At 42.1% G+C, this 72,089-nt stretch overlaps 1 protein-coding gene across 1 annotated transcript; it reads left to right on the top strand.

Annotated features, from left to right (window-relative positions):
- Positions 1-18,115: 18,115 nt before the first annotated feature.
- On the top strand, positions 18,116-58,483 carry LOC307102537 (sulfotransferase 1C4-like; the record flags this gene model as incomplete). The annotated part of the gene is made up of 7 exons (XM_079776135.1): positions 18,116-18,293; positions 21,447-21,569; positions 38,328-38,425; positions 42,830-42,956; positions 46,887-46,981; positions 48,629-48,803; positions 58,371-58,483. The coding sequence occupies 7 exons, from the start codon at positions 18,116-18,118 to the stop codon at positions 58,481-58,483; spliced, it is 909 nt and encodes a 302-aa protein (XP_079632261.1).
- Positions 58,484-72,089: the final 13,606 nt, after the last annotated feature.

Raw genomic sequence — 72,089 nt, forward strand, 5'->3', positions numbered from 1 at the left:
ATGGAAGGTTTCAACAGTAGACTAGAAGAAGCAGAGGGCCGAGTTAATGAGTTAGAAGATAGGGCAGAGAAACACACCCAATCTGAAGAGCTATTGGAGAAAAAAATTAGAACGCAGGAGGAGAGCCTAAGGGAGCTTTGGAACAACATGAAATGAAGTAACATACATATAATAGGGGTGCCAGAAGGACAATAAGTGAAGCAAGGATTAGAAAACCTATTTGAAGAAATGACAGAAAACTTCCCTGATTTGGGGAAGAAAAAAGTCACACAAGCACAGAGTCCCAAAAAATATGAACCCAAAAAGATCCACACCAAGACACATCGTAATTACAATGGCAAACATTAACAACAAAGAGAGAATTTTAAAGACTGTAAGAGAGAGACAGAGAGTTACCTACAAAGGCTCTCCCATTAAATTCTCAAATGATTTCTCAACAGAAACACATCAGGCCAGAAGGGAATGGAATGAAGTATACAAAGTGATGCAAAGCAAGGGACTGAATCCAAGAATATTCTATCAAGCAAGACTATCATTCAAAATTGAAGGGAAAATCAGGAGCCTCACAAACAAAAAAAAAAAAAAAAAAAAAAAAAAAAGGCTAAGGGAGTTTATCACTACTAAGCCAGCAATGCAAGAAATGCTAAAGGGACTATTGTAAAAAGAAAAATAGAAAGGGAACAAGGAACACAGGCACAAAAATTTAAAATGGCTACAAACAAGGACCTATCAATAATAACCTTAAAAAGATAATAATAACCTTGAACATAAATGGACTAAATGCTCCAATCAAAAGACATTGAGTGGCTGAATGGGTAAGAAATCATGACTCATATATATGCTGTTTACGAGAGACCCATCTCAGAACAAGGAACTCACACAGACTGAAAGTGAAGGGGTAGAAAAATATCTTTCAGGCAAATGGAAATAAAAAAAAGAAAAAAGCTGGGTAGCACCACTCATATATGACAAAATAGACCTCAAAGTGAAGGCCATAACAAGAAATAATAAAGGCCACTTCATAATACTAAAGGGATTAATAGAACAAGAGAATATAACCCTGATAAACATTTATGCACCCAATGCAGGAGCACCCAAATACATAAAAAAACTTCTGGAAGATATCAAGGGAGAGATCGACAGCAATATAGTCATAGTAGGGGACTTTAATACCCCATTGACATCACTGGATAAATCCTCTAAACAAAAAATCAGCAAAGAAACAGAAATTCTAAATGACTCACGAGATCAGATGAACTTAATCGACATCTTCAGAACATTTCACCCCAAAGCTACAGAATATACATTCTTCTCAAGTGCACATGGGACATACTAGGTGTACTGGTTAATAATGCAGACTTTGTAATCAAAGAAAACACAATAATTTCAAGAGAAACATTAAAAGTACTTTATTCAAAGTAATGTCCATCGCTAGCTACACCTTTTCCACATCTTTCAGGTAATTTGTGGATACCGTCCCAATAGAACTTTTCTTGTTTTGAGGCAAACCCTTCAGAGACCCAATTTTCCACTTCTTCATACATTTTGAAGTGCTGCTCAGAAAGTGTGTGTGCCGTCTATCGGAATAAGTGGTAAACTGAAGGAGCAAGGTCTGGTGAATACAGCAAGTGGGTTAATACTTCCCAGGCAAGATCTTTTAACATGTCTTTAATTGGTTTTGAAGTGTGTGATGGTCCATCATCATGAAGCAAAATTACGTTGCCATGTTTTCTGGTCCATTCTGCTTATTTTACAATCAAAGCATGGTTCAAACTGATTACTTGTTGTTGGTAGCAATTAGTATTAACAGTTTCACCTGGTTTTAGAAGCTCATAATACACCACACCAAACGCAGAGCATTGTCTTCTTTCCGAAGTGATTTGGCCTTGCAGTCGATGTTGATGGTTGACCTGGATCAACCTATGATTTTGTGCATTTGGGATTCTCAAAATAAATCCACTTTTCATCACCAGTCACAATTTGATGCAAAAAAGACTTTCTTTCGTGCCATTGAAGCAACGTTTTACTGATGACTTTTCAGTTCTCCATTTGTCTTTCATTCAGTTGATGTGGCACCCATTTTCCTTCTTTTAAAATATTTCCCATTGCTTATAAATGACCGGAAATTGTTTGCTGAGCAACGCTTAATCTTTCTGCAAGTTGTTTTTTAGTTTGACATGCATCTTCATCCAATACTGCTTGTAAATTGTTGGTCTTCGAACTTTTTCGGTTGACCTGGATGTTTTTTGTCTTTCACATAGAAATCATCACTTTTAAAGTGTTTAAACCAGAGTTCACAAGTATCTTGAGATGGAGCATGTTCACCATAAGCTTCCCATAGCTTTCAGCAGCACTTTTCCTCTAAATAAAGTAATGAATTAAAACTTCCCACAAATGCTCTTTTTTTGGCACAAAATTCGACATTTTTAAGTGTAAAAATATCTATGATGTTAACACCTTCAGAAAATTTGACATATGAAATTTTGAAGCTTGTTGTCAATACAACAAAATAGCATACATATCAAATCACATATATATCAACATATGTGTAACTCCATCTATTGAAAAAAATCCACATTATTAACCGGTACACCTGGTATTCAAAAATAGACCACATATTGGGACACAGGCAAAGTCTCTTCAAATTCAAGAAGATTGAAATCATATCAAGCATCTACTCAAATCACAATGGCATAATATTATAAATAAACCCACAATAAAAACAATAAAAAAGTCAAACACTTGGAGTCCTAATAGCATGTTAATAAACAATGATTGGGTTACCAAAGAGACCAAAGAAGAAATAAAATACATACTGGAAACAAATGACAATAAAAACACAACAATCCAAAATCTATGGGACACAGTGAAAGTAGCACTGAGAGGGAAGTTCATAGCATTACAGGTCTACATCAAAAAACAATAAAACATGGTAATAAATTATCTAATGCTACAACTTAAAGAATTGGAAAGAGAGCAACAAGAAAAGCAGAAGGAAGGAAATAATAAAGATCAGAGTGGAAATAAATGACATAGAGACAAAAAAAATTACAAAAGATCAATGAAATCAAGAGCTGGTAATTTGAAAGGATAAACAAGATTGATGAACCTCTAGCTATGCTCACCAAGAAGCAAAGAGAGAGGACTTAAATAAACAAAATCAGAAATGAAAGATGAAAAGTAACAACAGACCCCCCAGAAATTCAAAGAATTGCAAAAAAAAAATATTATGAACAACTCTATTCCAATAAACTGGTCAACCTAGAAGAAATGGACATATTCCTACAAAAATACAACCTTCCAAAACTCAATCAGAAAGAATAAAAAAATCTGAATAGGCCGATAACTATGGAGGAAATTGAAGCAGTAATCAAAAAACTTCCAGCAAATAAAAGCCCTAAGCCAGATGGCTTCACAGGGGAGTTTTACCAAACATTCAAAGAAGAACTAAACCCTATCCTCCTCAGACTATTCCAAAAAATTCCAGAGGAAAGAACACTGTCAAGCTCTTTCTATGAAGCCAGCATTACCCTAATCCCAAAACCAGATAAAGACACTACTAAGAAAGAGAATTACAGGTCTATATCCCTGATGAGCATAGATGATAAAATCCTCAAAATTATAGCAAATCAGATCCAGAATTACATTAGAAAGATCATACACCATTCCCAAGTGAGATATATTCCAGGTATGCAAGGATGGTATAATATCCACAAATCAATAAATGTGATACATCACATAAACAAATTGAGAGACAAAAATCACATAATCATATCAATTGATGCAGAAAAAGCATTTGGCAAAATCCAAAACCCTTTCTTGATGAAAACTCTCACCAAAGTGGGAATAGAGGGATCATACCTCAACATAATAAAAGCCTTATATGACAAACCTACAGCCAACATCATACTCAATGGGCAAAAACTAAAACCATTTTCCCTAAGAACAGGAATAAGACAGGAATGCCCACTCTCATCACTTCTGTTTGACATAGTACTGGAAGTATTAGCCATTGCAATTAGACAAGAAGAAGAAAAAAAAGGCATCCAAATTGGGAAAGAAGAAGTAAAACTGTCAGTATTTACAAATGATATGATATTGTACATAGAAAACCCTGAAGACTCCATAAAAAAACTACTAGACTTAATAAATTAATTTGACAATGTAGCAGGATTCAAAATTAACACCCAGAAATCTATGGCTTTTTTATACACCAACTAGAAGCCCGGTGCATGAAATTCGTGCACGGCGGGGGTTGTCCCTCAGCCCAGCCTGTACCCTCTCCAATCTGGGACTACTGGAGGGATTTCCGACTGCCCGTTTAGGCCCAATCCTGGCGGGATCGGGCCTAAACGGGCAGTCGGACATCCCTCTCACAATCCAGGACTGCTGGCTCCCAACTGCTTGCCTGCCTGCCTTCCTGATTGCCCCTAACCGCTTCTGCCTTCCAGCCTGATCACCCCCTAACCAGTCCGCTGCCAGCCTGGTTGATGCTTAACTGCTCCCCTGCCAGCCTGTTTGCCCCCAACTTCCCTCCTCTGCCGGCCTGGTCACCCCTAACTGCCCTCTCCTGCAGGGTTGATCACCTCCAACTGCCCTCCCTTGCAAGCCTGGTCCCTCTCAACTGCCCTCCCTTGCAGGCCTGGTCCCTCACAACTGCCCTCCCTTGCAGGCCTGGTGCCTCCCAACTGCCCTTTCCTGCTGGCCATCTTGTAGTGGCCATTTTGTGTCCACATGGGGGCAGGATCTTTGACCACATGGGGGCAGCTATATTGTGTGTTGCAGTGATGATCAATCTGCATATTACTCCTTTATTAGATAGGATAGAGGTCTGGTGCACGGGTGGGGGCCAGCTGGTTTGCCCTGAAGGGTGTCCCTGATCAGGGTGGGGTTCCCTTGGGGCGTGGGGCGGCCTGATCGAGGGGCCTGTGGTGGTTTGCAGGCCGGCCACGCCCCCTGGCAACCCAAGCGGCGGCCCTGGTATCTGGAATTTATTTTCCTTCTACAATTGAAACTTTGTAGCCTGGAGCGGAGCCAAGCCTGCTGCTCCCTCTGGGGTGGCAGCCATTTCTGCGGCAGTTAATTCACCTTCTACAATTGAAACTTTGTAGCTTGAGTGGAGGCTTAGGCCTGCAATGGCTATCCGAAAGCTTGGCTTCCTCTGTTACCTAGGAAACCTTGCTCTCTGTGGCTGTAGCCATCTTGGATGGGGTTAATTTGCATACTCGCCCTGATTGGCTGGTGGGCATGGCTTGGCTGGTGGGTATGGCTTATGTAGCGGAGTGATGGTTAATTTGCATATTACCATTTTATTAGAGAGGATAATGAACTCACAGAAATAAAAACAAACAAACAAACAAACAAACAAACAATAACAATCCCATTTACCATTGCACCAAAAAAATTAAGATATTGTCCCAAGTAGATCCTGGGAAAGAATCTGGGGTGTTTATCTAAGGTGTCCCTTGAGATAAACTTTAACCGTGCAGGTGTAGGACATTCAAGTAGTTGCTAGTGCAGAGCCTACTCTATGCAAACAGGACCAAGGGGCAGGCTTAGGACCAAAAAAGACCAGAAGTTTTAATTTAAATTTTAAGCGTACGCAAAATAATTCAATTAACTGCTATAGGAATTATACCACATGAAACATATGCAGTATATCCCCCTTCTTGTTTTAATAAATTTAAAAATAAATCACATTCACGTCCTTTTAAATTGCTGCCAGGTATCAAAGGAATCAGTCTGCAGTAAGCTCCTTTCTGGGCCAGCAGTTCTTTGTTTTTTGTGTTTGTTTTTTTTTGTTGTTGTTGTTGTGTTTTTCCCCCAGCAGTTCTTTGAGTCCCCTTCCCAACCACTGTCCAACAGTTTTTTATGGGTTCCCTTTCAATCACTGTCCCCTGTGACATGACAGCAATGATACTCTAGTTCTGGATGGTGGACAAACGGTGAGCAATGTCAATGCAGGTCCGACCTTCTTTGGCCTGGTCCTGGGCAACCTGCAGCGACGCACAGCTGCTGACTGCTAACATGCCAAGGTGTCTTCACCATCTCTATCTCTGGACTGTTTCTCCTCTCTCATCAGTGTGTTGCTTGGAGCCACTGCTGTTCTGTGGCTGGAGTAGTCTGGTTAGTTCCTCTCTCCGATCCATTGTTGCAGGAATCCTTATGGACTTGGAGGAGTTTTCTGGAAATATACAAGCATATTCTCAACCAAAGGTTAATAAAGGAATCCTTTCTATAAACTAGACTCGGGATCTCTTCATTTTTGCCCTAACCATTTTCCTTTGGCTTATTCTGACATCATGTGTGTTTTGCCATCAGCATTACAAATGAAAAATAATTTTAAAGTAAAAACTTTAAGTAATTAAGGCTTGATGTAATTTACTTACAGGATATTTCTCCACTATCCCCCCTTTTTTATTTAAATAATATTAAGAGGCTTTTGGAAATCTTGCAATGCAGTCTTGATAGCTTTTTATTTAATTCTTTGCATAGAAATATAACTTCTCTGGATCAATTGTATTATAAGTAGTTTTTACCATCAGTAAAAAAATTAGTTAATGCTTTAAGTATAGTTTCCTTCCCAGTACAATTAAGTTCCCTTGAATATTTACTTATTTCAATTTGCCAATTTAAATTATTCTGAAATAAGGCTTATTTTTTTGAATAAATCTTTATTGTTCAGATTATTACAGTTGTTCCTCTTCTCCCCCCCCCCACCCAGTTCCCACCCCACCTCATGCCCTTACCCCCCACACTATCCTTGTCCATAGGTGTAAGATTTTTGTCCAATCTCTTCCCGCACCCTCCACACCCCCTTCCCCGTGAGAATTGTCAGTCCACTCCCTTTCTATGCCCCTCATTCTATTATATTCACCAGTTTATTCTGTTCATCAGATTTTTTTATTCACTTGATTTTTAGATTCACTTGTTGATAGATATGTATTTGTTGTCACTTTGTTGTTCATAATTTTTATCTTTACTACCTTTTTCTTCCTCTTCTTAGAGCAGGGGTCCTCAAACTTTTTAAATAGGGGGCCAGTTCACTGTCCCTCAGACCGTTGGAGGGCCGGACTATAGTTTAAAAAAAACTATGAACAAATTCCTATGCACACTGCACATATCTTATTTTGAGTGAAAAAACAAAACAGCAAAAACACCTGCATGTGGCTCACGGGCCGTAGTTTGAGGACGCCTGTCTTAGAGAATACCCTTCAGCATCTACACTAATAAAAGAGAAATATGTAAATTTCCTGTTGCTTTGTGTCATTTTGTACCAGCCAATCAGGAGTGAGTATGCAAATTAGTGGGACAAAGATGGTGGCGGACACGGAGCCAGCCAGAGCGGGCGGGAGGTTTGGGTCACCCCTGGTGATGGAGGAAGCCAAGCTTCCTACCCGCCTGGGCTGGCCGCCGAAGAAGGGGCCTGTGGGCAGCAACCACAGAGCAGGCCTGAATGCACGGGAAGCTTGGGTCACTGGGGGCAACCCAAGCTTCCTGCCTGCACTGGCTGGCCGCTGAAGGAGGGGCCTGTGGGCGGCAGCCATGGAGCTGGCCTGAGCGCAGGAGGCTTGGGTTGCTCGGGCCGGCCGCTGAGGGAGGGGCCTGCAAACGGCCCTCAGCCCCTCACCCAGGCTGGCCACACCACCATCGGGGTGAGGGTCCCCGCTGGGGAGCATGGCCAGCCTGCAAACTGCCCCAGTGGGGACCCCCACCCCAATGGGGGAGTGGCCAGCCTGCAAACCACCACAGGTCCCTTGCCCAGGCCACCCTGCTCCTCAAGGGAACCCCCACCCTGATCTGGGACACCCTTCAGGGCAAAGCAGCTGGCCCCCACCCATGCACCAGGCCTCTATCTATACTAAAGTTTCAAGTTGCCAGAGGCTCCGGAAAACCACCTTTTTTTTGGCTGGCAAAACAGGCTTGGCCTAGCCCAGTCTATTTAAATGTAAATCGCCACATTTTTCCTGTTGGGTTGCTGCCAGCGGGAAACTAGTGTGACCAGCTTTTTTGTTTGTTAAAGAGTGAAGCTAGTTTCCTCCTGGGCTACTTGGACCTTCATAATTCATATGTTATTTATCTATGTTTCAGCAATTTTGAGATTCTAAAACCAATTATTACTATATAAGGCATTGACTTTGGCAAATTCCGTAACAGAGAGAATTTACTGATTTTCTAGCAGTTTTAATGTTAACTTTGGAATGCAGTCCATTATTATTTAAAAGCTACCCTTTATTATGGAAATCTTTGGGTCATCTCTGCCATCTTTCTTTTGAGAAAAAAACAGCTTTGGGTTTTATTCTATAGCATTTGTAAAGAGAGTTAAGTTTAGCTCAAAACTATCTAAAATCCGAAATCAGATGGTGTGCACATATGTCTTAAGCTAGCTTTCTCTCTTTACAAGTACAGAAATCCCAGACGCATTTCTAAATTTGTAAAACTTTCAAATTACGAACCAGGGAATAAACATGGTGGAGATGAGACTTTCCTTAGCACACTCAGAGTGGGTCTCCATATTACAGGATCATCACATGTCTCCCTTCCCCCACATCCTGTTTGTTTTGGGAAAATTTAGCAACTGACCTGGTTGCGTTTCTTTTCTTATTAAATTCAAGGCATGCTTAATAGAAAATGACAGATAAACAAGACTAAATAAACCGAAGTTCTTTTCCTGAATCTTTTCTTATTCTGCTCTCCACAGCATTGACTAGCTTTTAAAGTTATTTTTGCTAAAATCTGCTTGTCCCAAGGAATCCCACTGTAATTTTTAAACAAAGTATTAGAGAGTCTCTCAGAGAGAGAGCTGACAGTTTTAATCTCTCTAGCTGCCCAGCCTTTCAATACTAGAGGCAAATTCGTCAGCAGAACTTTTTTTTCTTATTATATACTTTCAATCCCAAGTACGAACGAGGCATGCAGTTTGAACAAGACCCCACATAGTTAAATATGACAACAGCACTCTTTTTCCTTGAGCCTGATTTAAAAGAGTACCTTTCGACATTTTAATTTCTTTATCTTTGAGCATGGAAGCTAAAAATTTACAATGATATTTTTGCCTTTAAACTGAATTCTTCCCCATTACAGTCTGACTTGAAACAAAGGACTTCTCCTGCCCACTCTGGTTCACGAAATCCAAAGCTTGGTATGAGCTTTATGTGCAGTGACCCACCTTTTATTGGTGACTGACTTCTTTTCTTCGCTCAGGCGAAACTTCTCCAGATGTCCCATTTCGAGGTGCCATTAGTGCTGGGGTGTTTCTCAGCATCTAGGAGGGTTCAGGAATCTGGAGAAGGGCTGCGAGTAAATTAATAAAGAGACTAGACATGAAATATAAATTTGGAATACATGGGGGAGCCAGGGAAGGCTTAGCTTTAGTAACTAAGTTCCCTGAATCTCCGCACACAGGGCTTTTTATTCACACATCTTGCCTTCTAGCAAAGCAGATATACCTATCAAAGGTAAAGTTTGGTAAACAATAAAAAGATTATTAGGTTGGGGGAACTGCCTTCGGCTGTTCCAGCAGCAGGCAATAATATATGCAGATTTTCAGCCCTGCTGAAAGAGTCCATTCAACCTTTTGAGGACTTCTCGCATTTATTATGACATGCTGGAATTAGCCTCCAGCACTCAGTCTTTTTTATTTAATATATTTTATTGATTTTTTACAGAGAGGAAGGGAGAGGGATAGAGAGTTAGAAACATCGATGAGAGAGAAACATTGATGAGCTGCCTCCTGCACACCGCCTACTGGGGATGTGCCCACAACCAAGATACATGCCCTTGACCGGAATCGAACCTGAGACCCTTCAGTCCGCAGGCTGACGCTCTAGCCACTGAGCCAAACCGGCCAGGGCTGCACTCAGTCTTTTAATGGCCCTCAGAAACTCCACAGGGTGGGACAAGGTGTTTCCCAATAGGGTGGAGAAACTGCGTTCCCCTCATGCAAAAGCACCTAAATAGCAAAGGTCTGCCTAAGAAAGCTATTCTCTGCAGTGTGAGGGAATGACTCAGCACAGGAATCCGGGGTGTCTACCTTCTAAGCTCTAACTCCAGAGCCCCTAAACATGGCTTCTGCTCACATTTCCAGTGCACTCAGCCCTCCCTCTGCCAGTGTCCAAGGTGAGTGGCTGCACTTGAAATTATGTGTGTTGGCCCTGTAAAAGGGTTGCTGCATGTCCACCCATCATTCCCTGGAAGACCACAACCCTGCTGCTTTTCACAGCCAGATGTTATGTGGGCACCTTTTTTAGTTCTGGTGCTCTCTGCTGGGAGGTCCATCTTGGGGATTAGATACCAGAGTTCTCAGTGGCAATCCCTCACAGTTGAGATATCTGTCCATATCTTCAGCTGTTCTCTGTGGGAGCTGGCTAGCCCTTTCTGGCCTCCGCCCTTCCAACCAGTCTCTATGTGGTCTCCACTTTCTGTCCTTGGTTATCAGGGTTCTCTCCAGCTAGTCTTCAGTTGATTATTATATATATATATATATATATATATATATATATATATATATATATATATATATATATATTTGTATTTTAGTTGTAATTCCAGTTTAATCCTGGAAGCGTGTCTATGTAGCCTCAACTTTCTCCACTACCATTTTCAATCCTCACTTTGAATATGGAATAGTAGAAGACTTTAATACCCCATTGATATCACTGGATTAATCTTTTAGACAAGAAAATAAATAAACAGGAAACAGCAATCCTAAATGACTCACTAGATTAGATGGAACTAATTGACATATTTACAACATTTTACCCTAAAGTTATGGACTATACATTCTTCTCAAGTGCACATTGGAAATTTTCAAAGATCGACCACATATTAGGACAAAGACTAAGTCTCTACAAATTTGAGAAGATTAAAATCATATCAAGCATCTTCTCAGATATCAATGATATAAAATTAGAAATCAACTTCAATAAAAACACTCAAAAACAATCAAACAGATGGAGGCTAAATAGCATGCTATTAAACAATGATTGGGTTACCAAAGAGATAAAAGAAGAAATAAACAGCCTGGGAACCAATGACAATGAAAACACAACAATCCAAAATCTAGGAGGGAAGTGCATAGCATTACATGCTTACCTTAACTAACAAGAAAAATCTCTAATCTAACCCTACAATTTAAAGAATTAGAAAGAGAGCAACATCAAAATCACTAATCATCTGAGAGATGCAAATCAAAGCAACATCCGGGTGAGCTTGGGTCCCGGGTCCGGGTGAGCCTGGCCCCGGGTCCGGGTGAGGCCGTGGGCCCCTGGATCCGGGTGAGCCTGGCCCCGGGTCCGGGTGAGGCCGTGGGCCCCTGGATCCGGGTGAGCCTGGGTCCCGGGTCCGGGTGGGGCCGTGGGCCCCTGGATCCGGGTGAGCCTGGGTCCCGGGTCCGGGTGGGGCCGCGGGCCCCTGGATCCGGGTGAGCCTGGGTCCCGGGTCCGGGTGGGGCCGCGGGCCCCTGGATCCGGGTGGGCCTGGGTCCCGGGTCCGGGTGGGGCCGCGGGCCCCTGGATCCGGGTGAGCCTGGGTCCCGGGTCCGGGTGGGGCCGCGGGCCCCTGGATCCGGGTGGGCCTGGGTCCCGGGTCCGGGTGGGGCCGCGGGCCCCTGGATCCGGGTGGGCCTGGGTCCCGGGTCCGGGTGGGGCCGCGGGCCCCTGGATCCGGGTGGGCCTGGGTCCCGGGTCCGGGTGGGGCCGCGGGCCCCTGGATCCGGGTGGACCTGGGTCCCGGGTCCGGGTGGGGCCGCGGGCCCCTGGATCCGGGTGGGCCTGGGTCCCGGGTCCGGGTGGGGCCGCGGGCCCCTGGATCCGGGTGGGCCTGGCCCCGGGTCCGGGTGGGGCCGCGGGCCCCTGGATCCGGGTGGGCCTGGCCCCGGGTCCGGGTGGGGCCGCGGGCCCCTGGATCCGGGTGGGCCTGGCCCCGGGTCCGGGGGGGGCCGCGGGCCCCTGGATCCGGGTGGGCCTGGCCCCGGGTCCGGGTGAGGCCGCGGGCCCCTGGATCCGGGTGGGCCTGGCCCCGGGTCCGGGTGAGGCCGCGGGCCCCTGGATCCGGGTGGGCCTGGCCCCGGGTCCGGGTGAGGCCGCGGGCCCCTGGATCCGGGTGAGCCTGGCCCCGGGTCCGGGTGAGGCCGTGGGCCCCTGGATCCGGGTGAATCAGTGCCCCTGGGTCCGGCCGAGACCAAACCAGAGGGAGTCAGACCTGCATTACCACCATTTGTCCACCATCCAGAGCTGAGGGGTCAGTGCCGACATGTACTCATAGGGAACTGGTGGACATTGATATTGGGTCTCAAAAGAACTGTTGGTCCAGAAAGAAACTCACTACAGACTGATTCATTTGCCTGTCAGCATAACTATTATTGCTCGTCGCACATTCAATTCTTATAACTATATCTCTAGTGACACATGATTTCGCTCATCTAGGGGAAATGATGAACAACATAGACTGATGAACAAGAACAGAACCAGAAACAAGGAGGCATCGATCGGACTATCGGGCCTCAGAGGGAGGATAGGGGAGGGTGGGGGGAGGGGGGAGAGATCAACCAAAGGTCTTGTGTGCATGCATATGAGCCTAACCAATGCTTAAGTTCAACAGAGGGTTGGGGCATCCAAGGGGAGGGGTGTGGGATGGGAATGGGGGGATGAGGACAAATATGTGACACCTTAATCAATAAAGAAATTTAAAAAAATAAAAATAAATAAATAAATAAAATAAAATAAAAAATCAAAGCAACAGTGAGGTATCATCTCACACCTGTCAGAATGGCTATCATCAACAGATCAACAAATGACAAGTGCTGGCGAGGATGCAGAGAAAAAGGAACCCTCATGCACTGCTGTGGGAATGCAGACTGGTGCAGCCACTGTGGAGAACATTATGGAGTTTCCTCAAAAAATGGAACTCCCATTTGACCCAGTAATCCCACTTCTAGGAATATATCCCAAGAAAACAGAAACACCAATCAGAAAGGATATATGCACCCCTATGTTCATAACAGCACAATTTACAATAGCTAAGATTTGGAAATAGCCTAAGTGCCCATCAGCAGATGAGTGGATTAGAAAACTGTGGTACATCTACACAATGGAATACTATGCTCCTGTAAAAAAGAAGGAATTCTTACCATTTGCAACAGCATGGATGGAACTGGAGAGCATTAGGCTAAGCAAAATAATCCAGTCAGAGAAAGATAAATACCACATGATCTCACTCATTTGTGGAATATAATGAACAACATAAACTGATGAAGAAAAATAAGACCAGAGTCATAGAAGCATCGAACAGACTGTCCAACCTATGAGAAAAGGCTGGGAGTGGGGGAGAGAGGGGGTGGTAAGAGATCAACCAAAGGACTTGTATGCATGCATATGAGCAATGAACACAGATGGGGGTTGTGGGGGCTGGTGAGGACATGTGCTGGGGGGTTGGGGTGGCTGGGGAGTGGTCAATGGGGGGGAAAAGGAGACTTAAGAAATGCTTAAAACAATAAAGAATTTAAATTTAAAAAAGAAAAAGAAAGAGTAGCAATAAAAGATCAAAGTAGAAAGAAAGAAATAATAAGGATCAGAGAGAAAATAAATGGCATATTATGACACAAAAAAAAATACAAAAGATCAATAAAACCAAGAGCTGGTTTTTTGAACGGATAAACAAGATTGATGAACCTCTAGCCAGGCTCACCAAAAAACAAAGTGAGATGACCCAAATAAACAAAATCAGAAATGAAGTAGGTGAAATAACTACTGACCCCACAGAAATACAAAGGATAGTAAAAAAAATTACTATGAACAACTGTATTTCAATACTACTGGAAAACCTAGAAGAAATGGACATATTCCTAGAAAAATACAACCTTCCAAAACTTAGTCAGGAATAATCAGAAAACTTGAATAGGCCGGTAGCTACTGATGAAATTGAAACAGTAATAAAAAATCTTCCAGGAAACAAAAGGGCTGGTCTGGACAGCTTCACAGGGGAATTTTACCAAACATTCAAAGAAGAACTAACACCTATCTTTCTCAAATTATGGCAAAAATTCAAGAGGATGGAACACTTCCATGCTGTTTCCATGAGGCCAGTATTACCCTAATCCCAAAACCAGATAAAGACACTCCAAAGAAAGAGAAATATAGGCAATATCCCTGATTAACATAGATCCTAAAAGCATCAACAAAATTTTAGCAAATCAGATCAAGCATTACAGAAAAAGATACACCATGACCAAGTGGAATTTATTTCAGGGATGCAAGGCAGATACAATACCCGCAAATCAATAAATGTGATACAGCACATTAACAGACTGCAAGATAAAAATCACATGATCATATTAATAGATGCAGAAAAAGCTTTTGAAAAAATCCAATACACTTTTTTGATAAAAACTCTCAGCAAAGTGGGAATAGAGGGATCATAACTCAACATAATAAAAGCCTTATATGACAAACCTACAGCCAACATCAGACTCAATGGGGATAAACTAAAACCATTTCCCCTAAGAACAGGAACAAATCAGGGATGCCAATATTCATCACTCCTGTTCCACATGGTACTCAAAGTGCTAGCCATAGTGATCAGACAAGAATAAATAAAAGGCAGCCAAAATGGAAAAGAGGAAATAAAACTGCCATTATTCACAGACGACATGGTATTGTACATAGAAAACCCTAAAGACTCCATCAAAAAACTACTAGATTTAATGAATGAATTTGACAACTTAGCAGGATACAAAATTAACACCCAGAAATCAATGCCATTTTTATACACCAATAATGAACTCACAGAGAGAGAAACTTAAAAAAAGAAAAACCCCAGCCCAGCCAGTGTGGCTCAGTGGTTGAGCATCGACCTTTGAACCAGGAGGTCATGGTTCAATTCCCAGTCAGAGCACATGCCCGGGTTGCAGCTCAATCCCCAGTGTGGGGCATGCAGGAGGGAACTGGTAAATGATTCTCTCTCATCATTGATATTTCTATCACTCTCTCCCTCTCCCTTCCTTTCTGAAATCAATAAAAATATTTTAAACAAACAAACAAATAACCCAATCGCATTAAGCACTGCAACAAAAAAATTAAAATACCTAGGAATAAGCTTAACCAAGGAGGTAAAACACCTATACCCAGAAAACTACAGGATGTTAAAAAAATATAAAGGAAAATATAACAAGTAGAAGAATATACCGTGGTCATGGATTGGTAGAATTAACATCATTAAAATGTCCATACTACCCAAAGCATTCTATAGATTCGATGCAATCCTGATTGAAATACCAAAGGCATATTTCACAGACCTAGAACAAACCCTCCCAAAATTTATATGGACTCAAAAAAGACCCCCAACAGCCACAGCAATCTTGGGAAAGAAGAACAAAGTCGGAGGGATCACAGTGTCAGATATCAAGTTAAACTACAAAGCCACTGTACTCAAAACAGCCTGTTACTGGCACAAGTGCAGGCCTGTAGACCAACGGAACAGAACAGAGAGCCCAGAGATTGACCCAAGCCATTATGCTCAATTAATATTTGACAAAGGAGGCAAGAGCCTGCAATGGAGTAAAGACAGTCTCTTCAACAAATGGTGCTGGGAAAACTGGACAGACACATGCAAAAAGATGAAACCAAACCGCCAACTTACACCATACACAAGAATATACGCAAAATGGTTAAAAGGTTTAAATGTAAGTTGTGAAAATATAAAAATCCTAGAAGAAACCAGAGGCAGCAAAGTCTCAGACATCTTTGTATCAATATGTTTACAGCTACATCTCCTAGAGTTACTTGGAATCCATTGGTGATAGATTAGGTAGGCAGAAGGAAAGCAAAGCAGGAAAACCTCTGGGATTGGATAAAAAGTAAAATGATGACACATGCTTCCTTTACACAGGTGGGTACAGGGTAGTTAACAGTCAACAATAAACATGATAACCATAACAATGAGGGAATCTGTGGTCTGCTCCTGGCACAGGGCTGTGCCCTGAGGGGTCCAGAAAAAGGGAAGTTACAAGTTACCCTGACATTCCACAAATATGTTATCTTAGATGCAAAAAGACAATAGGCTCAGTAAAAAAAAGTTGACCTTTATCAGGGAAGATACTGTTCTAGGACCTGACTATCCACTATTAACTGCTTTTTAATTAAAGGTTTTAATTTCAGACCATCCTTTGTGGTTACTTTAGGTCTCTTGAATTTCCAAGGCCACCACGCAGGCCTTTCCTGAGTTAGTCAGGTTAGCATGTCCCTTTACTTGTCCCTTATCATCCACAACTGTTAACCTGCAATGTAGTTTGCAAATTTCCCCCTTCTGCCTCTGCTCAGGGATTCTTGGTGGCAGGTCTTCTCTGAAGATGAACCCCCAGAGGGAAGCAGTGCCGTAACTGAGGCTGAAGTGGGGAAATGCTGTTTCACAGGTGACCTTTTAATGGTTTGTTTGAAATCTGCGATTAATGCCAGTGTCCAACATACCCAGAGGAAACATACTAGAACATTGGTGAACAGTATAGGCTCTAAAATCCCTTCATGGTGACAGACAGAAGACACCCCCCTGCTAAGGTTGAGTCAGTCTTGAGGCTGAGAGAAATTCTGGCAGAGATAACACTTGAAGTCTGACTCTTCAACTTAGTACACGGAGTGACACAAGGACAATGCTGGATTCACTCCAAAACCAGTGAAACTTACAGTGCTACCGGACAGCAGCAACTAAGTGAGGTAAATATAAGACTGTCATTCCTCCACACTACCAGAGTGAAAGAATCTCAAAATTAAGGAAAGCTTTAGACAGTCATTCAGACAGGTGGCCATGTGGCTCTTTTGATGTCATTAAACTGTGTCCTTATCTATGTACTGGGAAACAGGCAGTTTCTACTCAAGTTAATCATATCTATGACACAGCAGTTCAGATCCTAGGCATACACCCAAGATAAATAATGCATATGTCTACACACAAAAAGGAAGTATTAAAGTCTCATACAAACTTTATTCATAATCATCCAAAACTGGAATCCACCTATATGTCCATCAAATGAGTAGTAATTAAACAAATTATAATATATTCAGTTATATGCTGTATAATAATAGAATAAATAAATTATTGACTGTTGCAACTCTATCAATAATGTCAAAAACACTATGTTGAAAGAATAAAGCCAGACATGAAGGAGTACATAATGGTATGATACCATTATATAAGGTTCAAGATTAGGCAATACTTATTTATGGCAATAAAAGTCAAAACATTGCTTGCCTGGGCATGGGTTAGTGGTGAGGAATTAACTGGAAAGAGGCAGGACGGAACTTTCTGAAGGAAATGTTCTCTATCTTGATCTGGGTGGCAGTTATATGGGTGTATGTATAAGTAAAAAATCATTAAGATGTAAACTTAAGATTTGTGCATTTTACTGTATGTTAATTATGCTTTGATTTAAGAAAAAAACACACACCTCTATCTGGTAATACCCATTAAATATTACAGTCTAACCTCACACTAAAAAAACACACAGAGCCCTGAAAATTCAGTAACTCTTGAATTCAGACTTGGATGTTGGGATGGAATTCCAAGGTGAACTGTCCAAACTGGTGACATCCACATGCACCTCTAACAGGTGGCATGTTTACAGAAGCTCAGTTCTTCTCATTCTTGGAAAGGTATTCCTATAAATGTCATGGATGACAAGCTCAGAACACAGAATCGCTAACTTTGGATGAAGAGAGAAAGGAAGGGTGGTTCCTGGTGACTTGCCCAGGTTTTCCTTCAGTGACACCTCTCAATTTCCTATCTTTGTGGGCACCCACAGGACCAGGAAGTGACCTCCCGGATCTGGGGAGGCCCCTTGGCTGAGCTGCCTTCTCACTATTCTTCCTTCTGGCAACATCAAGGTGGAGCCCTGCCAGAGCCTGGCCACAGGAAGGCATATTTTGGCACAATGCTAGCATTTTTTGTTGAGTCCCACTCAGGATATAGAGAGCCATGCAAATAAGGCCTCTTTTTTGCCTGAACATACATACCTATCATAAATGACTAGAGATCTATTCCAAAGCACCGAGTATATAAACCCTGTGCTCATCCTTTCGTTTACTTGTCACCTTCCTCTGCTGGAGCCCAAGACAAGATAGAGAGGATGGCCAAGGATAAGGTGGAGGGAAAAAAGGAGTTAGAATGGGCCTTGATACCCCCAGCAGAAGTTTCCCAAGTAGATGGGATTGTTCTAGAGAAGAATCTATGCAACAGTTGGGATAAAGTCTGGAATTTTGAAGCCAAGCCTGATGACCTGCTCATTGCTTCCTATCCCAAAGCAGGTATGTAAATAGGCATGTAGGATGCAGTTAAGTTCAAGGGTGGAGTGAAGCAGTGTACTTGCCTATAAATCAGATAGAAAGGCAAAGGAACTGAAAATTTTCTACAAAACTATGAGTGTTTTTTAAAAGATAGAGTACTTGATTTATTAAAAATATATAACTAGCCAAATCAGATTCTGCAGGTCAATACATGCATACTAATAATTTTTCCCCATTCAATTATAATTTTCATGGATCTTCTAAACACCAGAGACTAGCACCAGGCATAGTGATAGACAAAATGTTCATTATATTTGCCCTGCTGATATTTACAATCCAATCTGGAGGACATTAAAGCATTAAACAAATCAAAGGCATAGGTCTTTGGTTACAATATGTGCTAAAGGCACATAAACATGGAAGGGATAATGAGAAAATATTGGCAGGTCCTAATTTAGATTAAGGAAAGAATCGTAAAGAAACTCTGAACTATTGTGATTATTACTTAAGTAGAGATTAGTCTGATAGGGCAACTACAACCCAGTACCTGGGTGGCTTAAACGACAGAACTTTAATGTCTCACAGTGCTGGAGGTTGCAGGTTATCACCGTTGGTTCCTTCTGAGGGCTATGAGGAAAAAATCTGTTCCAGGCTTCTTTCCTCAGTTTCATGTTCACATGGTATTCTCTTGATATGCATATCTATCCCCCAATTTTCCCATTTTGTAAGGACACCGGCCTTATTATATTAGGGCCTATCCTAATGACATCTTTTTAACTATATTTCTTCTATAAGACCCTAACTCCATATAAGGTCATGTAAGATTCTAGGATCCCATCTGCTGCTATCTAGTTCAGCATGATGTAATGTTAAGTCATGAACTTTACTCTCAAATCAGCCCCTTTTCTGTCTATGTCAAAGGTTGGGTTCCCCAGGAGTCAGATTCTGAGTGAGAAATAGTATGTAGGATGTTTACTAGGGAGTGCTCTTGGGATCATTTCCTCCTGAAGGAAGCAGGATTGAGCAGAGGGAGAAGTTGAGCTTTAACTCAGTCTCAGCAAAGCCTTATCCATCCCCATGGGACGCTCTGAAGTTTAGATGGCTCTTCAGAGCTGGTGCCAGAGTAGTTGAGGTGAGAGGACCAGGTGTCAGCCAGTCACTGAATGCAAGCTGCCCCAGGAAAGTGGCAAGACCTTGGTCCTGAAGAGGGATGAAAAGCTAGGGGCTGTCTGCCAGCAGCTGGGGTAATGAACCCTTCCATTCAGAAGGAAAATCTGGGCAGTAAATCTGGGCAGCAAATCCTGCACTTTTTATAATCTTCCATATATTTCTGTAGGGCTTAACTTGAGGCAGAGCTTGCTTGGACTAGGTCATAACTTATTGAGATTCCATTCCGGTAAACATCCATATCTGGGAATTTACCAGCTAGCAGGTAGAGTCCATGAAAGGGCAAAGATCAGATTGCCGTGGAAGTTAGGCAGTAGGAGCATGGACTAGTGCGATTTAGCTCTCCCGGAGCTAAAGGGAATAGTTAGTGGTGAGTGTGAGTCATGATGTATACCCCCTATAAACAGGATTAATTGCAAGGCTAGTCTGGAGTATGAGGCAAGGAAGTCTGTCAGAAGCCCTTGGATGGTCTGGAGTCCAGACTCTGGACCAACCACTAAGGGAGTCTGAGTTTCCTGAGATGCTCACAATGTCTGCAACAGCAAAGCCAAGTCTAGAAGCAGAGTCTGCAAAGGAGGAGGGCACTTCCTTTGAGGGGCTCAGGCACCCTCAGAATCCAGGAAAGGCAGCAGACCCAGGAACCTGAATCTGCAGAATCAAACATGGAGTTAGGACAATAAATTCACAAAGAGGCAACAAAATTGTCAAAAATGAAGCAAATTCTGATTACAGGAGGGAAGAAGGAGAAATTGGTTTTAGTGCAGAGTAGAAACCAACTAGGAGCTGAGCAGATATGGCACCAGAGTAGAGTCTTGATGGGGACCATGGGACAGCACCCAGGGACTGTCATCAAGGTACTAGGGAAAGGGGAACCAGGATCTCAGGAAACCCACATGAGGGTACCATGACAAGAATAGCACCTTTCTCCCCGCCCCCCGCCACCCAGGTTACCTGAGCAAGATGCTCTCACATGAACTGGCTCTGGCCCTCCAGGTATACTAACATCAACACAGTAAAAAAAAAAATTAAGACATTTAATATTTATTTAGTGCTGACTGTAAGCTGGGTTCTGCCTATTTTCTAATTCTCAAAACACATGAGAATAATTGGTGCTCAATAAAATTTATATAATTTATCAGAACCACCTAAATCATGCATACCAGAGATAGGTTTGGAGTTATCAGATTCCACAGCCTCATACACATCCAAACCACCATGCTTTCTCCCAGAGAAATAAGACCAGGTCACCCACATGTCCCAGAAGCCAATCAGGGGGAGACTTCCTGGGAGGCTTAACACTGTAGAGGCCAAGGGGGCTCGGGTGTGGGAGGAACCGCCCTCCCCACCCCAAATCATTAAGGAGCTAGTAGATGAGTCTGTAGAGAGAAATAAGTATTAACCCCAAATGTAACAAAGGTTATTTTTCCATTTAAAACCAATTCAACTTTCTTGTAGTTGTTTAATATTACATTGAGTCTTTCTTTTCCTTTTAAAGAGAAATTAATTCAATCTATATTCCTCCAGTTTGTGGATTATTTGTAATTCTTACTTCCCTTTTTTAAATTTCTTTCCTTTTCACATTGGATCAATTTCATGTTTCTAAAAAGAAAAAATAACCAGAAGGGGAAACAAAATTATTTAATAGCAGCAAGGGTTCAATTGTAAAAGTGAGTGGTTGTGAATTTCTGTGATTTTTCTCGAATGGAAATATTTTAAAAATAAACCCCTATTATTACATATAATACTTATTTATATGATTGTTTTCTAAAAATACCAATGCATATTTAGATTTTTAAAAACACATCACTGGAAGATAAAAATGAATGTCACATTTCTTCCCTTTTTTGTGAGAAGATAATCTTAATAATTGGTTTCAATTCAACATAGTAAAGTAACATAAGTGCAGTATTGATAGACAAATTAATTCTTGCTGTAGACAAGATGTTTCTAAATTGTAAATTGTAGAAAATTAATAATCAGTTCCTTGGTTCTTCATTCTACTTTTAGGGACTACTTGGACACAGGAAATTGTAGATTTGATACAGAACAATGGAGACATTGAGAAGAGCAGACGGGCTCCCATTCATCTTCGACAACCTTTCTTGGAGTGGGTAAGAACAACAAACTCTGGTAAGTCTCTAAGATAAAAAATCATAAACTTTACATAAAATTGGGAATTTGGGAGTAGAGACTCTGAAAGTCTACTACACTAAAAAAAATGAAAAACTTCCTTTGGTCCCCAATTCTGAATACTGAATGAAAGTTATCTTTTCTTGGGCAAATCTTGATAGGTCCCTTCACTTAACTTATTTAGCCTTAATACTTAGTAGAGAGGTACCATCTCCCTATTAAATGAGGTGTCAATGAGTTACAAGTGCCAAGGAATGTCTACTTAGTCCACCCCCAACAGATCCCCTGCTTTCACATGTGGGACCTCAGTGCCAAGGCCAAGGTCAAGGACCCTGGCACCAAGGACACCAGTGTTCAAAATAAGAATTCACAAAGTACTTTTTATTATTATTTTTTTTTTATTGATGTCAGAGAGGGAGAGGGAGAGAGAGATAGAAATATCAATGATGAGAGAGAATCACTGATTGGCTGCCTCCTGCACGCCCCCCACTGGGGACCCTGCCCACAACCCGAGCACGTGCCCTTGACTGGAATCGAACCCGGGACCCTTCAGTCCACAGGCTGGCGCTCCATCCACTGAGCCAAACCAGCCAGGGCCACAATGTACTTTTAAAAAAATAAAATTTATTACTCTATTTTTGAGATGTAATTCACATTCCATAAAATTCAGCCTTTTAAAGTTATACTTTTTAGTAGTTTTTAGTATATTCACATGATTGTGCAACCATCACCACTATCTTATTCCAGAACATTAAAACAAAACAAAACAAAACAACAAAACAAAACCCTGTATCCATTAGCAATCATTCTCTACTAGAGGCCCGATGCATGAAGATCCGTGCAAGAATAGGCCTTCCTTCCCCTGGCTGCCAGCACTGGCTTCCCTCCGGTACCCGGGTCCTGGTCCTTCACTCCAGCCAGAGTCGCCTTCTACCTTTGCTCCTGCCCTGCCACCCTCCTGTAGCTCCCTCCACCCCCCGCCAACCCCCCTCATAGCAGGTGTCCGGCTCCGCCCTGGCCGCTCCACGCCTGCACACGTGCGCACTGCCCAGAGGCCCAGAGCAGCCAGGGTGGGGCAGAATGCCTGCGAGCTCGGCCGACACCATCTTTGTCGCATCAATTTGCATATTACCTCCTTATTGGCTGTGGGTGCTGCCATCTTTTGTCATGGAGTGGCGGCCAATTTGCATATTCTGTCTTTCTTAGGTAGGATTTCCCCTTTCCCCAGCCCCTTGCCACCACTAGTCTACTTTTTGTCTGTATATCTTTGCCTTTCCTGGATATTTCGTATAAATGGAACCACATAATACATAGCCTTTTGTGTCTAGACTCTTTTAGTTAGCATGTTTTCAAGGTCATCATGTTGTACCATATATCAGTATTTATTCCTTTTTGTGGTTAAATAACACTCCATTGTATGGATATACCACATTTTGTTTATCTATTCATTAACTAATGGATATTTGAATTGATTCCACTATTTGGTTATTATGAACTAGAGGCCCGGTGCATGAAATTCGTGCATGGGGGGGGGGGGTCCCCTCATCCCAGCCTGTACCCTCTCCAATCCAGGACCCCTTGGGGGATGTATGACTGCCAGTTTAGGCCTGATCCCGGCAGTCAGACATCCCTCTCACAATGCTGGACCGCTGGCTCCTAATTGCTGACCTGCCTGCCTGCATGGTTGCCCCTAACTGCCCCCCCTGCTGACCTGATCACCCCTCACTGCCTCTGCGTGCCAGCCTGATTACCCCTAACTGCTCCTCTGGCCGGCTTGGTCACCCCTTATTGCCCTCCCTACTGGCCTGGTCACCCCCATCTGCCCCCCTCTGCCAGCCTGGTTGCCCCCAACTGCCCCTCCTGCTAGCCTGGTTGCCCCCAACTGCCCCCCCACCGGCCTAGTCGCCCCTCACTGCCCCCCTTGCCAACCTAATCACCCCCAACTGCCCCCGCTACTGGCCTGGTTGCCCCTAACTGCCCCCCCACCCCGCTGGCCTGGTTGCCTCTTACTGTACCCCCTGCCAGCCTGGTCACCCCCAACTGCCCCCCTGCTGGCCTGGTCACCCCACGCAGCCTGCTATTCATTCATTTGGTCGTCCCTCACTAGCTCCCCTGCCAGTCTGGTCACCCCATGCAGCCTGCTTGTTCAGTCGTTTGGTTGTCCCTCACTAACCCCCCTGCCATCCTGGTTGTAGGCAGCCATCTTGTGAGGGCATGAGGGTTAATTTGCATATTACCTATTTATTGTATAGGATAATGCTGCTATGAACATTCAGTTACAAGTTTTTTGGGTGGACATATGTTTTCAACTCTCTTGTATATATACCTAAGAATTGATTTGCTGGTTTATACAGTAACTCTATGTTTCACTTTTTGAGGAACTGTCTAACTGTATGTATGAGGGTTCCAACATTTATTATTGTCCAGCTCTTTGACCATAGCCATCCTAACTTGAAATGGTATCACTTTATATTTTTATTACCTTAATAAATAATGATGTTGAGCATTTTTTCATGTGCTTATTATTCTTTTTTTTTAATATATATTTTATTGATTTTTTTTTTTTTTTTACAGAGAGGAAGAGAGAGGGATAGAGAGTTAGAAACATCAATGAGAGAGAAACATCGATCAGCTGCCTCTTGCACACCCCCTACTGGGAATGTGCCCGCAACCAAGGTACATGCCCTTGACCGGAATCGAACCTGGGACCCTTGAGTCCGCAGGCCGACGCTCTATCCACTGAGCCAAACCGGTTTCGGCGTGTGCTTATTATTTTTTTTTAAATATATATTTTATTGATTTTTCACAGAGAGTAAGGGAGAGGGATAGAGAGTTAGAAACATTGATGAGAGACAAATATCGATCAGCTGCCTCCTGCACACCCCCCACTGGGGATGTGTCCACAACCAAGGTATATGCCCTTGACCGGAATCAAACCTGGGACCCTTCAGTCCGCAGGCCGACGCTCTATCCACTGAGCCAAACCAGTTAGGGCAATGTGCTTATTATTCTACTAGAAGACTGATGCACGAAATTCGTGCAAGGGACGTGGCCCTCTCAGCCCAGCTGCCTCTCAGCCCCGTGACCCTGCCAACTGGTCATTCTGGAAGGTCTTCCAGAAGGTCTTTCCACCATCGTCTGGTCTAATTAGCATATTAGCTCTTTATTTTATAGAATTTAAAATGTGTGTTTTTTTAAATCTTTATTGTTGAGATTATTACATGCCCCTCTTTTCTACCCCCATAGCTCCCCTCCACCCAGTTACCACCCCACCCCAGGGCCTTGCCACCCTATTGTCGGTGTCCATAGGTAGTGCATACATGCATATAAGTTCTTTGACTATTCTCTTCCTGCACTCCCACACCCCTTTCCCTCTGATAATCGTCAGTCTGTTTCATTTCCATGCCCCTGATTCTATTCCATTCACCAGTTTATTCTGTTCATCAGATTTTTTATTCATTTGACTTTTAGATTCAATTGATAGATATGCATTTATTGTCACTTTGTTGTTGATAATTTTTTATCTTTACTTTTTTCTTCTTCTTCCTCTTCTTAAAGAATACCCTACAGCATTTCATATAATACTGGTTTGGCAGTTAATAACTCCTTTAACTTTTTCTTGTCTGTGAAGCTCTTTATCTGACCTTCAATTCTAAATGATAGCTTTGCTGAGTAGAATAATCTTGGTTGTAAGTTCTTGCTATTCATCACTTTGAATATTTCTTGCCACTCCCTTCTGGCCTGCATAGTTTCTGTTGAAAAATCAGCTGACTCCCTTGTAGGAAACTAACTGTTTTTCGCTTGCTGCTTTTAAGATTCTCTCTTTGTCTTTTGCCCTTGGCATTTGAATTATGATGTATCTTGGTGTGGTCCTCTTTGGATTCCTCTTGTTTGGGGTTCTCTGAGCTTCCTAGACTTGTAAGTCTATTTCTTTCACCAGGTAGGGGAAGTTTTCTGTCATTATTTCTTCAAATAGGTTTTCAATATCTTGCTCTCTCTCTTCTTCTTCTTCTGGCACCCCATAATTTGGATGTTGGTACGCTTGACGTTGTCCCAGAGGCTCCTTACACTATCCTCATATTTTTGGATTCTTTTTTCCTTTTGCTTTTCCGGTTGGGTATTTTTTGCTTATTCATATTTCAAATCTTTGACTTGATTCTTAGGATCCTCTAGTCTACTGTTGAATTTCTGTATATTATTCTTTTTTTGTATATTATTCTTTATTTCAGTCAGTGTATGCTTAATTTCTGACTGGTCCTTTTCCAATTTTTTTTTTTTTTTTTTTTTTGGCATTCTCACTAAGATCCTTGAAGGTCTCACTACATTCCTTGGAGGTTTCTAGAAGATTCTTGAGTAACCTTATAACCGTGGTTTTGAACTCTATATCTGGTAGTTTGCTTTCTTTCATTTCTTTCATTTGTGACACATTTCTTTGTCTTTGCATTTTGGCTGCTTCCCTGTGTTTGTTTCTATATATTGGGTAGCTGCTAAGTCTCCTTGAGTTGATAGAGTAGCCTTGTGTAGTAAGTTCCCTATAGGGCCTAGTGGCTCAGCCTCCCCAATCACCTGAGGTAGACACTCTTGGTGCACCCCTTTGTGGGCTGTGTGCACAGTTTTGTTGTCATTGTGCCTTGATTGCTGTTGGTGTCACTGGGAAGAATTGACCTATAGGCCAATTGGCTGTGAGGACCAGCTGCTACTACAATGGGAGAGCTGCTGTGCAGGAGACACCTTTATGGAGCAGGACTTGCTTCAGTAGGGCTTTGGTGCTCACTGAGTCTGCCCCTTGAGTGTGTCACTTATGGATGTGAAGAATTGTAATCTGGTATGGTCTCACATGACCACTGGGCACACTGTCTCTTGAGTCTCTAGGGAGGTGCAACGTATGCCACTGCATGGGGCCATCCAGCAGGAGCTACAGAGATATCTGCAGATTCCTCCTCTTTGTATTGAGTTTGGAAGTGCTCAGGTGAGGCCCAGCTGTGAAGCAAGGCAGGCTGGTGCTGGTGCCGGCCTTCAGCCTTTTATTGATAGCTTTGGGACTACCTGATTCAGCTGCAGCTTGTTTGACAGGTTTTAGACTGAGAAAGGACAGGCCATTCATATGCAAAAGCTTCTGCACACAACTTGGGTGGGTTGTAAATTGGGTGGGGTGGGGTCTCAGGGAATCACCAGAGTGGAGCAAACAGAAATGGCTGCCAGTTAGCCCTGCATCGGGAGGTCCCAGCACAGGAAACAATGACCTCTGTGAGCTTCTTCATCTGGAAGAAAGCCGCCCCCATGTTCCTGCCCCAATGCCAGACAGTCCAGTTTCTCCCTTTATGTGTCTGGGTCCCCCAGAGCCTTGCCTGGCACTGGAAGTCAGAGAAAGGAGGAGCTTGTAAGTTCAGTTCTCGGTGCCGGCCTTTTAAGAGGAGCAGCTGGGTCTCCAGCAGCCTGTGTGTCACTCAGCCCCAATCCGCACTGGTTTTTACAGTCCGTAGTTCTTACTGCCCCTAGGGACTTCTTTCCCCAGCTCTGGAACCCTGGGCTGGGGGTCTGGTGTGGAGCTGGGACCCTCGCTCCTCCTAGCAGCCTCCACAGAGGCAATCTCCTTCCCGTTTAAAAAAGTGGCACACCCGGGTTCCGGACCTGCTTGTTCCCGCGCCTCCACACCTCCTACCAGTCTCAGTGTGCTTTCTTCTTTACCTCTCTAGTTGCAGTACTTCCACTCAGCCTACTTTCCCATGGTTCTGGTTTATAGTTGTTGTGTGTTTTAGTTGTAATTTTGATGTGGTTATGGAAGGCAGCAAGTACAGGCATTTACCTATGCCGCTATCTTGGTTATTCTCCCACAATGCACTTTTAATGGAAAAATAATAAATGGTATAGCCACAGCTAAGATTTTTATAGCACTTACCACATGCCAGGCATTATTCTAAACACTTTCCATGTAGTGTTTTAGTCTTCACAACACACTGTGAGATAGTTGCTATTTTATACTAATGTAAAATATGAAGAAATTGAAACACAGAGGTCATGATTTGCTCAAGGTTCATAACTAATAGGTAACTAAGCCAAGATTTGAATTCAAGAATTCCATTTCTAAAGTCATGTTATTAACATATATGTAATCTCCTGTATGGACTACTCCAAATTTATGTATCTGAGATATAGGATGGAGTTAAATAGACTCTGATGAAACTTGGTCATCCTATATAGTATAATAAAAGGGCAATATGCAAATTGACCCCAACAGCAGAACAACCAGGAACAACTGGTTGCTATGATGCGCACTGACCACCAGGGGGCAGACGCTCAATGCAGGAGCTGCCCCCTGGTGGTCAGTGCGCTCCCACAGGGGGAGCTCCACTCAGTCACAAGCTGGGCTGACAGCTGCGAGTGCAGTGGCAATGGCGGGAACCTCTCCCACCTCCTCTGCAGCCACCTCCTCTGCAGTGCTAAGGAAGTCGGATTGCAGCTTAGGTCTGCTCCCTGGGGTCCCGGACTGCGTGAGGGCACAGGCCGGGCTGAGGGAGCCCCCCCGCCCCAGTGCACGAATTTTTGTGCACTGGGCCTCTAGTCTATACATATATATAAAAGCCTAAGCGACCGGTCGACCAGTAGCTATGATGTGCACTGACCACCAGGGGGCAGATGCTTAATGCTGGAGCTACCGGTCGACCAGTAGCTATGATGTGCACTGACCACCAGGGGGCAGGTGCTTAATCCTGGTGGTCAGTGTGCTCCCCCAGCGGGAGTGCCACTCAGTCAGAAGCTGGGCTCATGGCTGGCGAGCACAACTGCAGTGGCATGAGCCTCTCCTGCCTCTGGCAGTGCTACTGAGCGGCGGCAGCAGGCATTGCCTGCCACTTTGTGCACTGCTACATCCCTCGGGGGATGTCAGACTTCCAGTATCTCCTGAGGGGTCACAGATTGTGAGAGGGTGCAGGCCAGGATGAGGGACCCCACCAGTGCACAAATCCATGCACTGGACCTCTAGTCTTTAATAATATTGTTTCTACCAGAATCTATTCTTTTTTTTTTCTCAATTTTTTTCATTGATTAAGGTATTACAGGTGTCCATATCTCCCCATTTCCCCCTTCCCACTCCCATACATGCCCTCACCACCAAGTGTCTTGTGTCCATTAGTTATGCTTATATGCAAATATACAAGTCCTTCGGTTGATCTCTTACCTCCCCCTTCCCCCCACACCCTGCAGCCTTCCCGCTATAATTTTTTAATATATTTTATTGATTTTTTGCAGAGAGGAAGGGAGAAGGCTAGAGAGTCAGACACATCGATGAGAGAGAAACATCTATCAGCTGCCTCCTGCACACTCCCTACTGGGTATGTGTCCACAACCAAGGTACATGCCCTTGACTGGAATCAAACCCGGGACCCCTGAGTCTGCAGGCCAATGCTCTATCCACTGAGCCAAACCGACTAGGGCCTTCCCGCTGTAATTTGACAGTCTGTTCGATGCTTCTCTGCCTTTGTATTTATCATTTTGTTCATCAGGTTATAATGTTCTTTATTTTCCATAAATGATTGAGATCATGTGTTATTTTTCTTTCACTGACTGGCTTATTTCACTTAGCATAATGATCTCCAGTTCCATCCATGCTGCTGCAAATGGTAAGAATTCCTTCTTTTTATAGCAGCGAAGTATTCCATTGTGTAGATGTACCATAGTTTTCTAATCCACTCATCTGCAGATGGGCATTGAGGCTGTTTCCAAATCTTAGCTATGGTGAATTGTGCTGCTATGAATATAGGGGTGCATATATCCTTTCTGATTGGTGTTTCTAGTTTCTTGGGATATATTCCTAGAAGTGGGATCACTGGGTCAAATGGGAGTTCCATTTTTAGCTTTTTGAGGAAACTCCATACTGTTCTGCACAGTGGCTGCACCAGTCTGCATTCCCACCAGCAGTGCACGAGGGTTCCTTTTTCTCTGCATCCTCGCCAACACTTGTCGTTTGTTGATTTGTTTGATAGCCATTCTGACAGGTGTGAGATGGTACCGCATTGTTGTTTTGATTTGCATCTCTCGGATGATTAGTGATGTTGAGCATGTTTTCATATGTCTCTTGGCCTTCCTTCTGTCTTCTTTCAAAAAGTATCTATTTAGGTCCGTTGCCCATTTTTTGATTGGGTTGTTTATCTTCCTTTTGTTAAGTTGTATGAGTTCCCTGTAAATGTTGGAGATTACACCCTTATCAGTGATAACATTGGCAAATATGTTCTCCCAAGCAGTGGGCTTTCTTGTTGTTTGTTGATGGTTTCTTTTGCTGTGCAGAAGTTTTTATTTTGATGTAGTCCCATTTGTTTATTTTCTCTTTAGTTTCTATTGCCCTAGGAGCTGTATAGGTGAAGATATTGCTTTGGCACATGTCTGAGATTTTGCTGCCTGTGTATTCCTCTAGTATTTTTATGGTTTCCCATCTTACATTTAAGTCCTTTATCCATTTTGAGTTTATTTTTGTGTATGGTGTAAGTTGGTGGTCTACTTTCATTTTTTTGCATGTATCTGTCTAACTTTCCCAACACCATTTATTGAAGAGACTGTCTTGACTCCATTGTATGTTCTTGCCTCCTTTGTTAAATATTAATTGAGGATAGTGTTTTGGGTCAATTTCTGGGTTCTCTATTCTATTCCATGGATCTATATGTCTGTTCTTGTGCCAGTACCAGGCTGTTTTGAGAACAGTGGCTTTGTAATACAGCTTGATATCTGGTATTGACATCCCTCCTAAGTTGCTCTTCTTTCTCAGGATTGCTGCAGCTATTCGGGGTCTTTTTTTATTCCAGATGAATTTTTGGAGAGTTCGTTCTAGGTCTGTGAAATATGCCGTTGGTATTTTAATGGGGAGTACATTGAATCTAGAGATTGCTTTGGGTAGTTATGGACATTTTTTTTTATTTTTAGGAAATCTTTATTCTTCAGATTATTACAAATGTTCCTCTTTTTTCTCACCATAGTTCCCCTCCACCCAATTACCCCCCGCCCTGCCCCATGCCCTTACCCCCTGCCACTGTCCTCATCCATAGGTGTAAGATTTTTGTCCAATCTCTTCCCTCACCCTTCACACCACTTCCCCTTGGGAATTGTCAGTCCACTCCCTTTCTATGCCCCTGATTCTATTATATTGACCAGTTTATTCTGTTCATCAGATTTTTTATTCACTTGATTTTTAGATTCACTTGTTGATAGATATGTATTTGTTGTTCATAATTTTTATCTTTACCTTTTTCTTCTTCTTCCTCTTCTTAAAGAATATCGTTCAGCATTTCATATAATACTGGTTTGGTGGTGATGAACTCCTTTAGCTTTTTCTTGTCTGTGAAGCTCTTTATCTGACTTTCAATTCTAAATGATAGCTTTGCTGGGTAGAGTAATCTTGGTTGTAGGTTCTTGCTATTCATCACTTTGAATATTTCTTGCCACTCCCTTCTGGCCTGCATAGTTTCTGTTGAGAAATCAGCTGACAGTCATATGGGTGCTCCCTTGTAGGAAACTAACTGTTTTTCTCTTGCTGCTTTTAAGATTCTCTCTTTGTTTTTTGCCCTTGGCATTTGAATTATGATGTGTCTTGGTGTGGTCCTCTTTGGATTCCTCTTGTTTGGGGTTCTGTGCGCTTCCTGGACTTGTAAGTCTATTTCTTTCACCAGGTAGGGGAAGTTTTTTGTCATTATTTCTTCAAATAGGTTTTCAATATCTTGCTCACTCTCTTCTTCTGGCACCCCCATAATTCAGATGTTGGTATGCTTGAAGTTGTCCCAGAGGCTCCTTACACTATCTTCATATTTTTGGATTCTTTTTCTTTTTGTTTTTCTGGTTGGGTGTTTTTTGCTTCCTCATATTTCAAATCTTTGGTTTGATTCTTGGCATCCTCTAGTCTACTGTTGAATTTCTGTATATTATTCTTTATTTCAGACATTGTATGCTTAATTTCTGACTGGTCCTTTTCCATTTTTTTGGCATTCTCACTAAGATCCTTGATGGACTCATTAAGTTTCTCAAAGGTTTCTAGAAGATTCTTAAGTAACCTTATAACTGTGGTTTTGAACTCTATCTATATCCAGTAGTTTGCTTTCCTCCAATTCTTTCATTTGTGACATGTTTCTTTGTCTCCGCATTTTGGCTGCTTCCCTGTATTGATGGAGTGGCTTTGTGTGGTAGGTCACCTATAGGGCCCAGTGGCTCAGCGTCCCCAATCACCTGAGGTGGACACTCTTGGTGCACCCCTTTGTGGGCTGGGTGCACAGTCTTGTTGTAGTTAAGCCTTGATTGCTGTTAGTGTCACTGGGAGGAATTGACCTCCAGGCCAATTGGCTGTGAGAACCTGCTGTATCTATAATGGAAGAACTGCTGTGCTGGAGACACCCTTATGGGGCCGGACTTGCTTCAGTGGGGCTTTGGTGCTCACTGAGTCTGCCTCTTGAGTGTGTCACTAATGGATGTGAGGAGTTGAAATCTGGTATTGTCTCACACTGACCACTAGGTACACTGGCTCCTGGGTCTCCAAGGAAGTGCAAGTCAGCTACTGCCTGAGGCCACCCAGCAGGAGCTACAGGGAGATCTGCAGATTTCTCCTCTTTACTTGGGGTTTGGAAGTTTTGGAGCTGTCTGACCCAGCTGCAGTTTGTTAGATTAAGCTGTGAAAGGGCAGGCCAGTCATATGCAAAAGCTGCTGTGCACAGTTTGGGTGGGTTTGTAAATTGGGTGGGGCGGGGTCTCAGGGAATCACCAGGGTATAGCGAACAGCGATGGCTGCCAGTCAGCCATGTCTGTGTCTCCGCATCTCCGTGCCCCGTGCCCCAGCACAGTAAGTAAACAATGATTCCTGCGAACACCACTGCAAGAAAGCCACCCTCACTTTCTTGCCTGATGTCAGACAGTCCAACTTCTCCACGTATGAGTCTGGGTCCCCAGAGTTTCGCAGGAAACTGGGAGTCCTGAGCAGTCCAGAGCTTGTATCCCCTTCCCGATTGAAAAAAACAGTGCACCCAGTTGCTAGCCCAATTCGCACGCTTCCATACCTCTGCTTTTCCGCTCCTCTGCACATCCTACCCGGTCTCAATGCACTTTTTTCTTTCCTTCTAGTTGTAGAACTTCTACTCAGCCAGCTTTCCCGTGGTTCTGGGTGATAGTTGTTTTGTCTTTTAGTTGTAGTTTTGGTGTAGTTGTGAGAGGTAGCACGTACAGGTGTATACCTTATGCAGCCATCTTGGTATCTCCAATATGGACATTTTAATGATGTTGATTCTATCAATCCATGAACACGGTATGCTCTTCCATCTATTTATGTCTTCCTCTCTCTCTTTTTTCAATGTCCTGTAGTTTTCTGAGTAGAGGTTTTTTACCTCCTTAGTTAAGTTTATTCCTAGGTATCTTAATTTTTTTGGTGTGATGATAAATGGGATTGTTTTCTTAGTCTCTCTTTCTGTAAGTTCACTGTTAGTGTATAGAAATGCCATAGATTTCTTGGCGTTAATTTTGTATTCTGCTACATTGCCAAATTCATTTATTAAGTGTAATAATTTTTTGATGGAGTCTAGGGTTTTCTATGTACAGTATCATGTCATCTGTGAATAATGACAGTTTTACTTCTTCTTTTCCAATTTGGATGCCCTTTATTTCTTCCTCTTGTCTGACTCATGTGGCTAACACTTCCAGTACTATGTTGAACAGGAGTGGTGAAAGCAGGCATCCCTGTCTTGTTCCTGTTCTTAGTGGAAATGGTTTTAGTTTTTGCCCATTGAGTATGATGTTGGCTGTAGGTTGTCATATAAGGCTTTTATTATGTTGAGGTATGATCCCTCTATTCCCACTTTGCTGAGCATTTTTATCAGAAAAGGGTGTTGGATTTTGTCAAATGCCTTTTCTGCATCAGTTGATATGATTATGTGATTTTTGTCTCTCACTTTGTTTATGTGATGTATCACATTTATTGATTTGCAGATATTGTATCAGCCTTGCATTCCTGAAATAAATCCCACTTGGTCATGGTGTATGATCTTTCTAATGTAATGCTGGATCCAGTTTGCTAGAATTTTGTTGAGGATTTTAGCGTCTATGTTCATGAGGGATATTGGTTTGTAATTCTCTTTCTTTGGGGTGTCTTTATTTGGTTTTGGGATTAGGGTAATGCTGGATTCATAGAAAGTGTTTGGAAGTGTGCCTTCCTCTTGAATTTTTTGGAATAGTCTGAGAAGGATTAGTTTTAGTTCTTCTTTGAATGTTTGGTAAAACTCCCCTGTGAAGCCATCTAGTCCAGGGCTTTTGTTTGCTGGAAGCTTTTTGATTACTGTTTCAGTTTCATCAGTAGTTATCAGCCTATTCAGGTTTTTTGAATCTTCCTGGTTGAGTTTTGGAAGCTTGTATTTTTTTAGGAATGTGTCCATTTCATCGAGGTTGTCCAGTTTGTTGGAGTAGAGTTCTTCATAATATTTTTTTTATAATCCTTTGTATATCTGTGGGGTCAGTTGTTACATCACCTCTTTCATTTCTAATTTTGTTTATTTGGGCTCTCTCTCTTTGTTTCTTGGTGAGTCTGGCTAGAGGGTCATCCATCTTGTTTAACCTTTCAAAGAACCAGCTCTTGGTTTCATTGATCTTATGTATTTTTTTTTTTTTTTTTTTGTTTTGGTCTTTATGTCACTTATTTCTGCTCTGATCTTTATTATCTCCTTCCTTCTGGCTACTGTAGGCTTTTCTTGTTGCTCTCTTTCTAGTTCTTTAAGTTGCAAGGTTAGATAATTTATTACCATTTTTTCTTGTTTTTTGAGGTAGGCCTGTAGAGCTATGAACTTCCCTCTCAGGACTGTTTTTATTGTGTCCCATAGATTTTTGGATAGTGGGGTTTTCATTGTCATTTGCTTCCAGGATGCTTTTAATTTCTTCTTTGATCTCTTTGGTAACCCAATCCTTGTTTAATAGCAGGCTATTTAGCCTCCAAGTGTTTGATTTTTTTTTCATTGTTTTTATTGTAGTTGATTTCTAATTTTATGCCATTATGGTCTGAGAAGATGCTTGTTACGTTTTCTATCTCCTTGAATTTGAAGAGACTTTGGCTGTGTCCTATTATGTGGTCTATCTTTGAAAATGTTCCGTGTGCACTGGAGAAGAATGTATATTCTGTAGCTTTGGGGTGAAATGTTCTAAAGATGTCAATTAAGTCCATCTGATCTAGTGAGTCATTTAGGATTTCTGTTTCTTTGCTGATTTTTTGTTTTGATGACTTATCCAGTGGTGTCAGTGGGGTATTAAAGTCCCCTACTATGACTGTATTGCTATCGATCTCTCCCTTGATATCTTCCAGAAGTTTTTTTATGTATTTGGGTGCTCTTGTATTGGGTGCATATATGTTTACCAGAGTTATATCTTCTTGTTGAATTGCTCCATTTAGTATTATGAAGTGGCCTTCCTTATCTCTTGTTATGGCCTTTACTTTGAAGTCTATTTTATCAGATGTAAGTATCTCAACCCCAGCTTTTTTCTCATTTCCATTTGCCTGAAAAATGTTTTTCTATCCCTTCACTCTCAGTCTGTGTGAATCCTTTGTTCTGAGGTGTGTCTCTTGCAGACAGCAAATATATGGGTCATGTTTTCTTATCCATTCAGCTACCCTATGTCTTTTGATTGGTGCATTTAATCCATTTACATTTAATATTATTATTGATAAGTACTTGTTTGTTGTCATATTTATTCTCAATGTTTGTGTTTCTTCTTGCCTTTCTCTTTCTTCTTTTTATAGCAGTCCCTTTAGCATTTCTTCCATTGCTGTCTTGGTAGTGATAAACTCCCTTAGCCCTTTTTGTCTGTGAAGCTCCTGATTCCACCTTCAATTTTGAATGATAGCCTTGCTGGGTATAATATTCTTGGGTTCAGTTCCTTGCTTTGCATCACTTTGTATATTTCATTCCATTCCTTCTGGCCTGGAGTGTTGCTGTTAAGAAATCCGTTGATATTCTAATAGGAGATCCCTTGTAGGTAACTTTCTGTCTCTCTCTGGCAGCCTTTAAGATTCTTACTTTGTCGTTGGTGATTTAATTATGATGTGTCTTAGTGTTGGTCTTTTGGAGTTCATCTTGTTTGGGACTCTAGGTGCTTCTTGGACTTGCGTGTGTGTGTTTTTTTTTCTTGCCAATATCAGGGAAGTTTTCTGTCATTATTTTTTCAAACAGGTTTTCTATTCCTTGCTTCTCTTTGTCTCCTTCTGGTACCCCTATTATGCGAATGTTGTTTCGTTTTGTGTTGTCCCAAAGCTCCCTTAGGCTTTCCTCTTTCTTTTTAAGTCTTCTTTCCAGTTGCTGCTGTATTTGTGTGTTTTTTCCTACCTTGTCTTCTAATTCGCTGATATGGTCCTCAGCCTCTTCTAGTCTACTGCTTAAGCCTTCCATTGTGTTCTTTATTGCAGCTATGTTGTTCTTCATCTCCTCTTGGTTCCTTTTCATGTTGGTGACATTCTCATTCAGCTTCTTATAATTCTCATTGAGTTGTGTGTATTTGTCATTGAGTTTTGTGTATTTGTCATCCAGCTGTTTAAACATCCTTATAACCATTACTCTGAATTCTGTCTCTGATATGCTGCTAGCCTCAATTTCATTTAACTCCCTTTCTGGTGATTCCTCTTTTTCTTTCTTTTGGGGATTGCTTTTTTGTCTTCCCATGTTTTGCTGTAATGTTTTAATTGTAGACCTGATTGCTTTGCTACCCAGGTTCTTTTGGGGATGGTGCTACTGGTGTTATCTCTCAGGTCTCCTGGGCTTGGTAATCTAGTGAAGCTCCCTACTTGAGCTATTTGGGTTCTCTTGAAGTAATCCTGCGAGCTGGAAAGGAGTAACTGTGGTGCCCAGAAGTCAGCAGCCATGAAGAGGGGTGTCCCAATTTTTGCTGTCTTGTGCCCTTGATTGAAATCACATGTGTCCAGTGGGGACTCATAGTGGCACCCAGGAACTGTCTGTTGGGATGATGGGGTTCAGGGGGTCTGAACTATGGAAAGGCGTGACTGTGGTGTCCAGAGTTCTGTAGTTGTGGGGTGGGCAGACTCAGATTTTGCTGCTGAACCTGTGGTGGACAGGCATGTGCTTCCAGTGGCGGCTCACAGGGGCACCCGTGGTGCATTTGCCAGCGAGGGGCACTGAAGCACTCTGAAGGGCCCCGGCACTAAAGCTGTGTAATTGAGGCATCTGTGGGCAGATATCCAGAATGAGTGAACTCAGAATTTCTACTGCCGGGGGGAGTGCGTTCCTGTTTGTCCAAGATCACACCCAGCGAGAGCTCACAGTGGCCCCCACGAGCGCCCTGTGAATAGATGGGCTCAGGGTGCCTACCCTTTGGAAATGTGCAACTGTGGTGGTGCATTTGCCGGCCCTCATTCACTCACTTCCTCTCCCTCACCTCCGTCCTGCCAGCCGCCATCTTATCTGTCCCAGAATCTATTCTTATTTAATCTAAAACAACTGACTTATGAACTCATCTTTGAAAAGTGAATTAACAAATTAATGATCATTGTTTTATCTTTTTTGTTTTTTGAATTAGCCTAACATGTGCTATGTTTTCAAATGAGTCAAACCAGGGTCATTGATGAAAAGTGGCAAAAGTGAGGGTTATAAATACCTGGGGACCAATTTTGAAAAGTATTCTAGGTCACACTAAGTAATTTGGGTTTGATCTTAGAGGCTATCTGTAGACACATCTTTGGAAGTCCTCAACAACTCTACAATAATTTCTTGATTATTTTATTTGAATAGTAACTTTAAAATATAATGTAGGCATGCTCTGGATGATCTATGACCAATGTCCTCATTTGTATCTCTGTCAACAACCCCTAATGCTGAGCAATACTGCTGTGGTTAGTGAAGGTTAATGAGATGAGAAACAGATAGGGGGACTCAATCTATATATATAAAAGCCTAAGCAACCGTTATGACCGAACGACCGGAACGACCAGTTGCTATGATGTGCACTGATCACCAGGGGCCAGATGCTCAATGTAGGGGCTGCTCCCTGGTGGTCAGTGTGCTCCCACAGCCAACCTCCCGTGGCCCCTCCCCCAGGCCAGCTGGCCCTCATTGGCCCCCAGTGCTAAACCATTCATACAGACATGCTTCTGGGTCAGGATTGCATACATAGCAGAGCAGCTTCCTCCTTGCAATCTATTGAAAGTCAGCCCTTGACATTAGGGTTTGTCTTGCTCCTGTCCTCTCCCATCCCTGGGGGCCACCCACCCACCACAGTGGTAGTGTGGGGGAGGCAGGAAACTGTGCAGTGCTCAGGGCAGTGGTGTCAGCGTCCAACATTCATTCCTTCTGCACCCGGCCCGGTGACTGTCACCTCCTCTCCAGACCCTGCCGGGGCCTTTGGGCCTGGGCTCAGACAGGGAACCGGGGGTGGGTGGCAGTGGATGTGGCCCCCTTCCCCTGGAGGCCAATGGCTGGCTCCCTACTTGGGGCCAACGGCCAACCTCCCTTGGTCTCTCCTCCCTCCACCTCCAACCGCCGTGCATGAATTCATGCACCAGGCCTCTCATAATAAATAGGACACCAAGTGAAGGCCAATGTATCAAAGATTTTAACATACAAAATGAAACACAATGTACTAAGTACTAAAAGAAAACAGGGAAGAATGCTCTTATCATCTAAGAGTGGCGAGAGGCTAAACATGACATCAAACCCAAAAGTCACAATTGAAAAAAATGATACAATCAATTGCATAAGAAATAACAATTTTTTAAAAAGTAAATAATAAGCCAGTATAATTTTTCAGGAATTGACCAGGCTAATGCAATGCCTTCCCCGAGGACACTGAAAACTCATCTTCCTGTGCAACTACTACCTCCATCCTTCTGGGAGAAAAACTGTAAGGTAAGTTTGAAGCAGAAAATAGTCAGAGATAAATATTCCTCGTAAGAATATTGTGTTAGAACAATGGTCCAGTCATCCCCATGTTGTATCTACCAGGAGCACCAAGAAATCAATCATGAGACCTGCAATTATCTTCCATGTTCTTCATCTCTCATAGATAAGGATGGGCTTAGTTTACACCTACATGGAGAAGAGGGAGAGGACCAACATCTATTAGCTTTCTTTCTGAGCATCCTCAGCCCCTCAATAATGCCATAAAGGGGAGTAAAGATGACCACACACAGCTCATAGATGTCACACAACTTGTCCAATGATAATCACCTGGAAGATAGAAGTGATGGGCTGCAAATACAGGTCTTCCTGACCTAACAACCCATGATCTTTTCACTACTCTATGCTGCCTACTCTATGCCTCCTACAACCACAACGTTCTTCTTAAACTTATACTCTGTTGGCCTGCTCCTAGCCTTGAGGTAATGAGCATTTATTTAAGCTATCAGATTTCATTGGTGGAATCTTACAAACCAAGAGATCCACTATCTTCTCACTTTATTTCACTTGTAGCTAAATTGCCTCTTTCAAGCATCTAAGGGTGCCTACAACTTCTAAACATTCTGAGACCTGATATAAAACCAAATAATTTTATCAAATTTTTGTAAACATAAAAATTATTTTATATATTGAAGTCTATATAGGTACAAATTGATTTTCATATACATCTTATTATTTTTCAATTACAGTTTACATACAATATTATATTAGTTTCAGGTGTGTAACATAGTAATTAGAATTTATGTAACTTACAAAGTCATCACTCAGATAAGTCTAGTACCCATCTAACACCACATAATTGTTACAATATTATTGATTATAATCCCTATGCTATACTTTATATCCCCACTAGAGGCCCGGAGCATGAAAATTCATGCACTGGAGGGGCGGGGGGTCCCTCAGCCTGGCCTGCCCCCTCTTACAGTCTGGGAGCCCTCGGGGGCAGGAGGCGACCTTGCAATCAGGGAAAGGCGATGCCCCATCACACCTCTGCTGCTGCCACTGCTGGCAGTGCAAGCCTCAGCCAGCCCTAGTTACCTGAGCCTCAGACAGCCCTGGGCTGCTGGGCAGCCACCATCCGAGGTTTGCCTGCGCCTTGAACATTGGCTGGGCAGCCACCATCTGAGGCTTGCCTGTGCCTCAGGCCAGCCCTGGGTGGCTGGGGGGCTTAGGGCAGGGCCAGCCGCACCGTGCGCCTGCCGCCCCCCCAGCTGGGCTGAAAGGACCGTGGGACTCTGGCGGGGTTGAGGGGACTGGTCGTTGCCATCTGTGGCTATAGGTGCTGCCACCTTTGTGATGGTGTGACGGTCAATTTTAATATTTCCTCTTTATTAGATAGGATTACTTTTTTTAAAAAAGCAGGCTAAGGACATGATCTATTTTAGGTTTCTCAGAGATTCAGCTAGCAGCTGTGACAGAGCAGACAGCAGTGGGACAAGGGGAGGAATGGATGGACTCTCCATATATTTTGAAAGTAGAGCTGAAAGAAGTTGCTGTCAGACAGGCTATGGGTGTGAGAGTCTGAAAGGAGTCTGGGATGAGTTGAAGAATTTTGGCTGAGGCGCTGAATGGATTGGGGTGAACTGAAGTGGGAAGAGCACAGAACAGCAGGTCTTCTGTCCTAGTTGCTCAGGGGAGACCTGGGCCTCAGCCATGCCTGGGGATGAGAAGACTGACTCACAGGAAATACACTGTAATCGAGATCAGTATGATTTTTGTGGCGAAGGATATTAGAGAAAGACCTTTGAGATGTTTATTTTGCTTTCTTCCCACTGCTCATCCTGTTATTTGGATCCCACAACCACTTCTTCTGATGGGGGAAGTCCTGTGCCCCCTCACCTCCATTCCCAGAGCTGCAGCCCACACCCATCTTGCCTGTCTTCTCTATAACAGTGGACAATGCACTTACCAGAGGGGGAAAAAGCCCATGACTGTTTTTATAACTGGCAATTTGTCATATATCATGAGTTGCTCCCTAAAGATCTCATTATAACTTGTTCAGAGCCCCAAGAAACCATTTGCTGACTTGTAGTCTAAAGAAGTACTTACCTACAGAGAATCTGCTGATGTGCTCTTGGCAATTAGCCAAAGGAGTCATTGGCCTTCCCTCTCCATGCAATAGTTCTGTGCCTTTTAACAGTCTTGTCAAGAGCCACACCTTATACCATCCCTGGGTGTATCCAGAGCCTTAATCACTCTATCTTGCATATCTTTTTCTGTAGATCTGGGTCCAGGGGGGGAAATGACTAAAGACCAATGTCAATATATTGGTAGTGTAGAAAGAACCAGAGCTGAGTTGAGGATAACAGTAAAACACCATAAGAACTAGGTAAGGTGTTCTGAGGACAGAAAGGTGAGAGTACTTCATTCCTTGACAAGGAGGGTTGGCAAGGGTGACAGAGGAGAGGATCATGAGAAGTAAATAGGAAATTGCCAAGTGATGAGAGATGAGAGAGCATTCCAATTTACCAGATGGGTAGGAGCCATGACTCTTGTACTTAAAAGGTACATTTAAGGCCAGAAATGAAGCCTGAAAGGTTGGAATCATAAGTGAAGGACCTTGTTGCCATACTAAATGTTTGGACCGTATAGGCTACTTGGGTCACATAGAAGAATTTGAACAAGAAAGTGAATGAGCCCATTTACATTTTAGAAAGATGCCATGGGGACATGCTAATGTGGAGGGGCAAAAAGAACTGGGTGCCCTAGCCAGTTTGGCTCAGTGGATAGAACATTGGACTGTAGACCAAAGGGTCCTAGGTTCAATTCCGATCAAGGGCATGTACCTAGTTGCAGGCTCCTCCCCGGCCCTGGCTTTGGTTGGGGTGCATGCAGGAGGCATCCAATCAATGTGTTTCTCTCAAATCGATATTTCTTTCTGTCTCGCCCTCTTCCTTTCACTCTCTCTAAAAATTAATGGGAAAATATCCTCTAGTGAGGAGAAGGAAGGAAGGAAGGAAAAAAGGAAGGAAGGAAGGAAGGAAGGAAGGAAGGAAGGAAGGAAGGAAGGAAGGAAGGAAGGAAGGAAGGAAGAAAGAAAGAAAGAAAGAAAGAAAGAAAGAAAGAAAGAAAGAAAGAAAGAAAGAAAGAAAGAAAGAAAGAAAGGAAGGAAGGAAGAAAGAAGAAAGAAAGAAAGAAAGAAAAAGAAACTGGGGTAAGACTGAATGAATGTCAATGAGGAGATGGTGGCAATAGTCCAGAAAAGGAATTAGGAAGACTTGAATTAGGATGAAGAGGTTAAAGGGAGTCAAATACATGATGACAGAGACTAGACTTTGGGTGATGAGCACACAATGGAGTATACAGATGACGTATTATAGAACTGTATACCTGAAACTTATATAACGTTATTAACCAATGTTACCCCAATAAATTTAATTTTAAAAATTAAATATGGGCAGTAAGGAGATGAACTGCAAATGTAAAGAAAAGACAGAATCTATGTACTTGGTCAAGGATTGGCTTGGAAGAGTTTAAAAAAGAAGCATCTAGTATGATTTTGTGATTTTAATTGTTTGGTAGTGGTACCATTAAAGAAAAAAGTGAATGAAGGAGGAAGAGTAAGTTTATATGACTATGAATTTAATTTTGAGCCCATTAAGTCTGAAATGCCTGAAAGGCATTCAGGTATAGATATAAAAGCATGTAGCTTAGGAGAGTGGTATGTGTTGGGAACAAATCTGTCATAAATATATGAAATTTAGAACAACAGAAGAAGGTGGCAAAAAAGGTGAACAAAATGAGAATAAACATAGGCCTCAAACAGAGCTCTAAAAACCCCCCAACATTTAAATTAAAGGTTTTTAAGTTTCAGTGATCACAGACCCTACTGAGAATCTGAAATAAGTCATGTCTTCACTTCTGTCAAAGTACACACCTATACCACATTTTGCTTGCTACTTAAAGGAGAGGCACAGTCCTCTTGATGTCCATCGGTGTAAGACCTCCCGGTTTAAGAGAGGAATGGCAGAATAAGACACACTGGAAACAATGGCCACAAGATTAGAGAACTGAAAAGCAGTGCTACTGCGGAAGGAGTGACCAAAAGGAAGTTAGAAGCTGGCTTAGAGACAGATCACACAGGGCCTATACATCAGGTTGAGAATTTTTACTTAATTCTAAGAGCAATGAACAGATATTGAAGTTTTACACAAGGGAGCCACTTGATCAGATTTTCATATTTACAAGTTCATACTGGCTGATGGGAAGATGAGTGGAAGAGAACAAAAATGTATTTGTGGCCTTTAGAACTTGGTCTGTGAACACAGACAGGTGTTATGCACGTTAAATGCTCAATTTCTAAATCTTTTTTCATGTACATTTTGTTTCTTCCATTTCTTCTGACCACTTTAGATAATTTATGTGGCAAGGAATGTCAAGGACAACATGGTGTCCTACTACTATTTTCAAAAGATGAACAAAGGACTCCCAGACCCAGGAAGCTGGGATCAGTACTTTGAAACATTCCTGTCAGGCAAAGGTAAGCCAAATGGAAGGAACCAGTCTTACCCATGTCTGCAGAGGATAAAGTTTCCTCATAAAATTCTTCTTTCTATAAAATTCTCTCCATAAAATTCACTCACAGAAGAAACACTGATTACAGGGGGTGGAAGATAAGAGGCAACATTCCTGAGAGATGTGGCATAGCTCTGGTTACTTGTCACTGGTGGTCAGTGTATCTGTGTCCAAGGACAATATGTCCACTTAATAAAGCCAAAACTGTACTGTAGGGAAAGCAGCTATAATAAAAGTTGGTTCCAACTCTAAACCTATACTAAATGGTTTACATGCATTTGCTTGTTTAATCTTTACAGTAATAATATCCATAATTCACAGGTGGTGAAATTGAGACTGAGTTTACAGAACTGATGATTACCCTGTTAGCAAGAGTAGGGAATAGAATTTGAACATAGGCAAGCCTAGTTAAGCTCAAATCCTGTGTATTTGGCTGCCATGTTAAAGTCTTCCCAATTACCTACATGTTCAACTGGAGAGAAAGGTTTTGTGTATGATCAAGTTTTCTAACCATGACCATCATGAGTTGGTAACATGGTGGCCCATGGTGCTTCGAAGTAACAAACTACATGTGCAGAAATGTATGGCCTTGCAATCATGCTTCCAGTGTCAAAACTAAGTTACCACAAGATTCTTGATTTTTTCTAAATCTCAAATACTATTAGACCATTTAATACATCAGTCCTGCCCTAACCAGTTTGGCTCCGTGGATAGAGCGTCAGCCTATGGACTGAAGAGTCCCAGGTTCGATTCCGGTCAAGGGCAAGTACCTTGGTTGCAGGCACATCCCCAGTAGGGTGTGTGCAAGAGGCAGCTGATCGATGTTTCTCTTTCATCGATGTTTCTAACTCTCTATCCCTCTCCCATCCTCTCTGTAAAAAATCAATAAAATATATTTAAAAAAAATATATCAGTCCTTCTCCTGAAGACCATTAAAAAGTGATTAAATTGCCCTAGCCGGTTTGGCTCAGTGGATAGAGCAGGAAGCCTGCGGACTGAAGGGTCCCAGGTTTGATTCTAGTCAAGGGCACATGCCCAGGTTGCAGGCTCGATCCTCAGTAGTGGGTGTGCAGGAGGCAGCCAATCAATGATTCTCTCTCATCATTGATGTTTCTATCTCTCCCTCTCCCTTCCTCTCTGAAATCAATTATATATATATATATATATATATATATATATATATATATATATATATATATATTTTAAGTGATTAAATTATTGAAACTGGGTAATGGGTCATGGACAGTCATTATACTATCGCCTCTACTCTTGTGTATATCTGAATACTTCATAGGAACAAGATTTTTCAAACATTAAAAAATGTAATTTAAGCAAACCTTTTCAAGTTTATACCTTTTGGGAGGTATAAATATAAGAGCAAGTTGTTTTGTACTCTGCAGTTGAATTGGCAGCTTCACATGATTAAAATCTAAGCATTTGCACTACATTACTTGGTTATTTAAGCTCAAAGTTTATGTCTGAAATCCTTTTGCTAATAATTTATATTGATCTATGAAGAAATAATTGCCCTCTACAGTTCTCCTATAATTGAATCCTATACCTCTAAAATAATTATGAATAAATTTGGTGAAATATTATTTTCCATGCCCAGCCTGTGTGGTTCATAGGTTGAGCGTGACCTATGAATTAGGAGGTCATGATTCAGATTCTGGGTCAGGGCACATGCCTGAATTGTGGGGGCATGTAGGAGGCAGCCAATAATGATTCTCTCTCATCATTGATGTTTCTACCTTTCTCCCTCTCCCTTTCTCTTTGAAATCAATAAAAATATTTTTAAAAGTATTATTTTCCACTAGTCCACAGTAAAGTGTAGAAATATGCCTTTAATTGCCATTTGATTTCTATAATCCTAAATGGCAAAAACTATTATTGCTAATTTGCTCCTTATAAGATACACTCGAGGCCCGTTGAACGATATTCGTGCAAGAATAGGCCTTCCTTCCCCTGGCTTTGCTCCTGGCCACCCGGGAGCCGGCAAGTCCTCGCTCCCAGCCGGAGCACCGCTCCTCTGGCTCCCTCGGCTCCCTCCCCCCTCCATAGCAGGCATCCCGCCCCGCCCACCCACTTCCATCTTTGTCAGGTTAATATGCATACTCACTCCTGATTGGCTGTGGGCATAGTGGAGGTAAGGTCAATTTATATGTTTGTCTATTATTAAGTAAGATTTTGAGAATGATCCATTTATACCCTGAGGTATTTTTACTGATTTAATGTCTTCAGCAAATTTCACAGTGGATGTTCTAACAGTGATGTCAGATGCTTTTGACAAAGAAGTGACCTAGTTGAAGAATTTGAGAGCGTGGGACTGGGCTGAGGTATAGATGGATCTTTCTAAATTAGAGCTGAGTGTAGTTTCAACTCCTCGTCCTGTGTGAGGTTAAGTTGTACACCATGCTGAAAGCTTGGAAATCAAAACCTTGGAGGGTTCTGAGAGAGAGAGAGAGAGAGAGAGAGAGAGAGAGAGAGAGAGACCCCTGATGAAGCAGATTTGGGGTTATCCCAATCATCTCCTAGTTTCAAATGTCATCTATCTGCTGATGACCCACAGATTTGCACTTCTATTCCTGGCCTCCACCCTGTGTTGGGTACATAGACCCAGCTGCCTCGTTGGCTTCTCCATTTGGATGACTATGAGGCATCTCAGACTTCACATGTCCAAATCCAAACTTTTGTCTTTCCTTCTGGAGGCTTCCACATCTTAGTTAATTGTGACTGTGCTTTAAGTTGCTTATGTCCAAAATCTTGAACTTATCTTGAGCCTCTTTCTTTTTACTCACCACATCCAGTCCAACAGCAAATCTGTTAACCCTACCTTCAAACTATATCCAGAATCTTACCTATCCTGAGCACTTCTCCAACCTCTTTGGTCCAATCCACCGTCACCCCTTCCTTCCCTGGAAAAATTAATAGCCCTGTCCCACCTCTCCGCTTCTGGCCTTGCCAAGCTACAACCTATTTCCACACAGAACCAAGGGGATTCAGTTAAAAGGGAAGTCAGACCCCTTCACTCCTCTGCTGAAAGCCCACCACGCTATCCCATTTCACTCAGAGTGAAAGCCTAAGCCTGAACGGTGACCCACAAGGCCCATAGGGTTGGGCCTCTTTTCCACTCACATTTTTCTCCTGTTCCTTTGCCCCTCTCTTACTCTGTCCTAGTCCCATTGCCTGCCTTGCTATACCTCAAACACCAGGCAGCTCCTGCCCCAGCACTTTACCTTGCTGTCCCGCTGCCCAGGAATGCACTTTCCTCCTTCAGGTTTTTACTCAATGCTGCCTTCTCAAAGAATCCTTCTCTGGCAAGACTATGAACATTTAAACCTTCTATATAAACCCAACATTTTCCCTCTCCTTTTCTGATTTTTTTTTCTCCTAAACATGCATTATGATATCATATACTATGTATTTCACATTTATCTCATTTGTCTCCCCTACAAGATGCATTTTCAGAATAGGACTTTCCACCTGTCTTGTCCACTGCTCTATCCCCAATACCTAGGATGGTGCTGAGCACATAGTAGGCTCTGCAGATAAATTAACACATTCTAATATAATCTTATGATGTAGGTACTATTATTGATTCTCTTTCAGAGATGAGAATTAAAATAACTGGGGCTAAGAGAGGTTAAGTAACTGGCCCAGGGTCATACAGCTGTGTCAGAACTGAGATTCAAACCCAGTAGGCTCTAGAGCCTGAGCGTAATCTTGCCAGCTTCCAAAAGGAAGAAAAGTAATGCAGAATATGGATATAGGACGTATGAAAAGTAAGTTCTTCTGCTCTTGTGTTGATCAACCACACCTTCCATTTGTGTTCTGAGGAAACAACTCATTTTCTCTTCTGTCTTTTCCTACTCTCACTTATGTGTCTTCCTTCCAGTGGTATGGGGTTCCTGGTTTGATCACGTGAAAGGCTGGTGGGAGAAGAAAGAGAGCCACCCCATTCTCTATCTCTTCTATGAAGAAATGATGAAAGTAAGAAATAAACTTGAATTTTTTTCCTGAGTTACAGATCCATGACAGCAATGAAGGAAAGTAACGTATAAAAGTTTATCTATGCAAAATATTTTGCATGCCACCTTCAACTTTTCCAACCACCTTGCCATGTGACATACAAAGCTCCAAACATGGTGCCAGTACAGTAGCTGCCTCACTCCACAGCCTGTTTCTTCCTGCCGGCCTCACTGTACTCTAGGGCCAATTCCCACCTCATTCAGAAGCATGGAAGAGATCTTCTGTTTTAGCCACAAGTTTTTCCCTCTTTAGCTCTCCAGGTTCCTCCTTCCAGGATCTCTACCTCCCCCCACCATTTGTTCTGACTTTTAAGGAAAAGAATTAGGACTCTTCACAGGAAAGAACTATTAAGGAAGACTAGAGCTGTTTTAATTTGTTCACTTTTAAAAAAAGTATATTAAAAGTTCTGTCACTCTAGCCTGTTTGGCTCAGTGGATAGAGCATCGAACTGTGGACCAAAGGGTCCCCGGTTTGATTCCGGTCAAGGACACATATCTCGGTTGCAGGCTCCTCCCTGGCCCAGGCCCTGGTTGGGATGCATGCAGGATGCAGCCAATTGATGTGTTTCTCTCACATCGATATTTCTCTCTGTCTTTCCCTCTCTCTTCCACTCTCTCTAAAAATCAATGGAAAAATATCCTCAGGTGAGGATTAAAGATAACAAAAATAATAAATATTTTTAAAAAGTTTTGTCATTTTAAATAAGTTCCCCATTAGCAACATGTGTCATCTCTGGTTCAAAGTCTGTCATAAATTTATATGTAAAATAAATGCCTGGCAAATGTAGCCCTGACTGGTCCATGGTTGTCCAAGCCTCAGTTTATGACATGGATTACAAACCCATTTCCTCCATTAACCATGGCCTCTCTTTTTCTTCTACTCTGGGTAGAAATAATGTATTGCTTCTTTCCTTCCAAATGTTTGGCTGGGGCCATACTTGCTCTCTGCAGCTTTCCTAAGTCTCAGCATCGCCCTCTGCTTCCCCAGCACAGCCCTCTGTCTATTTGAAAGAGCCACAGCGAATGGTGGCCGGACCCCCTTTCTTCACTTTTGAATGAGGCGGGAACCCATTGCAGAGTGTAAGGGACTCTCAAGAGGTCCCTCTATAAACAGGTATACCCAACATGTCCAGAGTCAGGAATAAGCAATGATCCAGAGTCATCAGACATCAAAGCCAGAGAAATGTGGGCTCCATATGTGTGTGTTTCTCCAATCACAAGGAGGAGACCTGTCTTGTTTATTTTGAACGACTGTTACCTATTCTCTCAAATAGCTTCTTAACTGCTACCTGTAAAAGTGAAGTAAAATAATAACCTTCCCAAATAAAACAATTTTCAGTTTGTTCGCTTAGCATCGGCTATAGCACAGTATGAAACACAATGGGCTTTAATACAGTTGCACTTTATATGTACACGCTTATTGATTTTACATTCATAAATTTAAATATAGAATTACATTTGTTAGAATTACTTTTAAACATAAACTAATAGGATTTTAAATGGTTTAACCATTATCCCAAATGCTTAATTCTTTAAGATTTGTTCATTGTTACATTTTTTCCTTATATATAAAAAACAACTACTACATTTCTTCTACTCTCCCCCTTAGGACCCAAAACGTGAAATTAGAAAAGTTATGAAATTCCTGGGGAAGAACCTAAAAGAAGAGGTTTTAGACAAAATTGTCTATAACACTTCATTTGATGTAATGAAAAGGAACCCCATGACCAACTACATAAATGATGTTCAAATGAATCATCGTCTTTCTCCATTCATGAGAAAAGGTGATGTATATATGCACTTTGTATTTCCTCTGATAATAGGAAAAACATTATCAATTCATAAAATCGTTTCCTAACATTCAAGCTCAGTGAATCCACTATGTACAGTGTTTTCTTAAGTGAGTTCTTTAAAGCCTTATTAAGGGACCTAGACCATGTAGCATGTTTCACAGAGAAATGTGGGAAACTACAAACTTAAACATACACTGCCCCCTTTAAAGCACATGAGCATATTACATTTTCTGAGAAGAAATTTGTTTAATTTTGTTAACTCAGAGCTTCAAAAATGTATTTGACCCAAAACTATTTCTTAAGTAAAGTCTTTAATCTCTGGGAGGCTAGTATTCCTCTCAAGCTAGTATTCTGGCTTTTTGAGGTGTCAAATTAGGTCACCTATTTGATATCTTTCTGTTTCCTAATGTAGGCATTTATCACACTGTGCACTTCCTTCTTAGAAGTGTTTTTGCAGCATCCTGTAAGTTTTGGTATGTTGTGTTTCCACTTTCATTTGTTTAAAGATTTTTTTATGTCCTTTCGATTTCTTCTTTGACCCATCAGGTGTGCAGAAGTATGCTTTAAATTTCAAATATTTGTGAAATATCCATAAATTATTTTCTAGTTTCATACAATTGTGGTTGGGAAAAATACTTGATATGATGTCTATCTTCTTTGTTTTTTTTTAATTTTGACAATAAGCTACCTTCATCCTAATACTACTACTCGTGTAAACCAGATGGAACTGGGACCTCCCCGCCCTTCAGAGATTTAGGGACACATGGTGCCAGCACCTATTTATTTTAGGGACTAAGAGAGTTCAGATCCCGCTTCGAGATTTCTGAGAATTCCTCGAGGTTAGTTTCCTCAGGATGTCCTGATTTTCTGCCCTAGGCTAAGATGGACATCAGATGCACAAGATCTCTTCACTACTTTCCACTGGAATTCTGTGCCTGCCAAGCACTTTGTGATGTTAGTATTTTCACCAAGGATTCGTGGGGTTACAGGATGATAGACAGCAAGCTAGCTTTCTACCATCCCAGAGGCTGTACCTCCACCCTCTGCCTCCCCAGTGCATTCAACACATACCTCCCTTTACTCTGGGCTGGGCAGTCCTTCACACTTAGGTCCCCGCTTGCAAGCAGCCTAATTATGGCATTTTCCCAGCAAAGATGGGTCTCATTCCTGGGTTAACGGAGCTCTGTCTAGCTGTCATCCTACTGATCAGAAAGGTTGTTGGATGGTGCTGAGAGTCTCCCGTTTTCTATCTCTTTGTGTGGTCCATTTGGGAAATGTAAGCTTCAAAGCCAAGCTGAGGAGTTTCTACTCAAAGGGTGTGAGGAATGACATCATCCGAGCTCTGCTTTAGGAAGACTAACCAGGCAGGGAGGTATAAAAGCAGTTGGAACCAGGATCAGCATTGAGTATATCAGTTACAGGTCTAATGCAGTAATATTCTTCAGGGTTTCTTCTTCGCTCCAGACTAGTTGTGGAGCAGCAAAAGGAGTAAAGCTGGTGTCCAGAAATGAACCTGGTGAATACCGTGCCAGGTCCATCTGAGTGCAGCTTCGAAGGCAGGTTAGGGAAAAGTTGGGGGATCAGGGATGGGCAAGAACATTGAGAGCTCCAGAGACAGGTTCAGCTGGTGTGGGCCCAGGGCAGTGGTCCTCATTGGCTATAAATACCTGGCCCCCTCTATGTTCTTAAATGTGGTAAGACTTGTTTTGTGACCTAACATATGATCTATACTGTAGAGTGTTCTATTCGGCTGCTTTTGATGGAATGATATATATATAAAGTCCATTTGATATAAAGTTCAATGTTTTCTTACTTATTTTCTGCCTGTATGACGTATCCATTGTTGAAAGTGAGGTATTGCTGTCTATGTCTCCCTTTGGATCAGTTTGTATGTGTCTTATATATTTAAGTGCTCTGATGTTGGGTGAATATCTATCTTCTCTAATAAAATGGTAATATGCAAATTAACCATCACTCCGCTACATAAGCCACGCCCACCAGCCAAGCCACGCCCACCAGCCAATCAGGGCGAGTATGCAAATTAACCCAAACCAAGATGGCTATAGCCACAGAGAGCAAGGTTTCCCAGGTAACAGAGCAAGCCAAGCTTTCCATAGCTGTTGCAGGCCTAAGCCTCCACTCAAGCTACAAAGTTTCAATTATAGAAGGTAAACAAATTCAAACAAATGGCAACAGAATGGAGCTTGAGAGAGCAGGCCAGGGTTGCCGGCGGCAACAGGGGAAGCAAAGCTTTAAAGCACACCCTGGCCGGGCTCACCCGCTTAAGGCAACAAAGTTTCAACTGTAGAAGGTGAATTAACTGCCACAGAGATGGCTGCCGCCCCGGAGGGAACAGCAGGCTTGGCTCTGCTCCAGGCTACAAAGTTTCAATTGTAGAAGGAAAATAAATCCCAGATACCAGGGCCTCCACTTAGGTTGCCAGGGGGCGTGGCCGGCCTGCAAACCACCACAGGCCCCTCGCTCAGGCCACCCCACGCCCCAAGGGAACCCCACCCTGATCTGGGACACCCTTCAGGGCAAACCAGCTGGCCCCCACCCGTGCACCAGGCCTCTATCTTATCTAATAAAAGAGTAATATACAGATTGATCATCACTGCAACACACAATATAGCTGCCCCCATGTGGTCAAAGATCCTGCCCCCATGTGGACACAACATGGCCACTACAAGATGGCCAGCAGGAGAGGGCAGTTGGGAGGCACCTGGCCTGCAAGGGAGGGCAGTTGAGAGGGACCAGGCCTACAAAGGAGGGCAGTTGGAGGCGATCAACCCTGCAGGAGAGGGCAGTTAGGGGTGACCAGGCTGGCAGAGGAGGGAAGTTGGGGGCAAACAGGCTGGCAGGGGAGCAGTTAAGCATCAACCAGTCTGGCAGCGGAGTGGTTAGGGGGTGATCAGGCTGGCAGGCAGAAGCGGTTAGGGGCAATCAGGAAGGCAGGCAGGCAAGCAGTTGGGAGCCAGCAGTCCTGGATTGTGAGAGGGATGTCCGACTGCCCGTTTAGTCCCGATCCTGGTCGGGCCTAAACGGGCAGTCGGACATCCCTCCAGGAGTCCCAGATTGGAGAGGGTACAGGCTGGGCTGAGGGACAACCCCCGCCGTGCACAAATTTCGTGCACCGGGCTTCTAGTATATATATATAAAAGCCTAAGCAACCATTACAACCAAATGACCGGAATGATTGGTTGACCAGTTGCTATGATACGCAGTGACCACCAGGGGACAGACGCTCAATGCAGGAGCTGTCCCCTGGTGGTCAGTGCGCTCCCACAGCCAACCTCCTGTGGTCCCTCCCCTAGGCTGGCCGGCCCCCACAATCGGCCCCGATCACCAGCCAGGCTGAAGGACCCCACCCGTGCACAAATTCATGCACCGGGCCTCAAGTCTTCTTACCTAATAATAGAGAAACATGTAAATTGACCATACCTTCACTATGCCCACAGCCAATCAGAGTGAGTATGCAAATTAACCCAACAAAGATGGAGGTTAATTTGCATATATACCTGGGTTCCAGGAACCTCCTCGGCACCCAGGTCACTCCCAGCCGGCCATCAGAGGGGCAGGAGGGGGCCCCCTTCCCAAGCCTAAAGCCTTGGGCGGAGGCTTTAGGCTTGGGAAGGGGCCGAGCATGCAATTGGAGGGGCCCCCTGCCCAAGCCTAAAGCCTAGGCAGCCTGAGCCCATGATCGGAGGGGTGGGGGGGGGCAGGCCCTGCCCAAGCCCAAAGCCTCAGGCAGAGGCTTTAGGCTTGGGCAGGGGCTGAGCCTGGAATCGGAGGGAAGGGGGAAAAAAATCAATGGAAACATATCCTCAGGTGAGGATAAAAAGAAAAATAAAGAAATGTCATATCCTATGAAAGACACATCTTGAAAATGCCTAAAGAAAGTTGTCATTTTTTCATGGTGAAGGGACTGGAGTCCATGTTGATGGAAATACCTTGGTGGCTGCAGTGACTGACAGTGGCTGCAGCAGCAGGGTGATGGGGCTTTCGCCTTCCCCTGATCAGCCCAGTCACCTCCTGCAAAAGGAGGCCAGACTGCGGCTTAGGTCCGCCCCCAACGGGAAGCAGGCCTAAGCCATCAGTAGGATATCTTTAAGGGCTCCCAGTATGTGAGAGGGGGCAGGCTGGGCTGAGGGACCTCTCCCCAGTGCACAAATTTTATGCACTGGGCCTCTAGTATATTTATAATTGTTATGTCCTCTTTATAAATTGATCCCTTTATCTTCTTGGTCTCTTGCAACAGTTTTTGACTTAAAGTTTATCTTGTCTAAGTACTTCTATTCTCTTTTGGTTTTTATATTCATGGAATTTTCAACCTTCATTTTCAACCTATTCCTTAAAGCTGAAATTGTTTTTTATTTATTCAGCCACTCTATTTATTTTGATTGGAGAACTTAAACCATTTACATTATTAAAAGTTATTGGTACATAAGGACTTATTATTGTCATTTTGTTAATTATTTTCTGAATCTTTTGTAGTTTTTTCCTTTCTTCCTCTCTTGCTATCTTAATTTGTGACTGACTATTTTTGTAGGGTTTTGCTTTGATTCCCTGAAGTTTACATAAACTCAAATCTTATAGATATGAGTTTATTTTAAGCTAATAACAACTTAACTTTAATTGCATATAAGACTCTACCCTTTTACTCCCTCCCCCACATTTTACATTTTTTGATGTTACAGTTTACATATTTTTATATTGTATCCATTAACAAATTATTATAGCTATAGTTATTTTTAATACTTTGTTTTTAACCTTTATGCTGGTTTAAAGATGATTTATATGCCACTATTCCAGTTTTAGACTATAGTTGACCCTTAAACAAGATGGAGATTAGGGGTGTCAACCCCCTACACAGTAAGAAATCCACATATAACTTTTTATTCCCAAAGTATAAATATTAATAGCCTACTGTTGATCAGAAGCCTTACCAATAACATATACTGTTGATTAACATATTTTCTATATGTACTAGAGGCCCAGTGCACAAAATTCGTGCATGGGGGGGTGTGTCCCTCAGCCCTGCCAGCACCCTCTCCAATCTGGAACCACTCAGGGGATGTCCCACAGGGATTGGGCCTAAACCGGCAGTAGGACATCCCTCTCACAATCCAGGACTGCTGGCTCCTAACTGCTCACCTGCCTGCCTGCCTGATCGCCCCTAACCAATCTGCTTGCCTGCCTAATGCCCCTAACTGCTCCCCTGCATGCCTGATCACATTTAACCACCTCTGCCTGCCTGTCTGATCGCCCCTAACTGCTCCCCTGCTGGCCTGATCACCCTAACTGCTCTCCCCTGCCGGCCTGATCCCCCTAACTGCCTCTGCCTGGGCACCGCCACTGTAGCTTTGTCTGGAAGGACGTCCGGAAGGTTGTCTGGAAGATGTCTGGTTTAATTAGCATATTACCCTTTTATTAGTATAGATTATATACTGCATTCTTAGTATAAAGTAAGCTAGAGGAAAGAAAATGTCATTAAGAAAATCACAAAGGAAAAGAAAATACATTTACAGTATTGTATATATTTATTGAGTGAAAAATCTGTGAATAAGTAGAACGATGCAGTTCAAACCCAAGGTGTTCTAGGGTTAACTGTATTCTAAATTTGACTATAGACTAAGTTTTACAAGTGAGGTTTTACTTTCACATGTTTTCATGTTACAAATGAACACCTTTTTGTTTCAGTTTGAAAAACTCCCTTTAGCAGTTCTTGTATGGCAAGTCTAGTAGTTACTGACTCTGTCAGCTTTTGTTTGCCTGGGAAAGTCTCTCTCCTTCACTTCTGAAGGACAGTTTTGCAGGTAAATATTCTTGGTTGACAGGTGTATGTTTTTCTTTTAGCACTTTGAATATATTACCTCACTCTCTCCGGGCCTGCAAGGTTTATGCTAAGAAATCTATTGATAGTTTTATTGGGGTTCCTTGTATGTGAAGAGTCTCTCTTCTCTTGTTGCCTTCAATTTTATTTATCTTTGTTTTGGAACAGTGTGATTACACTGTGTCTCAGTGAAGAACTCTTTTGGGTTGAACCTGTTTAGGAACCTTTGAGATACATGTTCCTGGATGTATATATCTCTCCTCAGTTTTTAAAGTTTCAGCCATGATATCCTTAAGTAAGCTCTTTGCCCCTTTCTCTCTCTCTCTTCTCTTTTTGGTATTTCTATGATTTGTATATGATAGGAGTCCTCATGATGGTGTCCCATAAATCCCATAGACTTTCTTTACTCTTTTTAATTCTTCTTCTTTTTGCTTTTCTAACGGGTAATTTAAGTAGCTTGTCTTTGTTTTTTCAGATTTTTTTTTCTGCTGCTTGATCAAATCTGCTATTTTCTCCCCATTTCATTCATTGTATTCTTCAGCTTCAGAATTTCTGTTTAATTATTTTTTTATGATTTGTATTTGTTTAAATTCTCATTTTGTTCATGTATAGTTTTCCTGATTTCCTTGAGTTGTCTGTGTTCTCTTGTAGCTTGCTGAACCCTTAAAATAATTATTTTGAATTCTTTTTTCTTTTTTTTTTATTTATTGTTTAAAATTTTACATATGTCTCCTTTTTCCCTGATTGACCCCACCCCCTTACCCCCAGCCATTCCCATCCTGGGCCCCAAGCCCCCACGGCCCCAGTGTCTGTGTCCATTGGTTATGCTAATACGCATGCATACAAGTTCTTTGGTTGCTCTCTAACCCCTAATTTGAATTCTTGATCCAGCAATTCATAGATTTCCATTCCTTTGGAGTAGGTTACAATTGTGTTCCTTTGGCAATGTCATGTTTCCTTGATTTTTTCATGTTTCTTGTAGCCTTGTGTTGATTTCTGCACATTTGATGGAGTAGTCACTCTTCCAGACTTTGTGATTTGGCTTCCATGAGGAAAGACCTTCACTTATGGGTGGGTGTGGGTTCACTGACTGGGTGAGCTGCAGCAATTCTGACTCCAGGGAAGGCACAGCAGTGTGGGCTCTGTGGCATTCCATCAACTGGGTCAGCATCAGTGAAGATTGCAGAGGCCCCTGCATTTCTGAGGGCAGGTGGTCACAGCGGCATGTGCTGTTGTGATCTTCAGTGACGAAGGATGCTGAGGTCCTCCTGATCTCTTTTTCTCCTATACGGGAGCAGCCATGGGACCAGGGGTTAGAGTGTGGGACCTCACAGGATTACAATGGCTCCAGGGTTCAGGGCTACTGTGATGGTGGCTCCAGAGTCCTAGGTGTGGGCACTCACAGAGAATAGTTGTAGAGCCAGAGTACAGATTGCAAATACACCCAGACAAGCTACATCCCTCAGGTCTGGAGCATGGATGCACTTACTGCATTGGTGATTTTAGTATTTCTGGTGTTGTTGCTCATAAAGGGGTCATGGAGCCAGAGTCTGCAATGCAGGCACATGTGAAGTGGTTGTGGGGTCTGGGTATGGAGAGTAGGCATGCATGGGGTGTCTTGGGCCCTGGGGTCTAGTGCATGAATGGGGCTGAGGTAAGTGAAGGCCATGGTCTCAGAGCAGCACAACAGTGGCTCTTTCTTGGAGAAGAGGGCACATAGTAGTGTCTCCCTCTCTAGATGGCTCTGTGGTGGTGATGGTTGTTGCCTACCTCAGTGGGAAAAATTGCCAGAGTTTTTTTTACAGAGGAAGCCATTGGAGTCCATGCTGACAAATACTACGGAGTCCTCCTCTGTGGAAGCCACAGGGTGTTTGTGGTTGTCACAAGATTATTAAGGCTCCAGGGTGGCAAAGACTACGAGGCCCTCTCCAGAGCAGGCCACTGTGGACCACAATGACAGCCGCTGTGTGTTTAATACTGATAGCCTCACCCTTTTTTGCTCCTAGCCATCTCCAAATATGTCAGCTATGTCTATCTCCTCAGCAATCCTTTCTGTATGGTTATGCTCTTGTTTTTTTCTCCACTGAGTTGTTTCAGGTTCTTAATTAGACACTTGAAGCCTTCCCAGGTCTATTTTTGTTCATGGGTCGCTGTCTAATTATTAGTTTTTGGGGGGTGAGGAAGGCTGGTATCTTTTCTACCAATTTGCTGATGCCACTTGGTCACCTAATTTTCTTGCAGGACAATTGATAAATCATATAATTTATTAAACCTAGAAAATTAAGCAAATTGACACTTCGTACATGAAAATAACATTGCACAGATATAAGAGCCTAAATGAATCAGGCAGCATAGAGTAATCAAAAGAGAAATAGCTTTCCATGGTCTCTCTGACCATTTTTAGCTATTGAAAGTAAAAAAATATAAATACTCTATTGCATAAGCATAAAACAAAGTTAACCAACCATACCACTCCTTTATATTATACTAGAGGCCCAGTGCACGAATTCGTGCACCAGTGGGGTCCCTCGGCCTGGCCTGCAGGATGGGGCCGAAACTGGCTCTCCGACATAGTCCGAGGAGTGTCGGATTAAGAGAGGGTGCAGGCCAGGCTAAGGCAGCCCACCGGTGCACGATCGGTGCCAGGGAGGGACACAGAGGTTGGTCAGCCCGGGAGGGATTGCGGTAGGGTTCCAGGGTGTGTCTGGCCCATCTTGCTCAGTCCCAGTCAGCTGGACCCCAGCAGCAAGCTAACCTATCAGTTGGAGCGTCTGCCCCCTGGTGGTCAGTGCACGTCATAGCGATTGGTTGACCAGTCAACTGTCTGCCCTCTGGTGGTCAGTGCATGTCATAACAAGCAGTTGAGCTGCCTTAACATATCATTAGCATATTGCACTTTGGTTGAACAGACCACTGGATGACCGGACACTTAGCATATTAGGCTCTTATTACATAGGATTGCTTTAATTTACTTATATATTAAAGCAATGATTATTTATTTATTTATTTATTTTGGTTAATCCTCACCCGAGGATATTTTTTCTATTGATTTTTTTTTTTTTTTTTAGAGAGAGAGTAGAAGGGAGAGGGAGAAACAAACAGAAACATCAATGTGAGAGACACACATTAATTGGTTGCCTCACACACATGCCCCAACTGGGGTCAGGGATCCTGCAACTGAGGTATGTGCCCTTGACCAGAATTGAATCTAGGGCCCTTCAGTCCATGGGCCAACACTCTAACCACTGAACAAACCCAGCTAGGGCAATCGCAATGATCATTTAGATTGGAAAGGAGAATTCTCATTTGTATTTAACTACAAATTTTGCCTGAACTAAAGCTACAGATAAGAGGAGCAGACAGCGCTCCAGTGGTCTGTAAAGAGAAGCTAAGAAAATTAGATCCAGTTAATTTAAATAGAATGTTAGATGTACTGAGGGTTCACAAAGCACTGGTAGATTAGAGAGCTCAAGAGTGCAATGCAGAGAATTAGAGAACCCATGATCTAGATTTCAGCCCTCCCCAAGTGTTTCAGAACAAAGCTTTCTATTTACAAGTACCTCACTTGTGCCATGGGTAATATTATTTCTCATTCAATGTCAGGAGGACAGTGAACTATGTCTATGTAAGGAATTTAAGCATTGAGAGGAAAAGGACTACCTAAACGCAAAATGGTCAAAGTTCATAAAAGTATTATTGAATGTGTTTTACATTACTCTTTTTAGGAGTCATTGGAGATTGGAAAAATCAGTTCACTGAAGCTCAGAACAAGCAATTTAATGAAAACTATGAGAAAAACATGGCTGGCACCTCTCTGTCATTCTGCATGAAGCTCTAGAAATCAGAGCGTGGAAATAAGACCTATTCTCGCGCCAGCCTGAGTGGAGTAGAAGAGAACTCTTTCCAAACGCCGCTATGGCTTCTGCGACTTTGTGTAAGGGTTTAAACAATGGCCTGGCATTCTTATTCTTACATTTGTGATTTACTTCTTTGGGTTAACCCCAATGAGACCTCATTTATCCAGTATCAACAGTCAGCATTTTCCTTCTCTCTCTGCAGATTTTTAGTGTTTAGATTAATTTCAATATACCAACATGTAATATATAATATATATTTAATAATTTCTGTTCTTTCTATATATCCTCTTTCCATCTTCTGTTACAATTTCCTTTGAATTGAAATGTTTCTTTCAAAAGTTCTGTACAATACAATCATACCTAGAAAAAAGGCCAACTCCATTCATTTGATGACAGACATATATTGAGTGCCTTATTCATGCTGGGAAACGGAGAGCATAAAAAGATGACAAAAACAAGGTTCCTTCCCCAAGGAAGGGTGCAGCCAGTAGTGAAACCAGACAGAAAAGGGGCCTGCTGCCTGTCACTACACAGGTCAATAAGCAGAGACAAGGTTGAATCTTTGTGGTGTGTTTTTATTCAGATGGCCAGCGATCCGAGAGAGCGACAAGAATAATACCCTGAAAGAAATTGTTCTGACATTTCATTTCAAACCGGCCCTTATGTAGGGTTAAAGGGTGGGAAAAAATCTAAAACTAGTGAGTTCCCAGGGTCTGTTTTCTATCATTGTCCTTGAAAAAATTAGCCCAGGAACACTGCAAAGATTAGCACCAGAATATGTCTCCCTTCAGATAGGTCCTTTCTTTGATCTGCAATAAAAACGTGTCTTCTTTTCAGAGTAATGGACCCATCTGGGCTTCGAGGCCACCTTATCTTTACAGCCCTGTTTTTATTCTTGCAACACATCCTCCAGTTTCCCAGGTTCTACAAGAATAATCTCTTTTCTATAGTTAATATAGTGAATAGCTTATTAAACAACTAAGACTCTATTCTTATAGCATATTCTTCCCCTAACAGTCAAATACTGTAGCATGGAACAGGTGAACTGTATTATCAAATAAACTGTGATACTAACATAGACTGAAAGGTGCAGCAGGATCATAGAGAAGAAAAACAAAGCCACATAGTATGGAGTCACAGAAAAACTGAGGAAAATAGGGACAAGACACGGTGGGTATTTCACAACAACCCGCTCCCTAGCCATAAGTACATGTACCACGTTTAGCACAGTCAGCATTCCTATCTCCCATCACCCCAAAGTGCAAAAGTGTCCTACTTAATAATTTACAGTTGACCTTTAAACAAACCTGGTTTGAATTGTACAAGTCCACTTATACCTGGGTTTTAAAATAAATATTTTATCTTCTGTATGATTTTCTCAATTACATTTTTTCTCTAGGTCACTTTATTGGAAGAATAACATGTAACATACACATATGTGTTAATTGAAAGTTTACGTTATTGGTAAGGCTTCCAGTCAACAGTGGGTGGTTGGTAGTTAGGGTAGGAGGGAGTCAAAGTTATATGCAGGTTTCTGACTGCGCAGGGGTGACACCCCGACCCTTGCATTGTTTAAAGGCCAACTGTATTTCTAAAACCTCAGGGACACATAGCTCCAGAAATCCTTCAAGACCCAATGAACCCCTGGATCTGGGTGAGGCCGCACGCCCCTGGGTCCGGGTAAGGCTGGATCCGGGTCCGGGTGAGGCCACGCACCCCTGGGTCCGGGTTAGGCCACGCGCCCCTGGGTCCGGGTGAGGCTGAGTCCCGGGTCCGGGTGAGGCCGTGCCCCTGGGTCCAGGAGAGGCCACGAGCCCCTGGGTCCGGGTGAGGCTGGGTCCCGGGTCCAGGTGAGGCCACGCGCCCCTGGGTCCGGGTGAAGCTGGATCCCGGGTCTGGGTGAGGCCGTGCGCCCCTGGGTCTGGGTGAGGCTGGGTCCCGGGTCCGGGTGAGGCCGCGCGCACCTGGGTCCAGGTGAGGCCACGCACCCCGGGGCCCGGGTGATGCTGGGTCCCAGGTCCGGGTGAGGCCGCGCGCCCCTGAGTCTGGGTGAGGCTGCACCCCTGGGTCCAGGCGAGACAAAACCAGAGGGAGTCGGATTTACATTACCACCATTTGTCCACCATCCAGAACTGAAAAGTCAGTGCTGACATGTACACATAAGGAACTGGTGGACATTGAAATTGGGTCTCAAAAGAACTGTTGGTCCAGAAAGAAACTCACTACAGACTGATTCATTTGCCTGTCAGCATAACTATTATTGCTCGTCTCACATTCAGTTCTTATAAGTATATCTCTAGTGACACATGATCTCGCTCATCTAGGGGAAATGATGAACAACATGGACTGATGAACAAGAACAGAACCAGAAACAAGGAGACATCGATCGGACTGTCGGGCCTCAGAGGGAGGGTAGGGGAGGGTGGGGGTAGGGGGGAGAGATCAACCAAAGGACTTGTGTGCATGCATACGAGCCTAACCAATGGTTAAGGACAACAGGGGGGTCGGGGCATGTGTGGGGAGGGGTGTGGGATGGGAATGGGGGGATGAGGACAAATATGTGACACCTTAATCAATAAAGAAATTTTTTTAAAAATTGGCTTAAAATATGTTCCGACTGTATAAGTAAAGAATCCACAAATAAAATTTAAAAATAAAGATGGCAGGTATTCTTGATTTTTAAAAAAAAAAAGACCCAATGAAATAATTCTTCAATAACAAAGCCCAAAGGAAGTGAAGTTATATTCAGGAGAGAGAGAAGCATATCTTTATCTTATTTCCTACCCCTACCTCTATGGCCAAAATGCTAGGTCTCTTTCCATAACAGATACTAGTTAATTCTAAATGAATAAAACACAACATTAGTCACTCATGCTCTTATAATATAAATTTCAAAAGCTGTGGCTAATACCTTGAATTAGAGAAAAAGTCCAAAATAAGAGGAAAAATATATTTTATTTTGAAGTATTCATTTTTTCCTTTAAGCATCAAGTTATACCAATTTCTTAGGCAGGTTCCTTGGAAACAGAAACTGAGATAAAGGTTCATGGACACTGTGATTTGTTGAGGAATGGGGTTAGCATGACAAAAATAAAAGGAGTCACACAAGAATATGATTTCAGGGAAACAATATGGAGTGGGGAGACGGGGATGAGGAGAGGAGCTGCAGAAGCTGTGCTGCTTTGAGACCGTATATCCCAGTATGGGGAGTGAAGGGTTATAATTTAATTCCCAGGCACCTTGAGGCAAAGTAGCTGAAGGCTGTGAGCTGAGCCCTGAGCTGAAGCACCTGCAGCAGCTGGGGGATGGGCATACCATCCTAACCAGGAAGCACCACCCCAGGGGATTTGGGCAAGACACCAACACCTGCTATGAGTAGGCATTTCCAAAGAAACACACATGTAAGAAAAGCTCTGGCAGAGAAGGAAAAGCACATTGGAAAACAGGAAAAGAAATTGAACTCTCCATGCTGCCTGATTCTATAATTATATATACAACAAAACCTGCTCAGGGATATGGGAACAATATCTGAATGAGAACTGTGGGAGAGCATATAAGTTTGGTGGCTCAAATGGTATCGGTCCTAGATTACAAATGTATACCATTATCACATTTCAACTATGTACTTTTTGAAATCTTAGCTGACCTTAACTGGGTTGCAGATAGAAGGCTCTCTAGTCTGCAGGAAACTTTCTATTACCATTGTCATATTTTCTCATATCTTCCACTAAAACCTTCCCACTGCCAGTTTCCTATAGGCACAACTCCCCACTGTAACCTGCACTCACATTCCTATAATACATATTTCTATATGATGTCCAGATTCCACATGTGAGTAGTTGTTTGTACAATATTACTAAGTGTGTTTTAATAAAAGTTCAAAAGGCATAATGTATAGCAAGAGATAGTTACAACCAAAACAAAGACTAATTGAAAGTTCCCATGGTTGGTCATAATCCACTTTTGGGCTTATTAAAAGTCAAGTCAAAAAGAGAAATAGTTTTTACTAACTTTTGAACAAATAGGAATTCCAGTCCATTGAGAGCTTATAGATTCATTTTTGTCTGGGTTTTTGTTTTTCTTAATTTTTATTTTTTTGTTAATTCTCACCCAAGGATATTTTTTTAACCATTGAATTTTAGAGAGTGGAAGGGAGGGGGAGAGACAGAGAGAGAGAAACATTTATTTGTTGCCTCCCGCACTTGCCCCGGCTGGGGCTGTGGATCAAGCCTGCAATGGAGGTATGTGCCCTTGACTGGAATTGAGCCCTAGATCCTTCAGCCTGCAGGCCAATGCTCTAACCACTTAGCAACTGGCTAGGACCATTTTTGTCTTGTTTTACATGTTGTTGTTGTCTTAGAATAGAACACTAAGAGATCACACATAGGATACTAAGAGAACCTTCTTTCTTCTATTTTTTCCCTTCTCACTAGTTACCTTTATGGGCCATTATCACAACAAATTGCCAACTTCTTTCTGTATTTTTGCTTCAATGCCCAGGAGAGAATCTGACTAGCCTTCCCCCAGATAACCACCCACCCTATCCAATCAGCTGTGTGGTAGAGGAGTGGAGGAGGCACAGACCAAACCTGGTACGCAGAAATTCAACAAGAAACAAAAACAAAAAAAAAGTGGGGGAGGACAAAGCATGAGGATGACATAGCTGACATACCCAGAGTACAAAGAGGGGCTTGGACAAAGTTGGACATGTGAACGGGCTCAACAATGCCATCAAATGGAAGAAGTCATCAGGTTATTACAGAGTCTGGCAAAAGCCTTGCACATGTTCAATATGTAATTAAATCAATCAATCAATCAATTAATCCTGGTAATCTCCTACCTTGAGGGGGTAGAGTAACACTCTACAATAAGTATAATGAGTTACTATCATTTTAGAGAAATTAGTTCCTCCTCTTAATGCCAACATATTATCTGGTTGATAAATTTATTTGAAAAAAATTAGGAAAGGCCAATATGATCACAAACACATTACAGACAAATGGTATTGTTTTACAGAAGATTAACAGAACATAAAAACTTAAGTCTAAGATGTCATCACCCCATCTACCTTCCTCAGATTTCTTTTTTTCCCCAATACTTATTTGATGTCTGATCTCCTATCTGATTTTGTTGGGAATGCTGCATTGTATGGGTTGGCTTGATGTCATAGGTTACCAGAGAAAAGAGTCTGCCAAAGATAAATTTATCCTGAGATAGAGTTAAAGATTGCTCTCATTCCCATTGAGTGAATAAAATTATAGTTTTCCTCTTTGAGGAATGTCCAAGTTCTTTGCAAAATCTAACCACAAATCTGAAGAAGCAGTAAAATTTGTTCCTGTTTCTATTTATAGAATTGCAAACTTTAACCTAGAAATGGGTATACAAGCTGCTCTCAGAAAGTCCAAACTATTAGGTTAGCACTAAAAGACCCTGAGTGAGTCAGGTTCCACTCGTGTCTGCCCTGCGGGCCACATTAACCAGGAAGTAGAACCAGAAATCTTCCAGGAACAGAGAGCAGACCAGTCGGCAATATGTAAAACCTCTCTTAATCTGGCAGGTGGAGCTACTGAAGGTCTTATCCACATTGTGTTCCTCATCTCTGAGTTAAACTTGGAAAAGTACTGTGGCCCTCCTTGTACCAGGACTCCTCTGGCTGTGATGGCTAAAGCTGATATAATCAGAGGCTTCTATGTCCATGGATGCTGTGAGGCAGGTCAAAAAGAGCTTGAGGACACTAGCTTAAGATAATACTTTTGATATAGAGGCACAACGGACATTGTAGATGCAGTGCTAGAGAGGCAAGTAGGAATTAGACACAGTCCCTGCCCTTCAGGTGCTTGGGACATTGTAGATGCAGTGCTAGAGAGGCAAGTAGGAATTAGACACAGTCCCTGCCCTTCAGGTGCATATTACCTAATATGCAAAGTGTCCCCTCGGGAGTTCGACCAGGAGACCAGGAGTTCGATTGCTTGCTATGATGTGCACTGACCATCAGGGGGTGGTGCAGAATGAAGGAAGGCCCTGGCCGGCAGCAGGCAGCTGGGGAAGGAGGCCCCGGCCAGCAGCCAGCAGCCGCTAGGGACCCTACCCATGCACGAATTTCATGCACTGGGCCTCTAGTAACAAATAATTGTAAATCTTGTTCCTATTTTTGCTTTCTCTCTGATCACTAGGATTTAATGATGGACAACATAAATACTTCTAATTTTATATAACCCAACATGAATACTAAAGTTTTGGGCACCAAGTCCCATGTTACTAAGGGCTATTTCAATATACACTTAGAGTTTCAACATACACTCTCCCACATAATTTGTTTTGATTTTAAAACATTAAGAGAGGGATATAGAAGACAATGTTCTGCTCTCTCCCCAGAAAGAAATGAGTGTGTCTTCTCGGTGGTTTGGGCGTGTTTCCTAAAGTACATTTTCATAATAGGAGCTAATACAGGTGAGAAATTTCTAAATGCTGCCCTCAAGGAGCTGAAACTCAAATGCAGAGCTAGAACCAGCAAAAGCAAACTAATACTACTTTCATGGCTTTGGGAGCCAGGCTATAAATCCTACCTTAGGGAAAAGTCCAGAAAGACTCCTTATGAGGCCTTTCTCTTGAAGACATTGTTCCACCTAGCTGTCCACTTAGAGCAGTGGTTTCCAACTAGTGGCTGTTGGGTTGAATATGCTGAAAAAAATAACTTCTTAGTTGCTCAGAATAAGCAATTTAATAAACTATGAAAAAAATTGGCTGGTATTATCCTGGCTTTCTGCATAGAACCCTGAGAAGTAAAGCTAGATATCAAGAGTAGTCGCCCTGGCCTGCATGCTCAATGGTTGGAGCCTTGGCCCATGCACAAAAGGGTTGCAGGTTTGATTCCCAGTCAGGAGCACGTGCTTGAGTTGTGGGTTTCATCCCCAGCCCTGGTTGGGGCACGTGTTGGAGGCAACCAACTGATGTGTCTCTCTCACACTGATGTCTCTCTTTCTCCCCCACAACCCCCACCTCTCTCTTCCCTTTCCTCCCTCTTTTCCATTCTCTCTAAAAATCAATGGAAAAAAATATCCTCTGGTGAAGATTAAAAAAAGAGTTGAAGAACATTTTGTTTTCAATGCAATAATAATACATATGGATTTTTGTCACACTTTAAAAATAATAATAATCTAAAAGAAAAGGAAGTTACTGTAGCCTTTTTTACCTGGCTTCCCAAAGTCACCTAGGTCTGTCCCTGGGGTTAGGGATAGGACAGCAGTGGATGCTTCAAGGAGAGAAATTTTGCCCCACATACTTTGTCTCTTCTAGGTTGAATGTGCATGTTTCTAGTCTGTGACATAAGCCAGGCTAGATGACATGAATTAATAACAACTGAACATTCACTTCTACTTGAGGATGAGCTGAAGAACGTACCAGAATGTCAACCAAAGAGCTTATCTCACAGTAGTCTTAAAAAGTCCTGGGGATATTCTGTACAGTCAAAGAAGCCATCAACAAAATGAAAAGGGAACCCACTGCATGGAAGAATATATTCACCAATGATACATCTGATAAGGTGTTAATCTCCAAAATATATAAAGAACTTACACAACTCAACACCAGGAAGATAATCTAATTAAAAATGGGCAAAGGGCCTCAATAGACACTTCTCCAAAGAGGACATACAGAAGGCCAAGAGATATATGAAAAAATGCTCAATGTCACTAATCACCAGAGAGATATAAGTTAAAACCACAATGAGATATCACCTCACGCCTGATAGAATGGCTACTATCAACAAACAACAAGTGCTGGAGAGGATGTGGAGAAAAGGGAACCCTAGTGCACTGCTGGTGGGAATGCAGACCGGTGCGACTGTGGAAAACATTATGGAGCTTCTTCAAAAAATTAAAAATGGAACTCCCATTTGACCCAGTGTTCCCACTTCTAGAAATATATCCTAAGAATACCAAAAAACCAATTCAAAAGAATATATACACTCCTATGTTCATAGCAGCATTATTTACAATAGCCAAGATCTGGAAACAGCCCAAGTGTCCATGAGCATATTACTGGATTAAAAAGCTATGGTACATTTACACAATGGAATACTACATGGCCATAAAAAATACCAAAGGAAATCTTACCATTTGCGATAGCATGGATGGACCTGAAGATTATTATGCTAAGTGAAATAAGCCAGTCAAAGAAAGACAAATACCATATGATCTCACTTATATGTGGAATCTAAGGACTATAACAAACTGATGAAAAAAATAGGCCTGGAGGAGACTGACATATCTCAGAGGGGAGGGAGGTGGAGATGGGAAGAAATTTACCAAAGAACTCATATCCATATATGCATAACCAATGGACACAGACAATAGTGTGGGGAAGGCCTGGGGTGGGGCAGAGGCTGGATGTCTCCTATTGCTGGTCTCAGAGCAACAAGGTAATACAGAAATGAAAAGGGTATTTTTAGGGATTGTTCAATACCCAGGCATATCTTATTATTTCCCCAATGATCTTATGACTTGAGAGAGCAATAAATGCTGGAAAATGGAGTAGTAATATGGCAGAGACCTGGTAATAAGGCCTTACATTTGTGTAGTACTTTTCATAACCTATATGTTCCCACATATCCACATAAAAATATGCCAGCATAGGTTTGGGGGGGAGTGGGGGGCGTCAGCACAGCATGACATACTAAGGGAAATTCTAAATGGAATAGGCAATCAAACTCAGAAGCAGTATTCATGGCATATGCCCTTGATAGGGGATCCAGGAAAGAAAAATTCTTGTTTCTCCTCATCACTACTTTCCACAGGTTATGAATGAGACTGGTGGAAATGTAAAAATTCAGACTGTCTGGTGATCTTCTCAATGGCCATACCTACCAATTCAATGATTGCCATCCATGCATTTTCTATAATAAAACTGTTTTCAGTAGTCCTAGAAATGATGGGATGCAAAGGTGGAATAAGCCACATGGGAGATAGAAGGGTTGAGTTCCATACAAGGCCTCTCTTGTTTTTTAACTTTATACTAGAGGCCCGGTGCATGAAAATTCATGCACTGGAGAGGGGGTCCCTCAGCCCAGCCTGCCCCCTCTCACAGTCCGGGAGCCCTCAGGGCAGGAGGCGACCCAGCGATCAGGGGAAGGCGATGCCCCCATCACACCTCTGATGCTGCTACTGCTGGCATCCCAAGCCTCTGCAGGCCCTGGTTACCTGAGCCTCGGGCAGCCCTAAGCAGCTGATCAGCCACCATCCAAGGCTTGCCTACACCTCAGGCCAGCCCAGGGCAGCTGGGGGGCTGAGGGAACTGGGGGACTCCGGAGGCAGGAGTACGGAGCAGCTGGACCCACCTGGGGGCGGGCCCGGCTGTGCCGTGTGACTACCACCCCGGCAGGGCTGAGGGGACTGGGCGCCACCATCTTGTGGCTGTGGGCACCACCATCTTTGAGGGCACAGCAGTCAATTAATATATTACCTTGTAATTGGCTGTGGGCGCCACCATCTTTGTGAGGGTGTGGCAGTCAATTAGCATATTCCCTCTTTATTAGATAGGATCCATTTCCATAGAAATCATGACTTTTAATACATATATTTTGGGTTGTGTGTGTTTTTACAAAGTGAATATTTTTTGTTTGAGTTTGTATAATTTTTAATTTATATAAACTACATTGAGTTATATAGCTCATTTGGTTACTTAACTTTTTTCCTTTAAGCAAATATTGTAAAGATGTGATTGTGCTTCTGGTCCCTCCCTCCATTCCATTCTCTCTAAAAAAATCAATGGAAAAAATATCCTCAAGTGAGGATGAGCAACAATGGAAAAGTTAAAAGGAAAAGGGAAACACTAAAAATATAGTTGCTTCAATTTGGTAATAAATTTACAACATAAAAAGGGACAATTTGTGACAACAAAAAATAAAAAAGGACGAAGAAAAGGAAAGAACTTATAATAGGCAAGTAAAGATAAAGACACTATCAGCAGAGAAAGAACATTTTCAGTTATGAGACATTTTATACAAACTACCGTATTTTCCGGCGTAAAAGATGACTGGGCATATAGAAGATTTTCCTGGGTTAAAAAGTCGTCTTATACGTCGGAAAATACGTTACATGCTAACCCAAAACAAAAATCTAGAGCAGAGATACAAAATATAAAATACAAGGACTGAGAAAAACATAATAGAAAACCACCAAGTTATAATGGCAAACAGAAACACAAAAGGAAAAAAACAATGGAGATAAAGAGAAAATATAAAACGTTCAGCAGGAGGCCCTCAATGTACATATCAATAATTACCCTAAATGTAAATAGAATAAACTAACCAACATAGAGTAGCTTGATGAATTAAAAAACAAGACCCAACTATATGCTGCCTGCAGGAGACTTAGCTCAGCTCTAAAGATAAAGATGGGTTCAAAATTAAGTGGAAGATGATACTCCGCACAAATGGTAGCCAAAAGAAAGCATGTGTAGCAAGATGACTACATTTATCAACATATACACATCCAACATAGGAGCACTAAAATATATAAAGCAAATATTAACAGACTTAAAGGAAGAAATTGACAGAAGCTCAATAATAATAGGGGACTTCAACAACCCACTTACATCAATGCATAGATCATCTAGACAGAAAGAGCTGAAAGTAAACCTTAAATGACATTCTTAGACCAGATAGATTTAATCAATCTATATAGAACATCCCATCCAAAAGCAACACAATATACATTCTTACCAAGTGCACATGAAACATTCTCAAAGACTGACCATATGTTGGAACACAAAACAAGTCTCAACAAATCTAAGATTGAAATACTAGCAAGAATCTTTTCGGACCACAAAGGTATGAAACTAGAAATCAACTATAAGAAGAAAATTAGAAAAAGAAATATATGTAGAATATAAATGACATGCTACCAAACAACTGTTGGGTCAATGAGGAAAGCAAAAAACTTTTTAAAAAAACACATAGAGAAAAAAGAAAAAGAAAAATTGACATATCACATACTATAGTATTCAGCAAATGGGTATCATAGCAATACAGACGTACCTCAAGACACAAGAAAAATTTCAAATAAACAATCTAACCTTACACCTAAAGGAACCAGAATAAGAAGAACAAACAAAGCCCAAAGTCAGTAGTAGAAGGAAAAAAATAATAAAAATCAGAGTAGAAATAAATGAAATAGAAACTAAAAAGACAATAAAAAGATTAATTAAACTAAGAGTTGGTTCTCTGAAAACATAAACAAAATTGGTAAACTTTTAGCTACTCACTAAGAAATAAAGAGAGAAGACTCATAACTAAAATCAAAAACGAAAGAGGAGATGTTATGGATACCACAGAAATACAAGGGATCATACAAAGGTCTACTATAAACAACTATACACGAAAGAAAGAAAGAGAAAGAAAGAAAGAAAGAAAGAAAGAAAGAAAGAAAGAAAGAAAGAAAGAAAGAAAGAAGAAAGAAAGAAAGAAAGAAAGAAAGAAAGAAAGAAAGAAAGAAAGAAAGAAGAAAGAAAGAAAGAAAGAAAGAAAGAAAGAAAGAAAGAAAGAAAGAAAGAAAGAGAGAAAGAAAGAAAGAAAGAAAGAGAGAGAGAGAGAGAGAGACAGAGAGAAAGGTAGGAAGGAAGGAAGAAAATAAGAAAAGTATTAGGATCATACAACATTCCAAGACTGAATCATGAAAAAGTAGAAAACATGAATAGACTGTTCACTATCAAGGAGATTGAACCAGTAATAAAAAATTAAAAAAACTCCCCCAAAAAACAAAAGTCTAGGACAAGACAGCTTCACTGGTGAATTCCAACAAATATTTAAAGAAGATTTAAAACCTGTTCTTCTCAAACTCTTCCCCCAAAAAATGAAGAGGCAGGGTAAGGAAAATAGAAAAAAATTGCAGGCAATATCTCTGATAAATTTAGATGCAAAAATTATCAACAAAATATTAGTAAACTGAGTGCAATGCATTAAAAGAATCTTGCCACGTGATCAAGTGAGCTCTATTCCAGGGATGCAAAGATGGTTTAATATCTGCAATTCAATCAAGGTGATACACCACATTAACAAAATGAAAAATAAAAATAATATGATTATCTCCATAACACAGAAAAAGCATTTTATAAGACTGAGTATACATTTATGATTTTTTAAAAAACTCAACAAAGTGGGTATAGAAGAAATGTACCTCAAGATAATAAAGGCCATATATAACAAACCCACAGCAAGTATTGTACTCAGGGGTGAAAAACAAAAAAACTTTCCCTCTGAAATTAGAAACAAGACAGGAATGTCCACCCTCACCACTACTATTTAACATACTATTGGAAGTCCTAGCTAAAGCAATCAGGCAAGGAAGAAATAAAACAAAAGTTATCCAAATTGGCAAAACAGAACTAAAGCTGTCTGTGAATGACTATTTGCAGATGACATCATTTAATATAGATAAAACCCTAAAGACTACACACACACACACACACACACACACACACACACACACACTGTTAGAACTAATAAACAAGTACAGTAAACTTATAGGCTATGTTTGAAACCAATACACAAAAATCTGCTGTGGCCAAAACCGGTTTGGCTCAGTGGATAGAGCGTCGGCCTGCGGACTGAAAGGTCCCAGGTTCGATTCCGGTCAAGGGCATATACCTTGGTTGCAGGCACATCCCCAGTAGGGGGTGTGCAGGAGGCAGCTGATCGATGTTTCTCTCTCATCGATGTTTCTGGCTCTCTGTCCCTCTCCCTTCCTCTCTGTAAAAAAATCAATAAAATATATATTTTTTTAAAAACCTGCTGTGTTTCTATACACCAACAACAGAAAATAAGATAGAGAAAATTTTAAATCCCACTTACAATTGCAATAAAATACTTAGGAATAAATTTAACCAAGAGGTAAAATTAGATATATGAACAAAACAACAGAAACTAGAATAATAACAAATCAATAAAGCAGATAGATAAAGAAGATACATTTAAAAAGGGGGGGGGGGCGAAGAAAAGAAAAAGTAAAAAAAAAAAAAAAAAAGAAGAGAAAAAGGGAAGAAAAAAGAGAAAAGGGGGAAAAAAGTGAAGTTGGCATTAAACTCTGGTCAAACAAACACCACTTCACTTTTTTCCCCCTTTTCTCTTTTTTCTTCCCTTTTTCTCTTCTAGTTGTAAATAATGCTGCAATGAACATAGGTGTGATATATCTTTTCAAATTAGTGTTTTTGTATTATTTGAATAAGCATTCAGAAGTGCAATAGCTGGGCCATATGGTAGTTCTATTCTTACTTTTTTGAGTGGATAAGAAAACATGACCCATATATCTGCTGTCTACAGGAAACCCACCTCAGAAAAAAGGACTCACACAGACTGATGGTGAAGGGATGAAAAAGGTATTTCAGATTAATGGAAATGAAAACAAAAGCTGGGGTAGCAATACTTATATCTGACAAATTAGATCTCAAAGTGAAGGAAATAACAAGAGATATGGAAGGCCACTTCATAATACTAAAGGGGGCAATCCAACAAGAAGTTATAACTCTGGTAAACATATAGCACCCAATACAGGAGCACCCAAATACATAAAAAAAAAAAAACCAACTTCTGGA

The sequence above is a fragment of the Cnephaeus nilssonii genome (assembly GCF_951640355.1).
Source record: "Cnephaeus nilssonii genome assembly, chromosome: 7".
NCBI classification, from domain to species: domain Eukaryota; kingdom Metazoa; phylum Chordata; class Mammalia; order Chiroptera; family Vespertilionidae; genus Cnephaeus; species Cnephaeus nilssonii.